Source organism: Taurulus bubalis, assembly GCF_910589615.1.
Source record: "Taurulus bubalis genome assembly, chromosome: 11".
NCBI lineage: Eukaryota > Metazoa > Chordata > Actinopteri > Perciformes > Cottidae > Taurulus > Taurulus bubalis.
The window spans coordinates 24,665,777-24,737,669 of NC_136599.1; the positions used below are offsets into that span (position 1 = coordinate 24,665,777).

The window sequence follows — 71,893 nt, forward strand, 5'->3', positions numbered from 1 at the left end:
TGTACACACCTGGTTCCAGTCATCCAATCAACCCACCTGTTCCAGATCTCCAATCAACCAGTCCCCCTGTTAATAGTCCTGCGTTTTGTCAAGTCTCTCTCGGCCCCCTGCAGTTGAGCTGAGCTGTGGCAGAGCTCGGTTTGAGTGCTGACTAGTGTTTGTGCTTGTTTGTTTCCTTGTTTATGTTTTTTCTTTAGTTACCCCACCTTTGTGTAAGCTATTTCTTGTTAGCAGCCTACTTTGGTTTTGTCGTTGTCTTTGTTACTTCCTCTTGTTGTGCGCACAGGGTCAATGAGGACAGGTAAGATACCCTGGGGTTCACATATTGCACACAGGTAGGTTTACTTGTTGTTAATACCCCAGGTTAGAGTGAGCACCACCCCCTGTACTTTTTGGGTGCAAAGCACCTGTCAATGGGGGGGACGGGGTTTTGTTAAGTTATTTTCTTTGGTGCCACTGACAGTCCTTGTCGTTCCCTGTGTTGCGGTTTTTGTAAACAAATGTGTGACTGTACCCGCTCTTGTCCTATCTGTTTTTATGTTGCGTCCCACTCCGAGCCACCACGGGGCGTAACAACTTGTATGTGTGGAAGATTTTATTTTGAGGGGGGAAAAAGTCTTCACACATGGCCAATAAATTAGTTGTGTTGGGTATTTACATAAATATAAACTGATAAATCATGATTATGCAATAGGGTGGTTGGTTGTGACAGGCAGCCTCAGTGTATCACTTTGAACAGCATTCAGGTTTAGTAAATACAATTTATAGTTCCTTTTTTTCCTAGCAATTGACCACCAGGGAGCAATGTCACACCACGAGAACTGAGTGTGTTACCCTGCAGGTCAGGACGAGCTCTCTCACAGGAACTCGGCAAACACTCCTGGGCTGTGTGAAGGAAACGTTCTTATCTCAAACAAAGTCTGCCTCATAATAGTTAGAACATTTGGGGGGGGGAAATAAGGATCTATTTTGCAATGTTTTTGTCGGAAAATGTATTTTGCATCTATTAAGCATGCTGCAAATACGGCTTTACATGCTTTCTATTACATTGCCACTAGAACTACCTCATTTTGACTGTTTTTCCATTTTGCAATGTAATAACTTTGTTTAAACTAAATCCATGTAACTATAGGATCCTGACTTTTCCTAAATGTGTCTATATTGTATTCTAACATGGGGATCACAGTGAGATCCAGCATTCTTCATCATGGAGCAACCTGAGCTGGCATCCATTTGACGCACCCGACACAACATGACACAATAGTTCTTTTCAGAAACTGTGTCACTCATTGAAAGACCCTTTTTTTTAAAAGCCCCTACAAGTCTGTTGACAGACATTTTGCATGAAATACCTCCAAGAAGTCAGCACTTCCAGATGTCTCTCCCTTTGGTAAAAATCGGATTCATGAAATTACTTTACGGGCGCACACGGGGCGAGGTATGAGAAGGGAGTGTCTTTGAACATGAACAGTAACTTGACATTTATACGAGCCCCAGAGGAAAGTGTTGTAAATGCAAATTCAAATAAAAGTCAAATAAATGCTGCTTTCTTTCCCCTCCTCAAGTCAACCAGAATACAAAGGCATTAGGTGACGCTAACATTCTGCAGGGGTGTGTGTGTGTTCCAGCTCTTTGACATGGGGGGCACATGTGACAGGATGGGGCTCTGATCCTCTTCCGTACGGTTGGGCGAGTTGGCTTCCTGGACAAAATAATACGTTTTAAGTCAGATCTCAGCAGAATCATCAGCCACCAGCAGTGTCTGGACCCCATAGGGAGTCCAACAATTGTCCTTGTTAAAGCATTGCAAAGAGAAGTTCAAAACTTGTGGTAAATGGTAATGTTTACCAGCGCCAGAGTCTCTTTTCGAAAACCCCTCGTTATCCTGCAGCAGGCTCTGACAGTCTGCTGTGCGCAGTCCTGGTTCTGGTTCTCCAGCAATGCTCCAGGCCCGGAGGAGGAAATGCATTTGCTTTTCTGGCGAACCCGCATGATTTCCCCACCGATGACAAGCGTGAAGAAGAATAATGACATAAAAATAGGCATTTTTCTCGCCGATGGTCTCGTTCATTCATGCAGGTCATATATGAAACACACACAACGGGTGGGTTAATAAGTTGCACAGTAAAACATCCCTTTTCATTCTTGACTTGTACTTCTTTTAAAGCCTCTCTTGCACTCTACTGTTTTTTAAAGGCACAAGCATTTACCACATATTTAAACAGTGGGAGATTAGCGTTTTCACTCACAGAAACTGGGATAGCAGCCAAGACATCGTAATGCTTGAGTACAGATGGAATACAAAGAAGCAAGTGTCATTCACTTCGCATTCTGTTATGACAAACAATGACAGGTCTTTTCTTTTATGGAGTCATCCGTCAAATACAGTTTGACAAGTGTTCAACTTTCACTCATCAGGGTTCGATGAGGATTTGGTTTGGCCTTTATTAACAGTGGTGGCAGAAGCACTCAGAGCCTTTACGCGAGTAAAGGTACTATTAGTATAGCATATAGTGTAGTCATGCATTTAAAATCCCACCAAAGTAAAGATGCAGCAATCAACAGATGTTTCACTTTTTGCATTGTATAATTGTATCATTACTACACATGCATAAACAAGAAGAGTAAGAGACGATCAATAGCAACTACGGCATCCTGCATCATAACTACCTGTTGCCCTGTCTGGGTTGACAGGTCTTACTACTGGTTGGTCTCTTGGTCTTACTCATCTAATGGAGGAGGGTGGAAACAAGGCCCCCGCATCGGTTATTTTAACCCATAATAGTCTATCATATTTTAAAGATATGTTTAGAACACAAAATCTAGATACATTTAACAACATACAATGTTGCCCTCTGAACTGGAATGGAGTAGAAGTATATTTAGTAAAATACAAGAATCTCAAAACTTAAAGCCATGACAGGAAACTTCATCTTTGTGTTGGGTTTGGCTCTCTTTTAGAAAAGCTCTCATTTGACTGCAGCAGGGTCCAACAGTCTGCCCCGCTCAGTCCTGGTTCAGGTTCTCCCGTGCCTCCCCAGTGGGCCCAGCATCACCGCCTGGGCCTCCAGCAGCACGGTGCCGGACGTCAAACTGCAGGTCGAAGGCTGTCAACAAAGCCGGATCTGGGTCTGTTGGTGGTGGCCTGGACGTCGCTGTTGGAGTTTCCGGTGAAACTGCATGATCATTTCAGCAGAATCAGACCCGACAAGCATAAAGAATAACTATATAGAAAAAGCCAATCTTCATGCTGATGGTCTTGTTTACTTATGAAGGTCATATAGAGGCCTCAGTTTTACATTAGACGGTGTCATAATCAGTTGAAAGTGCCTCACAGTAACCTTAAGCCCTTGACTCATTGACTTTCCACCTCTGGCCGACAGGTACTTGTGGTGTTGTGGTGCGCACCACACTTGTAAGATTAGCTCGACCCTTACATATACGCATATGTAAACTTTACTACGACTCCTCATCAGGAGCAGTGTGAGCAGCTGTAATTCTCCCCAAGGTGTTCTTACATAACAATCTCTCCCAGAATCACCCATAAATGTGTTGAAAAAACTAGACGGAAAATCGTCCGAGATGCTTTAAAAGAACCCAAGGGGCTTCTCGGGCGTGTGGGAGCACAGGACAGAAACCATCTCAGCACTTTCATTGTCATCTTAACAACTGACTCACCCAAGAGTTATTACAGCTTGCACATGTTTCTGATCACTGCCTGTAGGCAAGGCTTGTTTGTTGTGGTGGTTGTTATACCATTGCCAGCAGAAAGCATGTTCAAACAAGGCATCCGCATGTGCCAAGTATGAAACTAGTCAGATTTGACTCCAGTCCACACAAAAAAAGAAAGCAACTCTTTAATAAGGGTTCCAAGTGGATTACCTCTTGTCAGAGCCTGTCTTCATGCAAAGGCCCCTGCAGTGCACAGCATTCGCAGGGACTAGTAGAACGCATAAATCTATCTTTAACAGTCTTCTGCCGCTTTCTAATCAAAAGGGGGAACAGATCATGTAGAAAAGCCTGAGAGTATAGTGTGTGTGCATGTTTGCATGGGTGTGTGTGCTCATGGGTGGGAAAAGGGCGTGGAGGTATAAATAAAAAATAAGAGAGAGAGGCTGATTTCAAACCACTGGAACGTGTCATAAAGTACAGCAGCTCAAACAGGTTGTGTGGAGAGGAAAGCTACAACTGGGAGCTCAACGCCAACGGCAACTCCTCTTCTCCTGTGTTACATCAAATATCTACCAATGGACTTCCAACAGATCTGATTTTCCCTCTAATGGCCAAAGTGACTGTACGTCTGGTTTAGTTCAGCGCCATGGAAACCACCACAACAACGACGTGCACACACCTGAGGGAGGATCTATTTTCCGATTGGCCTCAAATGTAAAGATGTTAAATAGTGCAACTAAATATTTGCTGTTAATGTGCCGCTACGGCGGAAGTAGAGTCAGACATATTGCAGTACCAACCTTATTGTGCAACATCAATTACAACACTATGTGACCATGTACAAGCCAAGATACTTTTGAGTTATGTCTAAACATGGCATTGATCCAATGTGTTCATAATTGCAGAGGTGTGTGTTCATGCTGTGATGCTCTGCACCGTCGAGACAGGAGTTGAAGCTTCGTGTTTGTCCAGCAGATGTTATCTCGTGCAACTTGGCTCAGCTGTTTCAGGCCTATGAGACCACTGATGTGATTTAATAATGATTTAATAACACCCGCTGATCAATGGGATTGATGGGAGTCGAGTGCAGAATGAAATGACTGGATTTTGTTCAGACCCTTCAACTCACCACTCTGTTCAAAGAAAAGTAGGGCCTTGTGACTAACTCCAATACTGCTGCCAAACCAATGAGTGGCTGATGAGCTGTGTTTACTGTAAGCCATAAAAAGGGATTGGGAGGAGGAGACCTGCTCTGCATCCTTATAAGATCAACAACCAGTATCAGCCGCCCAACTGTAGTTCAATTCATCATCCCTTGCGGTTAAACGGTCTCAATGTGAGAAATATTCTCTTCCGCAGCACCAAAAGTTTCCAGTTTCATTCCTATCTGTATTCTGAAGGCCGTCTCTGAGAAGTTTGTTCATGTATCATTCATCTGATTTATATAACATTCTTATTAGTTATGCAACAGATATACACAAAGATATATCCAAAATCCAAAGTTACACAAAGAGTTACACAAAGATATATCCAAAATTCCTTTCTGTAGAAACCTTTGACTAATGAAACACACATTTTGAACCTGGCTTTATTCAATGTTTGCTGGAAATGGATGCAAATTGGCAGATATTTAGTGAGATAATGCCTCATTTGCATATTTACACATAACATTGCAGAAGCCTTGTAATACTAAAAACATTTATCTTAGTGTCAGTAATCATGGCGATATCTATTAGTTAAAACTTTTACCCTATTCATATGTAACGTCTCACCTTAAATTAAAGTTACCAAAGGCAAGAAATTAGGTGATCATTTCGATTGACTGACTGAATATGGATCTGGTAAGCGTATTACGTCATTTCCGGTTTCACCGTGTATGGATGTGTTAGCCGATAACGTACTTGTCTCAGCTTTAGCTAAACCGAGCTAATTGTGTGATATTCTCCAGTACAAGCGCCTGATCACCTGCTGTACATCTTTCACATCTAAACACTCGACTCTCTTCTTCTTTTAGCGACTCAACGCTTAAATCTAACTGTCCTATTTTTCACTTTGTTTGTTCTCACATGACATCTATTGCTTCTGTCCATCCGGGGAGAGGGATCCTCCTCTGTTGCTCTCCCTCAGGTTTCTTCCCATTTTTTTCCCTGTGAAAGGGTTTTTACTATCTTTTTGGGGGAGTTTTTCCTGATCCGATGTGAGGTCCCGGGACAGGGATGTCATGTGTACAGATTGTAAAGCCCTCTGAGGCAAACTTGTATTTGTGATGTTGGGCTATACAAAATAAACTGAATTGAATTGAATTGAATTGAATTTAATTGAAATTGAATTGAATAGTTCAATATAATCTGACTAAAAAGGACTGAAATGTCAACAGTTTTCTTTGATGAAAACCATACTAAAATGTATACATTTTAAATATGTATTTTATCCTAAAACTGATCATGTCCTTTGTGGCTTCATTATGATTGATGGCCAACAGGAAAGAGCTGCCACGTGAATGACTGCGATGGCATGCAGTTAATTGCTGGCTACGTATAGTTAAACCGTCTGGCCTTTTTGGAATGTGCAAAGAGGCGGAATGACTTAAACCAGCTATGATTGGAGAAGAAAAGAGAGTGAAAAAAGTGCCCTTTGCAGATAAACGCTGAGGTGTGGTTTTACCTCGAGGTGGTTGACATTTTGTTCTGACAGCGCTCTCCTAAATCAAGGCGTGCTGTGAGATACAGTAAAGGTCGAAGTAAAAGAGGATGGGCTGATATTACAACACGTACAAAAAAATGAAATGGTGTTATAGTTCTGAGTTGGCTTGTCTCTGCAGCACATATACTTACCCCTTGCACACATTTGGTCATACAATTTGATTGTGCATTGCAATAGTTACAATTTCAGTAATCAATACAGTCCTATTTGCTGAGAAACAAAAATATGTCCAGGATGCAGATGTAAAAGGGACAAGTTGTTTTCCCACGATAATTCCCACTGAGGTGATTAACCATAGGAAAAAAAGAAGAAATAATTAGTATAAAGTACCTTCGGTGCAGACTGCAGGGTGAGTTCACAGATGGAGGTGTTGGCCAGGGTGGGGCGTATTTGGAATGGTGTTTAGTGCCACCTTGGTTAAAAAATTAAGAAAGACAAGGAGTTAGAGCATTTACACTATTTTATCTCACTGAACTCAACTGTTTGCCAACATCAACAAACAGTAAGTTACATGATTTGATTAACAGCTGGCAAGATCACAGGGTAAATAAAGCCTTGTGTTGATTGTTTGTGTCGTTGTCTCTTATGCAACCAATCAAGAAACCGGTCACTTTATGTGCACAGCATGAAACTGATATTCCAAATACTATTTTTTTTAACTTGTCGCCAAGACACACAATGAGCAAGACATTTTCACATTGTAAAAATCAAACAAACACAGGACTTTCACCCAGCTGGCTGCTGTTCATGTCGCGTGTGAAACTAAAAGCCAACCTTAACTTGTTTTTCTTTACTTATCTAAGCTGGTCACTTGACTCGTTAGTCAACTGAGTCGTCAGTCAAGTTAACGTCGACCACAATCTTTTCCTACACCTAACTTTGTGGTTTTGTGGCCTAAATCTAACTTCCTGTGAAATCTGAAGTTTTATGTAATGAGTTGACACGGTATGTATAGTGTGATAGTAGCTCAGGTACTCTCAACCAGCATTATTATTTGTTATGGTGGGACTGCCATAACTGCCATATCTGTGCAAGCAGCTTTTTACAACCTATACTTCTGTTTAATGTTAGGCGCCGACCAGCAGTGTGTGCACTGATAGTTAGGTTAGCCGTTGACGTTTAGCCAAACACAGTCCAAAACAATAAAAGTGAGCTGTAGAGCAACTACTGAGAGGCACACACCAGTTATGTAAGCTGTGGGCCAAACACGAGCCAAACACCTCACTGTGGGCGCAGGGTAGCAGATGGGCGTCGACGATGCTCTCAGCTGTGTTCTCACTAGCGGACCCTATCGGCCGGGGGCTTGTGAAGAGTAGTGAGGGAGGAGCAGGCAGTCGATGGCAGTATTAAACAGGTAATGAAGTGTTTTGAGAAAGTGGGAGTCACTGCAACCTCGAGAAGTCCAGTTTGGGTGTCCAGTTTGAGCATTACAGAGGACACTGAAAATGACTACTTACTAGCCCTATATTTGGGGCACCCAAAATATAACGCAGCTTGCTGCAGCAGGATGAGAAATTTGCCGTGGTCAGACACAGAGGTGCACACTCACACACACGACCGATCACATGATTCTCCTGGAGATAATGATGTAAACAGATAAAACAAATGTATATGTCATTTGTGTTTTTGCACTTTGGCTTGCAGCCTTAATGTTGACTGTGCTGTAGCAGGGATGCCTCAATAAACTTCACTTAATGCAGTGGTTCTCAAACTGTGGGGTGCGACCCTCTAGTGGGGTGCGGAGGTACTACAGGTGGGGCGCGGGGATTCTAAAATGCAGATTCAGATTCTAAAAAATAAAATAAAAAAATCTTAATTTTGTATTTATTTTTATAATCCTATATTAATTCCACAGTGGGGAAATTATTCTCTACATTTTACCCATCCTTGGTAATTAAGGGGCAGTGTGCTGCTGTGGAGCACTGGGGCTTCAGAGTCTTGCTCAAGGACACTTCAACATGAAACTATGGGGAGACCAGGGATGGAACCGGCTACCTTGTGGATTCAGGACGACCACTCTCCCCATGAACATGATAACTTTACATAGTACAAAAGTACAAAGTACACAGACATCTTAAATCTTTTGCCAAATATTAATTCTTTTTTGAACAGATAGAACTTTATTTGCATTGTTCTAACAAAGTGATTGCACATGTTATTAGTTTTTGTCTGATAGAGCAATCTGGTTAACTTGAAAGGGATTTCAATTTTCTTCATTCTATTATTTGAAAAAGCACGGATGGAGGAGTCACAAAAAGGTGGACCATTTTGTTACAGTATTGTTGGGGCGGTGGGGCCCCAATGTTTTTCTTCCCCCAAAGTGGGGCGTGACAGGAAAGGTTTGAGAACCACTGACTTAATGTGTCACAATAAAGCCAGGGGTATCTTTGTATTTCAAGTTGCACACAACGCAATACTTTTACGATTGACAAACAATTTGTGTCCCCACATTTCAAGAAAGTGCGCTTCAAGGAAATGAACTAGTGTGCTTTACTGAAACAAATTTGTCGCCAGCCCCATCCAACCACATTTATCCAAACTGTACTATACATACTGTACCTTCTGAGAATGTCACATACATTGTTTTAGGCTTTTTCATTGAGTGACAGGGTGACAGCTTTGAATTAAAGCAATACACCGTTGTGACACACTGATAAAAGTCATCCAAGCTTTACAGAGAAAAGAAAATGGCTACTTACTGATGCTTAAACATTACTGAAATGACCTGTGCCAGGAATCGCAGTGAGGGGTGAGGCCCAGCCTGCCAGAGCCGTTTGATTGTGCGGGTGCCAATGATGAGAAAAGTTATTTATATAACAGCTGAACTGTGGCAAGTTGCCTCATGCTCTGAGAGCGAGCAGGTGCACAGAGAATGATCCCCCTCTTTAATGCATCCCTGGGGTACTTAAAATTGATGATGTATTGAAGCATCTGTATTTGTGTGTGCATTCATTTTAAATTCTATACAGTGTCAGGACATATCATTTATGATGTGGAACATACTTGTCAAAATGCCTGAGGTGGTTTGTAGTTATATAAGTTTGTAAGTCTTGGTGCTGACCTGTCGAGCAAGTTTGCAGCATTAGAGTGTTTGGGTCCACTATCCCACACCTAAAATCAGAGATGCATTAAATGAACAATATTAGACATTCTCTGACTTTAAATTTAGTTTTGATTGTGTTATTGGTTCTCATCGTTCCCATGCTGTGGTGTTGCTGCACTTCATTTCCAAGAGGTCCCATTCTGTCAATTATTCAGTGCGCCCAGTACTATAGTGTTATATGAACCAACCCATTCTCACTCTCTGTATTGTAAAAATCCAACGCACAAGGCACCTTTGGTGTTTTTACAAGATTCACCAGTCTTTCAACTAACTCCAATGTAATGTATTATTCGACGATCAGAGCAACTCATGAAGAATAAAGAGAGAAAAGGTCCACTGAGGGAAGAAGGTCAAGGTGTATGGGCAGGTCAAACAATACAGACTTTCACTCCGGAAACCATTGTTCATTTCCCATGTGAAACCAATTCCATGTATTGACTTATTTTAACATTGTTTTGTTATGTAAAAAGCATACTTAACTGACCACCACTTACGTAAGTGTATTTATTTAACGTAACAATCATATGTATTTTAACCAAGACCACGATCTTTCCTTAAATCTAACTAAGCACTTGTGTTGCCTTGTGTTAACCTAAAAACTAAGTGACACAAGTTGCATGTAATTAGTGCAAACTGTATGTTTTCTGTGATGATGGAAGTTTATTTTGAATAAACTACTATCACTGCATAGTACACTATGCATGTATTGAAAGCAAACTGTACGTTTTTTTGTAAACGTGGAAGTTTATTTTAAAAAGACACTGCATGTTATGAGATCAAAAGACACCATGCATGTAATAGTAGAAACTTTACATTAGCTGTGTTAATGGAAGTTTCTTTTGAAAATACACGATGCATGCATTGGGTGCAAACTGTACATTTCCTGTGAACATGGACATTTATTTTGAAAAGACACTTTGCATGTAATGACTGGAAAAAACACTATGCATGTAATGACTGCATAAGACACTATACATGTAATGACTGCATAAGACACTATGCATGTAATGACTGCATAAGACACTATACATGTAATGACTGCATAAGACACTATGCATGTAATGACTGCATAAGACACTATACATGTAATGACTGCATAAGACACTATGCATGTAATGACTGCATAAGACACTATACATGTAATGACTGCATAAGACACTATGCATGTAATGACTGCATAAAACACTATGCATGTAATGACTGCATAAGACACTATACATGTAATGACTGCATAAAACACTATGCATGTAATGACTGCATAAAACACTATGCATGTAATGACTGCATAAGACACTATGCATGTAATGACTGCATAAGACACTATGCATGTAATGACTGCATAAGACACTATGCATGTAATGACTGCATAAAACACTATGCATGTAATGACTGCATAAGACACTATGCATGTAATGACTGCATAAGACACTATGCATGTAATGACTGCATAAGACACTATGCATGTAATGACCGCATAAGACACTATGCATGTAATGACCGCATAAGACACTATGCATGTAATGACTGCATAAGACACTATGCATGTAATGACCGCATAAGACACTATGCATGTAATGACTGCATAAAACACTATGCATGTAATGACTGCATAAGACACTATGCATGTAATGACTGCATAAGACACTATGCATGTAATGACCGCATAAGACACTATGCATGTAATGACTGCATAAAACACTATGCATGTAATGACTGCATAAGACACTATGCATGTAATGACTGCATAAGACACTATGCATGTAATGACTGCATAAAACACTATGCATGTAATGACTGCATAAAACACTATGCATGTAATGACTGCATAAGACACTATACATGTAATGACTGCATAAAACACTATGCATGTAATGACTGCATAAGACACTATGCATGTAATGACTGCATAAGACACTATGCATGTAATGACCGCATAAAGCACTATACATGTAATGACTGCATAAGACACTATGCATGTAATGACTGCATAAGACACTATGCATGCAATGACTGCATACAGCACTATACATGTAATGACTGCATAAGACACTATGCATGTAATGACTGCATAAGACACTATGCATGTAATGACTGCATAAGACACTATGCATGTAATGAGAGCAAACTGTAAGTTTACTGAGAACACAAGTTTATTTTGAAAAGACACTATGAATGAAATTGGAGCCAACTGTTTGTTTCCTGTAGACAGGGTAGTTTATTTTGAAAATAAACTATGCATGTAACAAGGGTAAACTGTAAGTTTCCTGTGAACACTGAAGTTTATTTTGAAAAGACACGTTGCAAGCAATGAGAGCAAACTGTAAGTTTACTGAGAACACTAGTTTATTTTGAAAAGACAATATGCATGTAATGAGAGAAAACTGACAGCACAAATGCTAGACGGGTACCTAGAGCGCCATGGTTGGAAGCGTAGGGCCGCTGATCAAGTGGTGCCATTTGACGAGTTGGGCGTGAGAATCTGTTGCATGGATTCCTGCTTGTTGCAGGGCCTGAGAATTGGTCCGGGCCCTATTCTTTGTAGCTGGCTTACTGAGTTAGCGGGCTAATTTTCAGGATAAGATGATGTAGGTCAGGCTTTTCGGTTCCTCAAAGCAAGTTTAGAAAAATTACCATAGCAACACAGCCAAACATTTAAACCTGCTCAGGCTTACTGAAATTCACTGGATAAACTGGCCACTCCCACCGGACAAAAAAGGCAGCTCACTTCCTCATTGATGAAGGAGCGATATTAGCAGTGTTGGGGTAGTTACTCAGAAAAAGTAACTAGTTACAAGTTACTATTTACTTCTGAAAATTGTAACTAGATTACTTTACTAGTTACTGCATTTGAAAAGTAACTACACAACTAGTTACTTTATTTTTTTAAGCAAATGTCCAAATTAACCGTAAAGATACATGGACAAACATCATGGCCCTTTCATCACTTTATTTTCAATGTTCAATAAAGGGCATCTCTTAGCCTTTCCACATAGTGTATTGTAAACGTGTAAAACAAAATGGCATATAAAACTCAGCCATTAACTTGAACGAACATTAACCCTGTTCACACTGTCTGACCAAAGAAATATGCCTCACTTTAAAATCCACAAACAACAGGATACAAGAGGCTGTGTATGGTGGGGACATTCAGGTCAAACAGCATAACACATTGAAAACAGGCTTTGGGAAACATGAGACCCCACTAAACCAAATGGGGGCCGACTCCTAAGAACAAAACCAGCTTGTTATAGGAATCATTGTTGTCGAGTCAAACGTGTAGACTTTCTAGCAGAAATAAGATAAATAGAAAGTAAAACATAAAATAGGAACGGACAGGTGGGTCGTAAGCAAAGTAATTGAAAACGGAACCGGAAATAACCACGGGGCGCACTTAAGAGGGGAGGAGCAAACGCCGCAAGCAAAAAAAAAGAGAGAGTACAAAGCAGATGATCTGCGGCAATAACGGGGCATCGACAAGTCCGGAGAGGCAGCCGGTAAGAGGCAAATTCTGAACGCTGACTGACTGACTTTCACTTTCACCGCCAGTGTGGGAGCGTCAGCGACGTCATGGGGCTCCGCAGCGCGCTCACTCACTTGTGCAGGGGTGAATTGGTTGGGACAGATATCGTTGGGGTTAAATGGGGAGTTTGTCTTAGGTTGATTGTCTGGTGTCTCGTTATATTGTTTGCAATGTACATGTTGGTGGAAGCACAGCTGGGGATCTGTAGGTGGTGAAGGTAGGTTTTGTGCACGGGTGCAAATTGGAAAGATTTCTTTGCTGGCATATTTGAAATGGGGGTTTTCTGTTTTCCCTCCAAAGGTTTTTCACCTCTTTCGTTGCCGTATGGCGCGAATGAAAATGACTGCAGTGGCTTGATTCCAGAATAAAAGGAGAAAGAAAAAAGGAAGAAGTTTGTCGTCATTCTGAGTGAAACCCGTTTAAATCCGGGTAGATGCACCAATCCCTATCAAGTGGGGAGGCGGATAGGTCCAAAGCCATAACTTGACAGTGAAAAACCGCACCAAAAACAGGAAAGTCTGGAAAACCAGGAAAAGGAAATCTGGGAGCTTTGAGCTGGAACAGCAGAAGAAATAAACTGGAATCCTGGCAAAAGAAGACAATCAAGTGGAACGATAAAGCATTGAAGTAGTACTTACCTTCTCAACTGGAGTCAACGACGGAGCGGATTCAAGTATGATGGATCAAGCTATGGAGAAATCAGTTGAGCAACTCAAGGTCGAGCGAACTACAGCGAAAAGATTATTTACACGTCTGGTCAACAGCATTACCAGGACCTACAAAGACATGTCTGAAAAGGAGCTCAGAGACAGTTTCAATAATGTCATAAAAGAGGCTGAGAAAGTCATGGGCGCAAATGAAGATGTGGAGACTGCATCCATTGCGGAACTGGAGTCGGAGCTGGAGGCTGGTGAAGATGCTGTGTTAACTAAACAGCAGCAAGCCGACATAGCAAAGACTTGCAACGAGTGTGATGGGAAGCTAAAGGAGGTCAAAAGTCTGATTCAGGAGGCACTTTGGGATAACTTCGGGGATGTTGAATTGTCAACATCATTGCAGGCAGCAGAGGAAGTGGGTGACCGTGCTGCTGATGCGCGGCCCGATGGTAGCCAGGAGGCATACGACTTCATGCTCGACCACCTGCAACGACTGGTAAGGACTGCAAAGGAGGTGTACAGTCGGTGGAAACGATGGATCCCACCAAGTGTGCAAAAGGACTTTCAGAGCCGCGTGAAGAGGCTGGAGCTCCTCCTTCCCAAGCTGATTTCCAGGAAGGCTGACTACATACAGGATAGGAAAGAGGAGGAGGGGGAAAGACCACTTGGGCCCACGCCGGCCACCATCAGACTGAAACCTATAGCCCTGCCAAAGTTCACTGGGAATAAACGTGACTTCCACAGGTGGAAAAAGGACTGGGAAGCGCTCCAGAAGCAAGGTGAGCCGACCGGTTCAAGAGAAGTGAGAAAGTTTCAACTACTGGACAGTCTTGATGATAAAATCGCAAGAGACCTTCGCCTGACCAGCTATAACACGGCAGGTGACATTTTCCGTGTCCTAGAGAACCGCTATGGCAATAAAATTGCTATTGCTATTGACATAGTGGAGGAGTTGCAGAGAATGCCAGCTGCCAGAAGTCATCAGCCACGGAAAATTGTGGAATTAATCCAAGCTGTGGAGAAGGCACTTCAAGATTTGAGCGACCTTGGGGACACAGGTGCGATCAAAAATCCGCTGGTGACGAAATCAATAGAAAGTAAACTTCCAGAAATTCTGAAGAAGGAATGGCTTGTCTATGTCGCTGACAGGAGAAACGCAGTGGCAGCAGAGAATCGTTTTGACAGTCTCTTGGCATTCCTCAAAGGGCAAGAGAGCATATATGAGCAGCTCGAGCAGCTAAGAGAGGAGGAGCCAAGTAGGAAAGAGACCAGAACCGAGCCAAGATATGCCAGAACCAAGTCTACCAAATCAGAAGATGACCATTTTGGGTGTGTAGTCTGTGGTGACGGAAAGCACAAGAAAAAACTCTACTTTTGCAACCAGTTTCGTGCGCTAAAGCTAACGGAGAAGAAGGCTGCAGTGAGAAAGTTGGGAGCATGCAGGAGGTGCCTTGAAGTACATGAGGACGCTTCATGCTGCAAAACTGACTTTCTATGTAAAAATCAAGTCTGCAGAGAGGAGCAAGCTCCTGGGCATCATTTCTATCTGTGCCCAAATGCTGCAGCGAGAAAAAGCATCGGAGAGAACGAGCACAGATTCGGCCCGGAGAGGGAAAAAACCAGGAGGAAACATACAAAAGAGCAAGAGGAGTTCTTCAACAAGCTTTCCCCAGAATTGGCAAAGCAATGTCGGGATGTGTTCTCCAACACTGCGTCAAGAGCTTTCAGTACTAGGAAGGATACACCAAGCCTTCTTGTGGAAAGTGGACTGCAAGAGCTACCAGTGCTTATGATGCTCCTCGAGGTCACAGCAAATGCTGGACAAAAGATCGGGACATTAATTGATTTGGCTTCGGACACAAATTATATAACCCACAAGACAGCAAGCGAACTGAACCTCAGGAGTGAGGAAATTACACTTGTCGTCCATGGAGTTGGAGGGATGACAGTTCGTGTGGAGACGAAGCGTTACCTTCTAAGGATCCGAGTGAAGACTCCCAAGGGCACTCTCAAACCCCATCAATTGCTTTGTTATGGACTAGACAGCATAGCAAATGTCCACAAAAATGTGACACCAGAACAGCTGCACAAGTTTTTCCCAGGGATTCCACTGGATGAACTTGTGAGACCCAAAGAGGTACATTTGCTCATAAGCCACAGAGAAGGACAATTGGCTCCTCAAAGAGTCAAAGCTGTTGGAGACCTCGTACTGTGGGACGGACCTCTTGGAAAGACGGTTGGCGGAACGCATCCTGACCTCTTTGAGGGGCTCACTGTATCAGCCCACATGTCCAAGACTCATTTCGCGAGGTCAATGAGAGCAGCAGCTGTGAAGTATGAGGAACTCACTGGCAGGATCCCTGAGACCCCTCTACGAAACAAAGAGGCTAGCGCCAAGTTTCAGGAGTCAAGTACGTCAACCACCAAGAAAGATTTCCTTGAATGGTGGAAATGGGATAGTATTGGTGCAGCATGTGAGCCGAGATGCGGGGGTTGCCGCTGCGGGAAATGCCAGCCAGGCGGCAAAGAGATGACTCTTGCTGAGGAGAGGGAGGTCGAAATAATGAAGGAAGGCCTAACCTATGTCAAAGGCGATAGCCACAGCGAAGAACCACATTGGCACTCCAGGTATCCTTGGTTAGAGGATCCAGCCTCTCTGCCTGACAACAAAAGGACAGTCGAGGCTACATTTCTGAGAACAGAAAAGCAGCTAGCCAAGGAACCGGAATGGAAGGTTGCCTATACGGCTCAAGTTCATGACATGGTTGAGCGAGGGGCGGCAATCAAATTGTCTAAGGAGGCAATAAACAACTGGAAAGGACCAGTATGGTATGTGAGTCACCTTATTGCTCCTAACCCACACTCTGTCACGACCCCAGTGAGACTTGTGTGGAACAGCAGCCAGAAGTGCAGAGGTGTGAGCCTGAATGACCTACTGATGAAAGGTCCAGACGTCCTCAACCAGATTCGCGCTGTCCTGCTCAGATTCAGGTGTGGAGTACATGCTGCCCTGGGTGATATAAAAAAGATGTACAACTCTGTTTGGTTGGAGGATCGAGAAGTACACCTGCATAGATTCCTCTGGCGAGACTCAGAAGATGAAGAGCTGGCGGAATATGCAATCACAAGAGTAAACATTGGAGACAAGCCAGCGGGGTGCATCGCACAGCTGGCAATGCGTGAGACTGCAAACCTCGCACCTTTCATCCACCTCAACGTGGAGCGGCAGGTGCTCGAGGAGGACAGCTACGTCGATGACATTCTCACATCCCACAATGACCTTGACAAGCTTAAAACCATCACAGCAAATGTGAAGCATATCCTGCTAGCTGGAGGGTTCAAGCTCAAGCCTTGGGTCTTTTCTGGGCAAAGTGGGAGGACTGGTTGGAAGGATGAGCTGGAGAAGGCCAAGACGAAGACGTTGGTCCTGCCAAACCAAAGGAGTGATGATGACAATAAGGCGCTCGGCCTGGGCTACATGGTAGAAGAGGACAAGCTCCATGTCATGACCGCAATCAATTTCTCGAAGAGAAAGAAAAAGATGAGAAGCGGCCACGACCTTCACCAAGAACAGGTCAGAGATCAGATGCCAAATCCCCTTACGCGGAGAGAACTGCTCAGCCAAGTTTCAGGTCTGTATGACCCAGTCGGCCTGGTAACTCCTGCTAAGCAAAAAGGAGCTATACTTGTGCGAAGGGCGTTCCAAGAGGCGAAGAATGGAAAATGTCCAATCAAAGACACATGGGACATAGCACTCTCAGAGGACCTCAGGGAAGACGCGATTAGGCTCTTCGAAGAATACATTCAACTTGGCAAAGTCATGTTCACCAGAGCACTAACGCCTCCATGCTATGTTGATAAACCCTGGGCAATCACATTCTCAGATGGAAGCGAGCATACGTATGGAGCAGTGATGTATCTAAGATGGAACTCGAACCAAGGCCCAATGGTTACGCTGGTGGAGTCCAAAGCAAAATTAACTCCCTTGGACTGTAAAGGTGATGCTGTGAAAGCAGAGATTTGTGGAGCAGTGTTTGCCTCGCGGCTGAAGAAGTACTTTGAGCTGCACAGCCGAATCCAGATTGGAAAGTGGTACCATCTCCTCGATAGCCAAACAGTTCTTGGTGCAGTACAACGAGAAAGCTACGGCTATCAGACTTTCTTTGCGAATAGGATTGGGGAAATTCAGGACGGGACAGGGATTCAAGACTGGTGGTGGATCCCTGGGCATCAAAACATCGCTGACATAATAACCAGAGGGGCCAGCCCTCAAGACTTGGATGAGGACTCAGAGTGGCAAAATGGGCCAGAGTTTCTGAAGTTACCAGTCAGTGAGTGGCCAATCAAATCGGCCAAAGAACTAGCGAGCGCTGCCAGAGAAAGCGTCAACAAGTTGCAAAAGAAGGCATTTGCTGCTGTGACGAGAGCCAAGGCAAAGGAAGCTGAGTCAGACCAACACCAAGCAGTAACTGAACGAAGAAGACCACCTGCAGGATCAGCCATCCTAGGCCTTGTGGATGCCAAGCAGTTCAGTAGCTTGACTAAACTGGTCAAAACAATTGCATGGATCTGGAGAGCAGCAAAAAAGTTCATTGGACGAAATAAAGCCGCAAAGAGCTCAAAGTGGGAGGCAGTTTCTTCGAGAGGAGTTGTCTCGGTAAAGGAACGAGAAGATGCCCTGAGAGACATCTTTCTTGCGGCGCAAGAAGGCACAACCTTCCCAAGCACCACGACAGACAGACTAGTAGTCTATAAAGAGGAACACTCCGGGCTTTTAGTTTGCGGTGGCCGAGTGCAAATCTTCAAAGAAGATCAAGTAGGAGTCCCTATCTTACCCTATAACACATGGGTGTCCACACTGCTTGCTCGGGAGGCCCACCAAGAGAGTCATGATGGAGTGGCTGGAACCCTGCTCAAGATGAGAGGGAGGGCATGGGTCATACGAGGCCGAAGGATTGCCCAAAAGGTTGTTGATGGCTGCATAATCTGCAAAAAGGCAAAGGCAAGGAAATGTCAACAAGTAATGGGTGACTTGCCGCCGGAACGAACAGAACCTGCTGCGCCATTCAAGTTCACGACCATAGACCTCTTCGGACCGTACCAAGTCAAAGATGACGTGAAGAAGAGAGTGAGACTAAAGGTCTGGGGTGTGGTCTTCTGCTGCATGGCCAGTAGAGCTATCCACACAGAGTTGGTAAACACACTATCAACAGAAGGGTTCCTGATGGCCTACCAAAGGTTCACGGCGATCAGGGGGCATCCAAGGAAGATCTGGACAGATCCAGGCACCAATTTCATTGGAGCTAAACAAGTCTTGGAGGAGCTTTACAGATTTCTGGATGGCTTGAACAAACCAGCCTTGCAGGAGAACGCAGCAAAAAATGGGACTGAGTGGATGTGGAAAATCCACCCAGCCGATTCTCCACACAGAAATGGTGCTGCAGAAGCTGCTGTACGCATCGTAAAGAGAGCACTCCAGATTCTTGGAAAGGGGTCGGAGCTCACATACAGTGAGTTCCAGACAACTCTTCACATCGCAGCCAACCTGGCAAATGAGCGCCCAATTGACGCCAGAGTACAGAGCCGGGAAGACTGTATCCAGTACATCACACCCAACACGCTCCTTCTTGGGCGGGCATCTCAAACTGGGGATGTCCAAGCATTTGACTTTGCTAGCTACCCCTACAAGAGACTAAGAGCAATGCAGTCAGAGGTGACCAAGTTCTGGAAGCATTGGAGCCAACTTGCTGGTCCCAACTTATTCGTGCGGAGCAAGTGGCATACTACAGAAAGAAATGTTGCTGTTGGGGACGTTGTCTGGCTAAGTGACCAAAATGCGCTAAGAGGGCAGTTCAAGCTTGGAAGGGTCATCAGTACGAATCCAGACAGTAAAGGCATCGTGAGGGACGTCAATGTCAGAATCTTCCCAAGCTACAATGTTCCTGTGACGAGACCAACAAGGGAAGCAAGAGCAAGTCATCCGACCGTGAGCAAGCAGAACGGGAAGATCCAGGCTACCATCCTTCACAGAGACGTCAGGCGGTTGGTTGTCTTACTACCTGCTGAAGAACAGGACAACATCTCCGGAAGATGAGAGCTGAACTGGAGCAATAAAGTTTGCCTTTTTAAAGTTGGCGATCTTCACAGTGGTTCCATGGGAAGATCGAGTGGGAGGTGTCGAGTCAAACGTGTAGACTTTCTAGCAGAAATAAGATAAATAGAAAGTAAAACATAAAATAGGAACGGACAGGTGGGTCGTAAGCAAAGTAATTGAAAACGGAACCGGAAATAACCACGGGGCGCACTTAAGAGGGGAGGAGCAAACGCCGCAAGCAAAAAAAAAGAGAGAGTACAAAGCAGATGATCTGCGGCAATAACGGGGCATCGACAAGTCCGGAGAGGCAGCCGGTAAGAGGCAAATTCTGAACGCTGACTGACTGACTTTCACTTTCACCGCCAGTGTGGGAGCGTCAGCGACGTCATGGGGCTCCGCAGCGCGCTCACTCACTTGTGCAGGGGTGAATTGGTTGGGACAGATATCGTTGGGGTTAAATGGGGAGTTTGTCTTAGGTTGATTGTCTGGTGTCTCGTTATATTGTTTGCAATGTACATGTTGGTGGAAGCACAGCTGGGGATCTGTAGGTGGTGAAGGTAGGTTTTGTGCACGGGTGCAAATTGGAAAGATTTCTTTGCTGGCATATTTGAAATGGGGGTTTTCTGTTTTCCCTCCAAAGGTTTTTCACCTCTTTCGTTGCCGTATGGCGCGAATGAAAATGACTGCAGTGGCTTGATTCCAGAATAAAAGGAGAAAGAAAAAAGGAAGAAGTTTGTCGTCATTCTGAGTGAAACCCGTTTAAATCCGGGTAGATGCACCAATCCCTATCAAGTGGGGAGGCGGATAGGTCCAAAGCCATAACTTGACAATTGTAGTGGTTTAAGAAAGATAGAAAAATAAATGGTACTTTTGGTGATTAGACGCTGCGACTGATCGCTGGAGTTTCATACTAGAGTGAAGACGATCACAGATTAAACTCAAGTTATATATTTAATCTGTTAAATTGTTCACCATCTGGTTAAATATGTTCATTGTAGGTCTGAACCACAAAAGGACCACAAACTACTGTCTTCTAAGATTGTATCTGTTGTTTCCCTCAATAACTTGTATTATGTATGTCATTAAAATCAGAGAGCTGGAGAGAGGAAACACTTTTTACAACACGTAATGAAGAGAAACTATATTTATATTGTGGGTTATTTTATAATGATGTCACAGACTCATTCCGCCAGTAGAAATGGATCCTGCGCGTATAAGCAGGACACATCACAGTATATAAATACTCAATGCAGATTATTAAACGGTAACAGACGACAGAGAAAACATCTCCACTTTGACACTCATGATAACTGTGTCTTTATTAATGTAAGTAGTAGTTTAACACCATTAAATCAACTATTTTAAGTGCATTTTTATTGGAATGTTTGCTAAAAACTCTCCGGACAAAACTCCGTCAGCTGTTAAAGCGATCAGATAAGATGTGATCAGATGTGATCCGCTGTCAGTCGGTCGCAGTCATCAGAAACCTACGACGTCGCTTCACGTGACGCTTCAGAGGAAAGACCGTCTTATGTCTATTAAAACATATTTCCTCGCGTCTTCTCTCAGCGCTTGGTTGAGGGAAACGGGGATGCAATTTAGAGACTCGGGACGTACCCTGTGATGGACTGTTCATCAGGAAGTGTTGTGTGACTCGCGCGCCTCTAAAAGAAAACTTTTCGGACTGGTAAAAATGTTTTGAGTAATGTAGGAACGCGCGTTACTGAGGTCTAGTAAAGTAGTGTAGTTACCAATATTTTGAGTGTAATGCGCTACTTTACTTCATTACCTATAATAGTAATTACGTTACTGTAATCCGTTACTTTGTAACTCGTTACCCCCAACACTGGATGTTAGTTATAGTAGTTTTATAGGGAGAGAGTTCTTCGAGATCGCCAAGATCCGTTCTTACATCATCATGACTTCCTGTACGAGCGCTATCGATTCTGCTGACAAGGACTCATTTATTTACGAGAGCTTCTCGAGCCGCGGACATTGATCACCACAGGCGCAGCCGATCACCCGTCTCACAGACATAGACTATCACCCGCTGCATGCCGTACTGCTCGTACTGTTCATTTAGCGCTTAAGAAACTTATGGATGTGTTGAAAGCACTCATAATTATATGACAGTGTTATTAGTACACCATGCATATCACTATTATAGAACATGATTAAGTATTCTCATGATGAGAATACTGAGAATCACACACAATTTCTTTTCACTGCTTCAATTGATTGAATTTCTGATTATGAATCATACATATATACTGATCCGCCCATACACATAGTCAAACTCCTAGTTATATGGTAATATACATACGCGCATACATATATCCTCATTGGTCTATATCTATTCGTATACAACTGCCAGCAGGCACATTTAAATAAACATAATCTGATTTGATTTGGGTGATGAAGCGCTTAAAATTAGCCGATACATTTTCCCAACACTGACGCATTTAACTTGTCTGATATATTTGCGACGCTTGTGTCTCGCAGCGGAGGCGGAGTTAAGCTGCGTTCACATCAACAACGTTGCAAAAACATTGGAATATTCGCAATGCGTTTGCTGTGAATGATTAAGGTAATGAATTCCTCATATGCGTTCATGATCATCTCCTGCTTCTCAGCGGAGAGAAAAAAGGGTTCCTCTGAGTTAGAATATCATGGTGTCAGTGCTCGATTATTATCCCTTCCGAAGAGGAGCACCGATCTTCCGTGGAGAAACCGAGTTTGCCTGATGACAATCATCTTGCTAATTTAAGATGGATAATAGGACATTTGCTCAACTTTGTTGAGCCAGGTACGAGAAATAGGGCCCTGTTGTTCTGTTCAGCAATTTGTGGAGGTTAAATATACATGTTTCCCAAAGCATTGCTCCTGTTGATTTTGGTACGCCTCGAGTCTTGTAACAACAAGATAGCAGGCATCTTAGTCATTGGCACGATGTCAAAGCCTCATGGGAGCTGTAGTTGTTGAAGCATTTATTTTTCTTGGTTAAAATTGAGAGGTTTTCAACTCTTACTAATCAGTCAGAGTTTACTCCCATTATACTTTAACTCGTGGTAACCAGTCGTACACTATATCTATTCAGTGATGGCTAAAACAAGAGAGTCAAGGCAAAATAGGTTCCACTTTGCATCTCTTGGGACAATCAAAGTGTTTGATTTCAGCAACACTATTAAAGCATGTTATGTCATTCCATCGGCCGAATGTTTGAGTGTATGGAGTGAAAACATTTCAGACTGCTTACCTGACCTGCTCTAACCTTTCAGAAAGGACTGGGTTCTTGTTACACAGCCTTACTGATCCAGGAATGAGCTGTTGGCGACTTCAGAGTCAACAACTGCCACAGCACTCAGACATAGTCAGTATACAGACCTGTTAAATGGGAGTGACTGCAGCAGTGCTTGCAGATGTCATGTGGTTACATTATTTTGTCTACCTACCCGTTTACATTCAGGGTGCAGGTATTGTCACCAGGGTGTGGTTCTTCTTTCCCAGCTCTCAGAAACAGCCACTGCTTTGATGCGTGAGCACACGCACAGACCTACCCTGTTTTTGCTTGTCAATGAAGGCAGCAGAGAAATATGCAAGGCTCTTGTTCCGCGTTGCCATCTTCAAGTTGAAGCTTTGCCCTCGCTGTGCCAGTTTGCCCTCTGGCTACCGCAGTACTGGGTGTGGTTGCAAAAGATTACAGCTGCAGAAAGGTGTATCCCAATGACTAGCGCATTGTCAGAATGCTTCTTGTGCCCTATTCAGGGCCCGAAGAAGAAGAAGAGGAGGCAGCGAGGTCATGGGTTACAGATGCTGCTACTCTCATTTGATGGGTAGCTGCAGCTCTGCACTCTGCACGTTGCTTTTTGAAATAAAACGACTATGAAAAAAACATTTGTGTTGAGCCTAATTTTGAGGGTAGTTGCACCAACCTCAGATGTTCAGGAGCTTTTTTTATACCTAGTCCCCCCGTGTCCCAATGAAAATGCATTGGGACACATTTAGATAAAATAAGGAATAGATTGATAATTGGGTCACAAGTAGGTTCTGTGTAGTCAATGCTAGTCTTACAACCCATATGCTTCGGTAGATGCTTGGTCTCTGCCCTGGTAATGCTCTCTACCAGACCGATACTGTATGCATTTTCACTTTTTGCTTGTTTCTGGTATTTTTTCCTTCAGTTCGGAACTTCAGTGAGTGAAATGAATGTTCAGTTGGGATCAGATGAGTCGACAAACATGGACAATGTCCATTCAAAAACCTGGTCATTAAAATTGATTATAAAGTGTTGTGAGTCTTACACATGAGGCAACATTGCATTCATGGTAGTTAACCTTTCCGAATTCTTCTGCAGGTGTGGCAACCACCATAATCTTCCCTTTATACAGTACAGATCTCACCCTCTGGCTAAATGGACTTGGTCCACCAACACTCCCTCGTAGTAGCTTTTGTAGAGCAAGGTTATTTATTAGGCTGTGTGTGTGTGTGTGTGTGTGTGTGTGTGTGTGTGTGTGTGTGTGTGTGTGTGTGTGAAAAAGGGAGTAGTAGAACTGAGTAGCCAGAACAACGCCTAATCATAGAATGTAACTGTAGCACAGACTACCAAGATCTCAGCTTTAAAGCGTGGAGGAAGAATCACTTCACTTGACTCACACAGTCTGTACAGACCAAATTGGGTGCGGAGAGCTGAAGCACATTTATCTTTGGAATTTGCATTTGTGTTGCTAGACTTTGGTGGTTCGGAGAATGACCAAATATAAAGTTGTTGTAAAATTCACTTTCAAATAATACTTTCATATGCATTGCCGTTGACACTTTTAACGGACTAAAAGATCAGGATGCAGTCTTACAACTTGTCGTACACATAGGCAGCTGCTGTAAACCATGTTTATTGCATTGGCTAGAGGAGACTTATACAACCAATGATGATGAACCAATTGAACCAATGCTGAGTCCCCAACGCAGACTGGTCATTGCATAGCAGTGGCTAGCTTGGACCAGGGTGTCTCATGCAGTTGTTTCAGATGTTCTTCATTTTCAAGCTGGCCCTTTGGACTTTTGGTCTAGGGAACAATTGTGATCTGGTTACACAAAAATACGTTTTCATTTTGTCATTAACTGCATTTGTTGAAAAAATATGATTATTTTTGTAAAAACACGTTAAAAACAGAAGCTAAAGCCTCCAGATCACAGTGTAAAAGTGAACCTGGCGATTGATACAGAAGACAATTATGGAATAACACTTTTTATTCACTGTTACAATAATTAAAAAGCAGCAGGTGTATGCAGTATACCTTCAATTGCTAAGTGCTAACACTAGGTAATGATGTGCTAACGTATTTTTCTAATTTTAGCTCCACAGATTTCTTTTTACGTAGAAACGTAACATTTTAGAAACCTACATCTCCTTCCAACCTCTCTGGGTAAAGACTATCACTAATACACAATGTGTGGCCACGATTAGCTCTTACTCCTCTTAAAGCCATCATGAAAATGAAAAACTACTTAGCATTAAATTATATGCGTGGGAGATTAATTGGAGATTAAAATGAAATATATTTTAGCAAAGCTATTTCACCAGTCAGTTTATAGGTTCTGTTTATTCAGCCATTCACAGTCAGCTGATATGTCAGCTGTGAACTAAACCTGGTCACGTCCACATGATTACATCATCAATGCCAACAAAGCCTTAACCAGTATATAACAACTACAGTGGTACAAACTGCCAATTGCCAATATTATTTTTACAAAATATAAACTGCAAATAATTTGGGTTTAAAAAAACAAAACAGTCAACAGCATATCTACAAAATCAAATGCAACATCCTTGTCAATTCAGCAGGCCTCACTGCTTAGCAACAGATTATCCAGGTGCCCTGTCTCCTTAGGACTTTACCTTTTTTGTTTTATGTTTCTCCACACAGGTGGAGGTTCATTGTTGTTGGCCCTAATTAATGCACCTTCCATTCTTCTGTTTTGGCAGTAGGTAGTTGCTTGAAGATATTTAACTGAGTACTGTAGAATGAGCTTTGTCTTGTCTGAATCTAAATCAAACCAATACAACAATACTTTTCCAACGGATTATTGGTGTAAAACAAAGTCAGAAAAGATTAAATTAAAAGTAAATTGGGTCATTACTTGTGTTTAAGACATGGCATTGTGTTCTGGATGGCATGACTCGCCTAACCTGACCACAGAGGTGTGCCTGATACAGTGTCAGTATCAAATTACAACCCTCTATGATACAAGCACTGTCCCAAATGGTATGAAGAGCAAGTCTTCTCAGCAGTTCCCCTTGCCAAGTTTCAGTGGAGTTAACTCCCATCTCAAGGCTGGTTCTCACAGAGAAAATGAGCTTGTAAACATTCCACGACATGCGCTGACTAGAAAGCCTGACATTTCACCTGTCATATCATGTGAGATCAAATACAATCCTGTAGCAGATTTGTGGGCGCTGCTGCCTTTAAGGAAAGGTTAATAAGCTTAAATTACATAATCCGGTGTCCTTTCGATGGTATGCATTGGTGATGTTTATTGTGATGGCAGATGAGTTTTTCTGCAAAGGTTAAAAAAGGTTGTAGGTGAGGCCCGCATTTTAACACATCAATTATTGTTTTATATATCTTTAAATCATATTGTCTACAATTCTATATCAAATACTATGTGCTTCAAGTTGTAGAAAAGTTCATCTTTGGATTAAAGCTCTTTGTACACCAAGTCCATTTTTTACATTTGCTTTTTTTCTTTGTAATCCTTCATCTGAAAAAAATGCTTATGCACAGAAACAGAGTTTTATCATTTTTTTCATTGTGGAAATTCGCACTACGAAACCAAATGGAGTTCTGAAGCAGTGAGGATGGATCATCCTAAACTAAAATGGTGGGAGGCAATGGCCCCTTCCCCCCTTTGTTTGGCGATCAGTACCAATTATCTATCTGGCGTTGAAGTGAGTTGACTAATGCGAAAAATTCAAACCTGTTACGAGAACAGAAAAATCCAGACTTGGTGTGCAAAGGCCATTGTGTTGTTGTTTTTTCAGCCTATGTCCTTACTCTCTCGCAAAATGTTCTCTGAGTATCTAATAATGATGCGAAAGGATTTAAATTGCAGTTACTTCAATGGTCCTGTAGGTACGGATCAGATGCACAGGGGCGCGGCAAAGCGATGGCGTTGAGGACGGGCTGGGTGCCCAAAAACACCCCAAACTAAAAGTTGAACAACAGGATGGATTTAGAATGATCGATCACCATCATCTGTCAGTACCATGCATCTGTATCCATGTGTCTTTGGCCACCCCCATCACAGCTTTTCAAAGTCAACAAGAAAAATAATGCATGTCATGGATATACAATAGATGTCCGTGTCAGTTCACAGTTTGGATAGATTATTGTGTATGAAATAAACCGGGTTCACCAGGTTGGTCTCACTATTGTTATTGAGGCCAACCAGAACTCAAACGCCACAATCTTTCCCCCAACCACAATCAAGGGGATTTAGTTGCTCAGCATTAACAATACTTTAACTCTGCCTTAGATCAGTGATTCTCAACTGGTGTTTTCAGTGGGTCTCGAGCCTTTGCATGGGCAAAAACCAAATGTTAAGAAAAAACCAGGTGCTTTTATTTTGAAGGTGATTTGTTATGCAGTGGAGTGCCGTCTGTATACACTCCTTAATGCTGCGTTCACACCAAATTCACTGGACTATTTGTTTAATTCATTCGCCCTAGACGCGCCAGAGAGAGGGCGTGGCTTATCTCCATGGCTTATCTCCATGGAAAAAGTTAGCGTTTAGATAGATAGATAGATAGATAGATAGATAGATAGATAGATAGATAGATAGATAGATAGATAGATACTTTATTAATCCCCAAGGGAAAATTTCTTGTCATAGTAGCGCCGTACAACTTGAAGATACAAATAAACAGACAAGATAAAAAGAAAGCAACAGGGATGAAAGCTATATACAAATAAAATAAAAATAAAGTAAAATATAAACGTATATATATATACATATATATATATATATACATACATGTATATATATATATATATATATATATATATATATATATATATATATATATATATATATATATATATATATACACAAAAGAATAGAATACAACTAACTGGAATGAAATATATTTACAGCCGCAGAGTGTATTCATTAATTAAGCAAATTAAATGTAAAGAATATATTTCTGCCATCCACCACTATTTCTGCTTTGTACGTGTTGTGGAAGTCCCACAAACGTCGGACCATCAGACGCCCTTGTGTCTGGGTTCCTAATATTATCCGTAGCCGCACACAGCTCGGTGGATTTCACCTCCAGGAACTGCATCTGAATGACTGCCGTTTCCAGCGATACTTCAGGCGATATTTAAGTGGGAATCTATGGGTGCCGGCCTTCTCTCTCCTGTCTCTGCAGCTTCCAACCTGGCCATGCTGCACGTCAGATCTTTGGGTCGTGGGGTTATAAAGAGGGTCGGTAGTGGTAGGGGTGAGAAGCCCTTTATGTTCAACCATGTTTTCTCTTGTTTTCTCGTAGAGAGATAGATAAGACACCTTGTGTCCTTAATAAGATGCACTTTTGGATTTTGAAGCTAATTGAGTGTAAATAGGAACATTTCTAACTAGTTTTTTCGTGTTGGCATATTGTGATATTATGTAGGATCTCAGGTTCAAACTGCACTACATCATTAAATCAATTTGAGAAGTTGAAAATGTTCCTAGATTTTGGTCGCAGCTATCATTCAGGGGTGATGGTGGGTCCCGCAGCCAGACCAGTTGAGAACCACTGCCTTAGATTATGTAACTATATTCAATTCAATTTAACTCAATGCAGTTTATTTTGTATCGCCCAAAATTTTGCCTCGGAGGGGATTTACAATCTGTACACATACGACATCCCTGTCCCAGGACCTCACATCGGATCAGTGAAAAACCCTTTCATGGGGAAAAAAGGAAGAAACCTTCAGGAGAGCAACAGAGGAGGATCCCTCTCCCCAGATGTAGAGAAGCAATATATGTCATGTGTACAGAATGAACAACATAACAGAGTTACAGCACATTCAATGAATATGACAGAAATGATTCATATATATTATAAATAACTGCAGATGCACCAGCCAACAATTCAACAGATATGAACATATTTTCTGAAATGCCTTTTCCCTCAAAACGTGTTTAATGCAAAGATGGATGAAGATGCAGTTTGCTTCATGTGAATGCATTTCTTACACAACAGAATATTGGAATGGAGTGTGAAGTACTGGCATTATACTTTTGGGGTGTGACTCACTTGTGCCCTCCAGCTCATTTATATGCTGCTGCAGTACAGTACAGAGGCCGGTAAACCAACACCTACATCAGAGTTGTTGAGATGGGTTTCAACAGGTAGCAACCATTCCAATTCTGTCAGAGCGATTAATCTCGTCTACTTTTAACTCCTGAGGTTCGGTCGGCTGCAAGCTGGCAGTAATGCAACCAAGATCCAAGTTGAAGAATGACATTTAGTTGAAATGTTTAAAAAAAGGCACAATTAATGTTCATAATGTGTGACTAAGAAAAAAGAAGAAAAAAAAGTAGTGACGCAAACTAAACTTTGCTGACATGACGAACTGTTCAGCAATATGCCATGAGTAAGGAAAGCAGAGTGTATGGCACTGTTTACGGCACTCTGCTTTCCATACTCATGGCTCAAGCAACTACAAACTTCAAGCATGTACACCTTCACCTTCACCATCACCTATTCATCCTAAAATCTCTATTCTTCACCTCCACTTCTGTTTGAAGACATTTCCACTCCACTGTATGAGCTCTGCTCGATGTGCATCTATTGAGGTCCCTGCAGGGAACCTCCTGCAAGACCAGTTTCCTCTTGAGGGTTATTAAGGCGTTCACTTTCTTCATGTTACTACTAAATCTAAAACTATTTTAATGTTTCTTGATGTATTTATTTGAGAGAATATGATGCAATGCAACTAATTTGGCGTATTGAACAATGTGTTGGAATATATGGACGAATGCAGAGATATATTGTATTTACATGCATTCATTCAAACATATCTTTTGACAACAGCTGGTCACGTGTTCCGCAAATCCAGTGAGATTTTACCAATTGTAACTTCATGGATCTTGCAAGATGGTGGAGAAAGCAAAACTGGTGGATCAGTGAGTCTACAGGTCCCCAACCCAACCGCTCATCCCTCTGACCACCCAAACCTTGCAGGACACCCCAAGCAAAACTAGTACAACAAATATCTTCCTCCCCAATCTCACCCCTAGCTCTGCTGCCATTCCTTCCTCTGTGAGCACCTGGGTGTGTCGAGCCCCGATCACTTTACAGGGGTGGGGCTGTTACCTGTCTGACAGGCTGAGCTGCTCCAATCCACCTGACTGTGAGTGCCGCTTCCAGGACAGGTAATTGGAAGAGGGTTGAGGGGCGGGTGCAGAGGAGGTGGAGCTCACCGGGACCTCCTCCACTGTTCTGTTGAAGGCAGATATAAATCCCTCACGGACGGGGAGAAGATACTTAGAGGAACTTGACTCTCCTCTTCGTGTGCTCCACCGCTCTGCCGAACCTCTTTTTCTGCTCCCCTTTTTCTCTGTGAATCCTTACCTTTCAGAGGAAATAAAATCAGCCATGTCAAGGCAATCATACCGAACCGTCGTTAGTGGAGGCTCCAGGTCGGGCGGCGGCACCAGCAGCTATGGTGGTGGCGGCGGCAGCGGTGGTACTGTTAGACGATCATTTTCTTCTCAATCGTTCAGCTCAGGAATGGGCAGGAACCCTAGGCAAAGCATGAGTGGTGGTGGTTTCAGTGGTAGTAGTGGTGGTGGTTACGGTGCTGGTTACGGTGCTGGTATTGTTTTCAGTGGTGGTATGGGTTTCGGTGGTAGTGGTAGTGGTTTCGGTGGTGGTGGTGGTGGTTTCGGTGGTGGTGGCGGCTACGGTGGTGGAGGTGTAGGAGCCCCCATCACAGCCGTCCAGGTCAACCAGTCCCTGCTGACCCCCATGAACATTGCAATCGACCCCAGCATCCAGACCGTCCGGACCCAAGAGAAAGAGCAGATCAAGACTCTGAACAACCGCTTCGCCAGCTTCATTGACAAGGTGAGCAGCCTTTTGTACAACGCCATTCCAAAAGATGTGACATGTCATTTATTGGTTTGAAAAATGAATGTTGATCATCTGATGCACTGAACAGGGCCCACAGTAGAGTTAATGCATTTTTAATGGGTAATACGATTTTTCTGCAGTGTGTTCATGCCACACCTCATCGGTATTCCCACGGGGGACCTGGTCCCACCCCACTCATTCAAAGTAGAATTCAGATCTATTTCATGCTTCAAAATGAATCTTAGTGTAATCAAACATTCAACCGAGCTGTAGTCGCAGGAAAGGTGTGAAGCGTTCGTGGAATGTTTATATTTTCTATGATGTGGAGTCCTCACACAAATGGTGCATGTGAAGTTGATGCAACGGTTAATGGCTTCAGGCATGTTGCATTAATTACTGAGGGCAGAGGCAGGCAAGTTCAGTCAGTGAAAGTATGCATCCTGGAGGCGAGGGAGCGGTGCATGTGAGGGCCTTTAAGGGGCGTGGCTAGACTCAGGTGTGGCACGGTGCACCTCACCTGGCCTTTGGAAGAAAAGAGAAAAAAGTTTCCAGGCACATGTACGCACCCAAAGTGGAGGGATGGGCTCTACCTTCTTCAGGGTTTTTAAAACTGATGGCAGAGTCTCCTGTGAAACATGTTTTCTCAGGAGTCAGATGTTCCCAAATAATGATCTCATCAGAACAAGTGCAAGTCCAACTAGAGCAACTGCACAGCAGATGACGTCTGCAGCATCCCTGCACAGAGGGGCGTTTTAATGTGGCAGCCGCCAGCACTGGTGCATACAAGAGCCGTTTGTGTGTGGAAGTCACACACAGGTGTGGCTCGATGGATCACCTGAGGAAAGTAAAACAAAGACGACAAACACCTTTTATCGCCTCATCATGAAGAAAAGCGACTTCCTTGCTTTTTATATTTGCAGTTTGCTGAACATGATGAAACAACAACAGGCATTGCCAAGCACATGCTTGTCAAGACCAGAACCATGTATTCTGATTCTTGTGCTCTTGCCGTCAAAGCCCTACTTCAAGCGAAAGTGGATCTGACCATGAAACGATTTCCCCCATTTTAGGTTCGCTTCCTGGAGCAGCAGAACAAGATGCTGGAGACCAAGTGGAGCCTGCTGCAGGATCAGACCACCACTCGCTCCAACATCGACGCCATGTTCGAGGCCTACATCGCCAACCTGCGCAGGCAGCTGGATGGGCTCGGCAACGAGAAGGTCAAGCTGGAGGGAGAGCTGAGGAACATGCAGAACCTGGTGGAGGACTTCAAGAACAAGTGAGTCAGCACCTGCACAGCATCTTCGTCCTGCAGCGGTTCATGCCATGCATGTCTTTTTCCCCAGCAGCTAACTTTTCCCACTGTTTTTTGTGTCAGATACGAAGATGAAATCAACAAGCGTGCCAACGTGGAGAATGAGTTTGTTCTCCTTAAGAAGGTGAGAATGGAGCTCCGCCATGTCATTTAATGCAGTGGAATGAGTTATTGGCTCTTCCTCACCTCTGCCAACCGCTTCCTTTGTCCTCTGCTTGCAGGATGTAGATGGCGCCTACATGAACAAGGTTGAGCTGGAGGCCAAGGTTGACTCCCTTCAGGATGAGATTAACTTCCTCAGAGCCGTCTATGAGGCGGTAAGACAAATGAACCACACCGCAGTCCTATAATGTCTGTTTCTTTGCTCTCATTTTAGAGAAACCCATCTTAATGAACTTTTAGGGGTCATTTAATTGGCTCAGATACAGAAGAGAAATTTATACATTTCTGCCTTTACCCAATACCTTCTAATTTCCTTTTTTTAAATGACATATATCTTTTGTGCAGGAGCTTCGTGAGCTCCAGGGACAGATCAAGGACACCTCAGTCATTGTGGAGATGGACAACAGCCGCCAACTGGACATGGACTCCATTGTGGCTGAAGTCAAGGCCCAGTATGAGGCCATCGCTAACGCCAACCGTACTGAGACTGAACAGTGGTATCAGCAGAGGGTAGGTAGAGACAGAAAGTAATCTCAACAACAACTCCAGTGTGAAACTCATCCTGCCGGACAAGTCTGTGGAGTCTTTAATAACAACATATGTTTGTGGGGGTTTTTTTTCAGTACCAAGAAATGCAGTCGAGCGCAGGACAGTCCGGAGATGAGCTCCGCAACTCCAAGAGTGAGATCGCTGAACTCAACCGCATGATTAGTCGCCTCCAGAATGAGATTGAGGCCGTCAAGGGACAGGTGAGCTCACAGTTAAAAAAAAAAAAAAACTGATGGCGAACATGTGGAAGGCTTTTTGGATGACAAATATCACTTCTGAAGCTCTTTTTAACTTTTAAACCTTGCAGCGCGCCAACCTGGAGGCCCAGATTGCTGAGGCCGAGGAGCGCGGTGAGCTGGCCGTGAAGGACGCCAAGGCCCGCATCAAGGACCTGGAACAAGCCCTGCAGAGAGCCAAGCAGGACATGACCCGCCAGGTCCGCGAGTACCAGGACCTGATGAACATCAAGCTGGCTCTGGACATTGAGATCGCCACCTACAGGAAACTACTGGAAGGAGAGGAGGACAGGTAAAAGCTCATCTGCTTTGGACTCACAAGACGCCTGGTCTTCTGAATCACTAAGAGACTACATTGCATCGCGTCGGGCCGGCAGCAACATCGGCAGCTAAACTTGATCCTTTGTCTATCTCTTTGCAGAATCACCCATGGCAGTGGAACCTCAACCGTCCACATACAACAGTCAAGCTCCGGTATGTCTGAACAGATATCTTTACAATTCACTTCCTTTCTAAGCCAGTGCATTCAAATGTAAACAAGGAAATGAGAAAGCCATCGGTTTGGTTGATTATGTTCTTAATGGAAACTCAAATTCCTGCCATCTCATCTGAAAATGTTTTATTCTCATCACCAGGTGGTGGTGGAGGAGGCGGAGGAGGCGGAGGAGGCGGATATGGTGGCAACTTTGGCGGAAGCTACGGAAGCAACTACAGTATGAGCAGCGGCGGCGGCATGAGCGGCGGCGGCATGAGCATGAGCGGCGGCGGCATGAGCATGAGCGGCGGCGGCGGCATGAGCGGCGGCGGCGGCGGCATTATCTCAAAAAGAACCACCTCCACCACCAGCTCTTTCCGCCGTTAATAAAAACATCAGCTGTCTTTCTCTCCATTCTTCGTCTTCTACCCTCATTTTGTTCTCCTCCTCATGTTACCCTCCCCCTCTCCCTGACAACCACTCATAAAAGCCTCAAAATATCCCCATCACCTCACTCCCTGGAGACGCGGCAGCCTCAGACACATCCACACTTGACCGGTAACAGCGGGCAGATCCATGTAATGCAAAGTTTGTTTTTTCACTGGTTGCTACTCCCTCTGGCACCACAAACCTGCGGAGAGTCAAGTCGAGGCAGAGTAGTTAGTGGACCAGAAGCAAAGAGCAACAGAAATGTGAGTCAGAGTCAGCCCTCTCTTCCTTAGATCAGCAGCCTGGCTGTCTTTTGGTTGCTGGGTTTGCTGTCATGCAGTCCACCTGTCCACCATGACGGAGGATCCTCACAACCCAACAATACTTGCACACAAAATGCCAACAGCAGTTCTTAGAGTTGCCCCGAAGGAGGTCTGGATGTTGATGTTCATTTATGAAGCACACATGGCATAACTCCTCTTTTCTGCAAAGTCTCTTCTGTTGTCTCACATCTGGGTCATTTTGTTGTGCATTGTGACATCACACAAGCAGCCACCTACTACAATCTCATATTTGTTTGTTTGGGATCCTCTTTTCCTCCTTTTCCTGTTCTCTGAGGAAATACTTTCACTTCCACTCTTAATGAAAAAGAAACTTGGATTCGGTTGACTGGGAAAACCAGGTTTATTGAAAATTGTGCAACACCAAAACGTTTGAAATAAATCTGATTTCATATTCATTTTGGCAGTTTGGTTTCCTCTTTTTTATTTTTGGTGCACTTAATACAAATGATTTGGGTTCATGACAACGGCTGGCTAAGACCTGCCATCAGATTCCGCTTTATTACCCAATGTGTACAATTACAAGGCATTTGACAGTGTGTTACTCTCAATGTACATCCACAGAAATATAAATACTGCAAAAAACAAGGATACCACCTTCAATCCAATTCAATTCAGTTTATTTTTTATAGCCCAACATCACAAATACAAGTTTGCCTCGGAGGGCTTTACAATCTGTACACATAACATCCTGTCTCGGGACCTCACATCGGATCAGAAAAAACTCCCCCAATAAAGATAGTAAAACCCTTTCACAGGGAAAAAAGGGGAAGAAACCTGAGGGAGAGCAACAGAGGAGGATCCCTCTCCCCGGATGGACAGAAGCATCTGAGCAAGAGTTAACATAAACACTTAGCCAGGGAAGAAACATAATCTATAGATACAGTATATAAACGTCTCTCTCTCTCTCTCTATATATATATATATATATATATATATATATATATATATATATATATATATGTATGTCTATATATTGAACAACAACAAACAATGTCTCTAAGTTTTTTTTGTAAATTTCAAACAATACTGTATTGTAATGCTGTGTAAAAGGTTGCTTTCTATATAGTCTTTGGAAACCCCTAAAGTCCCCAATGAGGCAATTTGTGGTTTTACATAAATGTTGTGTAGACACCAGTACAACAATAACAAACAACAACAACAAAGGCCTATGATTATGACCTATCAATAAATAATAGATTGTGAAATAGATTAACATTTTGCATCGTCCTTAGTTTGCATTTTCTGTGATTCTTTTGTTTCTATTTCCCGCTTTTAGGATTGTAAACGTTCCTGTCGAGAACACGTCAACACGTCCTCCACACAGAATCTCTGTGGGGACATAATGCTGCCCTCTAGTGATGACTCCATGACACGCTGGTCATGTTGTTAACCTCCGCCCGTCAACTATTCATTCGTAATATCATAATTAACAGCAACAGGTTCTTTTCTACCACGTTTGATGTTTTAAACAATTCCAGCAAGATCATGATCGAAAAACAAAAGCCTGCATGTAATTGCACTCCATACCTTTTTCAAATCATATGTTACACAAAAACAAAAAGGAAGATATAATGTAATGAAGGATGTTTGTATTATAAGCCAGGGTGGCCTTTCTAAACACACACACACACACACACACACACACACACACACACACACACACACACACACACACACACACACACACACACACACACCTCAGCCCACACTTGTGCCAACTGATACTTTCATACATTTGTTTAACCATCTACTTTGCAGAAGTCAATCAAATATCTTGTAGAAAGAGAAAGCGCATCCTGTCAGACGGAGGATCTTATTCAGCTGGTCAATACCTGAACAGGCTGGTTCAGGAAGCCTCACACTGCACAACATACACCACCTAGATCCAGGGTCACTGGATGCAGAAAACATCATGTTTTTGGTGGACGGTAAGGATGGAAAGGGCCATAATTAATACAATAATAACCATATCTAGTTAATAAAATATGTAATTGAAGGGATACTCCGGCCATCTAGTACTACATTTCAACAAAGGTGGAGAACATTTTAAAAACTAACATTAACTAACCAGTCATGTTACAATTTTACTAAATCATTTCTATTTTACCTTTTGGGGGTGAAGGGGGATTGACTTGCTTTTGGAGCCGGCCTCAAGTGGCCATTTGAGAAACTGCATATTTTGGCACTTCAGCATTGGCGTTTCTTTCTCAGCACTTGAGGCTGCCGCTTGGTAGACACAGACACACATTTCTAGTGGATCATAAGTGTATATAACTCATTGTGTCTTTAACTCTTGGCAAGAAAGCAAATAGATATAATGTTTAATGTCAAACTATTCCTTTAAGCATAGAGTGCAATAAAACAAAACAGATATTAATTATGAGTGGTAGTGTTTAAAAAAATGTAAATGTGACCAACCCGATGAACAATCCCCGCAGAGTGAATATACTGTGAAGAAGAAAACATAGATGTAATCACACGGTATGAAACAGCACACATGGACATACTGCACACACACAGCACAGCGGACCACCGGATAAATGGCCCGGTGTGGACCCACGCGTCACAGAGTGGCTCGTGAGGACTGTGTTTTGAGTATTTTTCCGCCCTCAGAGCAAATCCAGACTGCTGTCACAGAGCAGAGTAGAGCTCAAAGCACGCACACACACAGATGAGAAGGGGGAAACATCTTGTGATCAAATAAGTTTGAAGCTTAACTCAAAGACAAAAAGGGGCTTTTTACAAGAAGTTAGCCTTGCTTTCCAGTTTTAAACGTGCTTTATCTTTCTCATTCGTAGTTACACATTGACTAGCACTGAGTGGAAGGGCATAAATAAGGGTAAAGCAGTCAGTCAGTAAACTGAAAAATGTTTTCCCTCCGACCACCCAAACCTTGCAGGACACCCCAAGCAAAACTAGTACAACAAATATCTTCCTCCCCAATCTCACCCCTAGCTCTGCTGCCATTCCTTCCTCTGTGAGCACCTGGGTGTGTCGAGCCCCGGTCGCTTTACAGGGGTGGGGCTGTTACCTGTCTGACAGGCTGAGCTGCTCCAATCCACCTGCCTGCCAGTGCCCCTTCTAGGAGACAGGTAATTGGAGGAGGGTTGAGGGGCGGGTGCAGAGGAGGTGGAGCTCACCGGGACCTCCTCCACTGTTGAAGGCAGATATAAATCCCTCACGGACGGGGAGAAGATACTTAGAGGGACTTGACTCTCCTCTTTGTGTGCTCCACCGCTCTGCCGAACCTCTTTTTCTGCTCCCGTTTTTCTCTGTGAATCCTTACCTTTCAGAGGGAATAAAACCAGCCATGAATCTAAGGCAAATGTCCACGACAAGGGTCAGCAGTGGAAGCTCCAGGATGAGCATCGGCGGTGGTGGTGGTGGTGGTGGTGGTGGTGGCGGCCGGGCATATTCCTCAAGATCGATGGTGCTCAGCTCAAACCCGTCCAGGATGTCCAACAGCATGTCATTTGGTAGGCAAAGCATGGCTGGTGGTGGAGGTGGCAGTAGCTTCAGTTATCGTAGTGGAGGTGGAGGTGGAGGTGGTGGTGGTGGTGGTGGTGGCGGTTTCGGCGGTTTCGGTGGTGGTGGTGGTGGTGGTGGTGGAGCATACGGCATGAGTTTTGGTGGCGGCTACGGTGGTGGTGGTGGTGGAGGCATGGGAGGATGCGCCATCACAGCTGTCGAGGTTAACCAGTCCCTGCTGACCCCCATGAACATTTCAATCGACCCCAGCATCCAGACCGTCCGGACCCAAGAGAAAGAGCAGATCAAGACTCTGAACAACCGCTTCGCCAGCTTCATTGACAAGGTGAGCAGCCTTTTGTACAACGCCATTCCAAAAGATGTGACATGTCATTTATTGGTGAAAAATTAATGTTGATCATCTGATGCACTGAACAGGGCCCACAGTAGAGTTAATGGGTTTGTCTTATAGCTGCAGCAGACCGTCTCCAAGGAGGCACCTAGGCTCATTAAATATTTAATATTACACAGCAACTGATCCAACCTGAATAATGCGCACATCATTTCATAAAAAACGAATGTGCAGCCACCTCTCATCTTCCCAAAACAATACTTTGCATCAGCTAGCCTCTGCACTGACGCTGGAAGAAGACCGTTGCTCCCTTTTTAACTTCTTTTTGAGCTTAGTCGGGCCCTTGCCAGCTGTCTCTGTGTAGTGTATGTGGACAGAAGCACCAGAGTGGTCATATCCAGTGACGGGTGGCTCTCAGCATAAGGGAGAGAAGGGATCAGGTTGTCGCCTGTTCCCATGGCAGCGATGACTCGAATGTTTCAACAGTGCTGCAGGAAATGGGCCCCATTTTTCCAATGATTTGCACAATATAAGAGTCTCTGCATTAACTTGTGTCATTATTTCAAATGGTGCAGAAAGGACATACAAGTTAACCACACCCTGTGGAAGAGAACGTGCCCAGTTAGATTTTTCTGCAGTGTGTTTGTGCCACACCTCATCGGTGTTCTCACGGGGGACCTGGTCCCACCCCACTCATTCAAAGTAGAATTCAGATCTATTTCATGCTTCAAAATGAATCTTAGTGTAATCAAACATTCAACCGAGCTGTAGTCGCAGGAAAGGTGTGAAGCGTTCGTGGAATGTTTACATTTTCTATGATGTGGAGTCCTCACACAAATGGTGCGTGTGAAGTTGATGCAACGGTTAATGGCTTCAGGCATGTTGCATTAATTACTGAGGGCAGAGGCAGGCAAGTTCAGTCAGTGAAAGTATGCATCCTGGAGGCGAGGGAGCGGTGCATGTGAGGGCCTTTAAGGGGCGTGGGTAGACTCAGGTGTGGCACGGTACACCTCACCTGGCCTTTGGAAGAAAAGAGAAAAAAGTTTCCAGGCACATGTACACACCCAAAGTGGAGGGATGGGCTCTACCTTTTTCAGGGTTTTTAAAACTGATGCCAGAGTCTCCTGTGAAACATGTTTTCTCAGGAGTCAGATGTTCCCAAATAATGATCTCATCAGAACAAGTGCAAGTCCAACTAGAGCAACTGCACAGCAGATGACGTCTGCAGCATCCCTGCACAGAGGGGCGTTTTAATGTGGCAGCCGCCAGCACTGGTGCATACAAGAGCCGTTTGTGTGTGGAAGTCACTCACAGGTGTGGCTCGATGGATCACCTGAGGAAAGTAAAACAAAGACGACAAACACCTTTTATCGCCTCATCATGAAGAAAAGCGACTTCCTTGCTTTTTATATTTGCAGTTTGCTGAACATGATGAAACAACAACAGGCATTGCCAAGCACATGCTTGTCAAGACCAGAACCATGTATTCTGATTCTTGTGCTCTTGCCGTCAAAGCCCTACTTCAAGCGAAAGTGGATCTGACCATGAAACGATTTCCCCCATTTTAGGTTCGCTTCCTGGAGCAGCAGAACAAGATGCTGGAGACCAAGTGGAGCCTGCTGCAGGATCAGACCACCACTCGCTCCAACATCGACGCCATGTTCGAGGCCTACATCGCCAACCTGCGCAGGCAGCTGGATGGGCTCGGCAACGAGAAGGTCAAGCTGGAGGGAGAGCTGAGGAACATGCAGAACCTGGTGGAGGACTTCAAGAACAAGTGAGTCAGCACCTGCACAGCATCTTCGTCCTGCAGCGGTTCATGCCATGCATGTCTTTTTCCCCAGCAGCTAACTTTTCCCACTGTTTTTTGTGTCAGATACGAAGATGAAATCAACAAGCGTGCCAACGTGGAGAATGAGTTTGTTCTCCTTAAGAAGGTGAGAATGGAGCTCCGCCATGTCATTTAATGCAGTGGAATGAGTTATTGGCTCTTCCTCACCTCTGCCAACCGCTTCCTTTGTCCTCTGCTTGCAGGATGTAGATGGCGCCTACATGAACAAGGTTGAGCTGGAGGCCAAGGTTGACTCCCTTCAGGATGAGATTAACTTCCTCAGAGCCGTCTATGAGGCGGTAAGACAAATGAACCACACCGCAGTCCTATAATGTCTGTTTCTTTGCTCTCATTTTAGAGAAACCCATCTTAATGAACTTTTAGGGGTCATTTAATTGGCTCAGATACAGAAGAGAAATTTATACATTTCTGCCTTTACCCAATACCTTCTAATTTCCTTTTTTTAAATGACATATATCTTTTGTGTAGGAGCTTCGTGAGCTCCAGGGACAGATCAAGGACACCTCAGTCATTGTGGAGATGGACAACACCCGCCAACTGGACATGGACTCCATTGTGGCTGAAGTCAAGGCCCAGTATGAGGCCATCGCTAACGCCAACCGTACTGAGACTGAACAGTGGTATCAGCAGAGGGTAGGTAGAGACAGAAAGTAATCTCAACAACAACTCCAGTGTGAAACTCATCCTGCCGGACAAGTCTGTGGAGTCTTTAATAACAACATATGTTTGTGGGGTTTTTTTTTCAGTACCAAGAGATGCAGTCGAGTGCAGGACAGTCCGGAGATGAGCTCCGCAACTCCAAGAGTGAGATCGCTGAACTCAACCGCATGATTAGTCGCCTCCAGAATGAGATTGAGGCCGTCAAGGGACAGGTGAGCTCACAGTTAAAAAAAAAATAAAAAATGATAGCGAACATGTAGAAGGCTTTTTGGATGACAAATATCACTTCTGAAGCTCTTTTTAACTTTTAAACCTTGCAGCGCGCCAACCTGGAGGCCCAGATTGCTGAGGCCGAGGAGCGCGGTGAGCTGGCCGTGAAGGACGCCAAGGCCCGCATCAAGGACCTGGAACAAGCCCTGCAGAGAGCCAAGCAGGACATGACCCGCCAGGTCCGCGAGTACCAGGACCTGATGAACATCAAGCTGGCTCTGGACATTGAGATCGCCACCTACAGGAAACTACTGGAAGGAGAGGAGGACAGGTAAAAGCTCATCTGCTTTGGACTCACAAGACGCCTGGTCTTCTGAATCACTAAGAGACTTCATTGCATCGCGTCGGGCCGGCAGCAACATCGGCAGCTAAACTTGATCCTTTGTCTATCTCTTTGCAGAATCACCCATGGCGGTGGAACCTCAACCATCCACATACAACAGTCAAGCTCCGGTATGTCTGAACAGATATCTTTACAATTCACTTCCTTTCTAAGCCAGTGCATTCAAATGTAAACAAGGAAATGAGAAAGCCATCGGTTTGGTTGATTATGTTCTTAATGGAAACTCAAATTCCTGCCATCTCATCTGAAAATGTTTTATTCTCATCACCAGGTGGTGGTGGAGGAGGCGGAGGAGGCGGAGGAGGCGGATATGGTGGCAACTTTGGCGGAAGCTACGGAAACAACTACAGTATGAGCAGCGGCGGCGGCGCCATGATCATGAACGGCAACGCCATGAGCATGAGCGGCGGCGGCGGCGGCATGAGCATGAGCGGCGGCGGCGGCATGAGCATGAGCGGCGGCGGCGGCATGAGCGGCGGCGGCATTATCTCAAAAAGAACCACCTCCACCACCAGCTCTTTCCGCCGTTAATAAAAACATCAGCTGTCTTTCTCTCCATTCTTCGTCTTCTACCCTCATTTTGTTCTCCTCCTCATGTTACCCTCCCCCTCTCCCTGACAACCACTCATAAAAGCCTCAAAATATCCCCATCACCTCACTCCCTGGAGACGCGGCAGCCTCAGACACATCCACACTTGACCGGTAACAGCAGGCAGATCCATGTAATGCAAAGTTTGTTTTTTCACTGGTTGCTACTCCCTCTGGCACCACAAACCTGCGGAGAGTCAAGTCGAGGCAGAGTAATTAGTGCACCAGAAGCAAAGAGCAACAGAAATGTGAGTCAGAGTCAGCCCTCTCTTCCTTAGATCAGCAGCCTGGCTGTCTTTTGGTTGCTGGGTTTGCTGTCATGCAGTCCACCTGTCCACCATGACGGAGGATCCTCACAACCCAACAATACTTGCACACAAAATGCCAACAGCAGTTCTTAGAGTTGCCCCGAAGGAGGTCTGGATGTTGATGTTCATTTATGAAGCACACATGGCATAACTCCTCTTTTCTGCAAAGTCTCTTCTGTTGTCTCACATCTGGGTCATTTTGTTGTGCATTGTGACATCACACAAGCAGCCACCTACTACAATCTCATATTTGTTTGTTTGGGATCCTCTTTTCCTCCTTTTCCTGTTCTCTGAGGAAATACTTTCACTTCCACTCTTAATGAAAAAGAAACTTGGATTCGGTTGACTGGGAAAACCAGGTTTATTGAAAATTGTGCAACACCAAAACGTTTGAAATAAATCTGATTTCATATTCATTTTGGCAGTTTGGTTTCCTCTTTTTTATTTTTGGTGCACTTAATACAAATGATTTGGGTTCATGACAACGGCTGGCTAAGACCTGCCATCAGATTCCGCTTTATTACCCAATGTGTACAATTACAAGGCATTTGACAGTGTGTTACTCTCAATGTACATCCACAGAAATATAAATACTGCAAAAAAAAAAAGGATATCACCTGAGCAAGAGTTAACATAAACACTGAGCCAGAGAATAAACATAATCTATACATACAGTATATAAACCTCTCTCTCGCTCTCTCACTCTATATATATATATGTATATATATATATGTATATGTATATATATATATGTATATGTATATATATATATATATATATATATATATATATATATATATATATATATATATAGAGAGAGAGAGAGAGAGAGAGAGAGAAAGTTATATATATATATATATATATATATATATATATATATTTATATATATATATATATATATATATATATATATATAGAGAGAGAGAGAGAGAGAGAGAGAGAGATAACAATGTATCTTGTTTCAAACATTACTGTATTGTAATGCAATGCAAAAGGTTGCTTTTTATATAGACTTTGGAATGAGGCAATTTATGGTTTTACATAAATGTAGTGTAGACACCAGTAGAACACACAATAATACCAACAACAACAATGAGGCCCATGATCATGATCATTGATTTATTAAAAGTTTGATTCATTAAGAGTGAATGCCCATAATTGCAGATTTAGCAGAAGATGGAGTACAGAGAGAGAGAGAGAGAGAGAGAGAGAGAGAGAGAAAGAGAGAGAGAGAGAGAGAGACAGAATTGTGAGTGAAACATTTCAGAAACCACAAATGTGAACCTCACCACCTCTTCAAATACTGATTGACATGCTATTGTTTTTGCAGTTCATATTCATGATTAAACTGGACAATATGTGGTACAATAATTCCATTAGTGCTGCATTTATACTGTATATTTTTAAGAAATAGTCTTATTTTATTCTTATTATTCTATTCCTGCATTTATATTCAACACATATTTGATCCCACTTTTCAGGATTTTCTGTTCACTTGTTTACACTGTGGTTGTGCCTGATGCACATATTCCCTACATTTCTTCTTCCTTTTATTTTATTCACTGATATTCTCCACGTAAATTGATTTATGTATCGTATAATTATGATGTATTATGATTTACATTTTGCATCGTACTTCGTTTGCATTATATCTTGTTTATTTGTTTCTATTTTCCTCATATTTATTTTCAGCTTTTTTTGCTTTTTTAAGATCAATGAAGTATTTTAGATGTTCCGGTCGAGAACATATCAACACGTCCTCCGTCCTCCACACAGAATCTCTGCGGTGATATAATGCTGCCCTCTGGTGATGACTCCATGACATGCTGGTCATCAAGTCTGTCATGGTTAAACACATCCGTCAATCAACTATTCATTCGTGTTAGTCACTGGTGTCAAAGTCAAGGCCCGCGGGCCGAATCCTTATCCTTATTTTGAAGGAGATTTTTTATGCAGCGGAGTGCTATCTATTCACACTCCGCAATGCTGCGTTCACAACACACTTTACTTGCGTGAGTTTACACGTTGGACTATTTGTGACAGTTAAGCTTCATTACCGACTTTTTTATTCCTTGTGTGTGCATGAAAACACTGAGTCTGTTAAAAAAGGCTGAAGTTATAAAAATAGTATGTGTGTTGTACAGCGGAAGATTGGCTATAGGGAGTACCGGGAGTTTTCAGTAATGGGCCAGCAGTGGCTTTTTTTTTTTTTGTATGTAAAGACGCATAAGAGGCCCAGTGGCCCTATGATAGGCCCAGTAGTCCTGCCCACGCATTTTCCAGATCCCCCTCGTCCAATCACCTTTAATGATGAGCTAATGACACATCATTAGCAATCTGTGAGAGAGAAGAGAAAGCAAACATGGAGAAAAAACGAAAAGGCGGTGCAGAAAAACTGAGGGAAAGAAAAAAAAAGCTCTCGCAACTGATGCTGCTAAGAGCAGAAATATAATAAACATGTCTGCTGCTGCGGGGCCGGCGGCGGTGGCGTAGCCTCCGGCTCCGGGGCTTTGGCTGCGCCGGGCGCGGCGGGTCCCTCTCAGGTGTCGTCGGACAGTGAAAGTGAGGCTCCTGCTGCCATGGCGGTACAGGAGAGGGAGGAGGAGACTGGTGGTGGTGATAGCAGGTGAGTGTGCTAGCTAACATGTTGATGTTGTGGATAAACACTCATTCACTAAATGTTCAGAAACGTTGTCTATGAACTTTACTTGACATAATAGATAGCGTGTGGTGTAAATCTAGTTCTAAAATGTTGGAAAATGATATACTATTATTATGGTGCTGTGGTTTGAGCATGCATATCTGCTTTTTCACAATTTTTATAATTACAAATCAGGTCACCAGAGTTTAAGCGTTTTAGGTATCAATATACTTTCTTCAAGCCCACTGTCCAATTTGTTCAAATATGTTTTACCTATTTTTTTCTGTCAGTGTTTATGGTTTATTGTCCATGCTTTTCTTTTTTTGAAGACATATTTATGGACATTTTCAGATTAAATTACATCAAAAAAGATACAAGGAGACAATGACCCATTCCAGTATAGTAGTGTTATTGAGGGCTTGTGTGATTATATGTACAGTACATCAACGGACCGAGTTGGCACAGGATCTGCGCGCGGATTGTGGTGGGTCAGTCTGGACCAAAATGTCCAGGGCCGAATTTTTGTCCAAGTCCAGGCCTGGTGTTGTAATACCTCATGTCCTTAAGATGCACTTTTTGGTTTTTAATTGAGTGTAAAAGGGAATATTTCAAACAATTTGTTTTGTGTTGGCATACTGTGATATTGTGTACTTTCTCAGGTTCAAACTGCACCATATCAGTTGAAAATGTTCCTCACATTAGTTCTCAGCTTGTCATTAAGGGGTCAAGGTGGGTCCTGCAGCCAGACCAGTTCAGAACCACTGCCCCAGACCAGTTGAACCACCGCCCCAGACCAGTTGAACCACTGCCCCAGACCAGTTGAACCACTGCCCCAGACCAGTTCAGAACCACTGCCCCAGACCAGTAGAACCACTGCCCCAGACCAGTTCAGAACCAATGCCCCAGACCAGTTGAACCACTGCCCCAGACCACATGCATGTCTTTATTTGCTCAGAATTTTTTGTTGGACCAGTTATGTCCTTCTCAACTGTGACAAAAAAGCTTTGAAGAAAGTTAATATAATAACAACGTGCGTTTGATCTTTGTCTTTGTTATTTTCTTCTATTTTAAGTTTGATCTTAAAGAGTCCTGGCTTCCCAGAGGACACAGCCTACGTAGCCCCCTTCTCGCTCTCCGGAGTCCCCGTCTCGGTCCGTCTGTCCGTCTGGTTCATGCTACAGCAAGAGCTTCATGCTACAGCAAGAGCTTCATGCTACAGCAAGAGCTTCAAGCTACAGCAAGAGTTTCATGCTACAGCAAGAGCGTCATGCTACAGCAAGAGCTTCATGCTACTGTAAGAGAATCACAGAGCTACCAACTCTCACGGTTTCGCCGTGTGACACACGCTTTTGCATGTTTTCACACGCACTCACGCCACACAACCAATTTCTCACGGCCAAAAAAATTCTGATTTTGGGCCGAGGCGCGTTCGTTCCTTTTCTAACTCCCCGACGATAGATGGCGCTAAGGAGCGCATCTGTAAACCTATTCGCTGCATAGACATCCTATTTGCCCCAAGGTGGGGGCGGACTGGCCATAGGGGACACCGGGGAAATCCCCGGTAGGCTGACGGCGTTGGACCGGCCCACCTCCGTCATCAAGCGGCCTCTGAGATATACTCTATGGCTCAGAGAAAATGTTAAATTTACTCTAAAACATGACGCTGATGATCACTGACTGACATTTATAGTAGTCCTCGCGGATTCACATTCATGGTTTGGATGTTGCTTACAGGTTTTCAGGATATTCTGCCATTAATTTCATCCAGAACACCGGCACTCCAGCAGAGTTGAAACGTACATTTCAGTTTCATTTTGGGGTAACGTTATCACGTAGCCTCTTGACATGTGTCAAGACTAAGAGGCTCAGACGCACAGACGGATGTATCGGTCATTCTTCAAAATAAAACATCTTTTTCGATTATTATTTTGTTTTCCATTCTTTCTGTGCGGCCCGGTACTAAGGGGATCTTGCGTCACTCGCTCTCAGACGAAGACACTTTTGAGTGTGATTCCACAGCATGGCACCAACACGTAAACCTTTAAAGGAGTTTACTGATATTGTTTTTATTACCATGTGACTATAATGCACCTGGGCTGGCAGTTAGTTTAGGTTCTGTTACTTTACTTATTGTTTATGCACCTTCAACATCCCTACACCCCTAGACACGCCTACACACACACACACACACACACACACACACACACACACACACACACACACACACACACACACACACACACACACACACAGCATGCAACACTACTGATACCACTGATGTTCACACCCCATCATATATTCTGTTCTACAATACAGTTCATACTAATTCTAGCCTCTGATTCCAGTTTCTTTATTGTGTGGTCTTGCTCTGCTGACGTTTATTCCTTAAGGCTCTGTAGTTATACGTATCATCTGATTCTAGCCCAGAGCTAAGCATATTCATCTAGCAAACTATACCTACCTTGGAGTGTTACAATAGCCAGTATAATTTTATTTCATGTGTCCATCCAGGCAAATTGGTGGAGCTAAATGCACCAACATGTGTGGCTGCATGCACGGCAAAATTTTGGCCACCCCCGACAAAATCTCACTCCAAGGTTTTTTAATAAAATTGGCAGCTCTGGAATCATGCTACAGTAAGAGCTTTGTGGTACAGCAAGAGCTTCATGCTACTGTAAGATTCTCATGCGGCAGTAATAGCTTCACCTTCACCTACGACAACTCTCTGCCTTTGGAAGGAAGACGGCACGCCACAGAACAGTGAGTCAGCAGCTAGCGTAATGCGGAGGCCGTAAAGAAAACTGCGTTCAAAATGGAGGACATAAAGAAACAGATACTTAAAACTTTTGAGCCCCGAGTCCCCTTGGTTGCGATGGAGTTTCAGTCAAAAAACTGTGTTAAAAAATGTAAAAACATGCCTAAACATGATTGGATTGGTGCATGCTGGGTATCTATTTTTGCATAAATCTCCGCTTAAGACGTGTGACGCGTTCTAAGAAATCTCCCACGGCCACGGAAGCCGGCAGAGTCGAAAATGTCAAAAGAAGGAAGAAAATAAAGGAAGTCCGGCCGCATTTGGATTTTTCAGGTACTAATATACTACACACAAGGATCTATCATGCTTTATTAAACTCCTACAAGCTCGTAGGGTTACGAAAAAGTGTGTTTTATTGAAATCCGACGTTGTAAAGTGTACTTATTAACAATCTAGTCAAAAGTTACCGCCACCGCCCGGAAATGACGGCGAGGTAAGTAAGTTATTGTCCGATAATGGGTGCCGCGGGGCTTTAAGCTACAAACTGAAATACAAGAAAGTAGAGGCTTGGTACATCTGGAGGATTATGAAGGCATGTTGAAGCAGGAATTAAAGGACAAAGTTGAATGTAAGGAAAAACAACTAGCTGAGCTTCAACTTGAAATAGATGATCGGTTAACACTACCACGTCGATCAGAACGTCATAGTGTGCACACTGAGAAAATGCTTGCCTCTAACAGGAGGAACTCAGTAAAAAGGAAAAAAGACTCATTAGCCTGTATCATCAATGGAAAATTTAAATCAGAACATCCAAAGAATTTTAAAGGAAGATGTCAACATGTCCCCCGTCCTGCTGTGGTATAATGCTGCCCTCTGGTGATGACTCCATGACACGCTGGTCATGTTGTTAACCTCGGGCCATCAGCTAGTCATTCCTAACATCATAATAAAAAAATTTAAAAAATAGTTCTTTTCTACCACATTTAATTTTGGAAACCATTCCAGCAGTAAAGATCGTGATTGCATTCCATACCTTTTTCATAACATGAATATGTTACACAAAAACAAACAAAGTGAGACACGCACAATAACTGCCCTTGTAAAGCAAGATCAAATGTAACGAAGGATATTTTTATTACACACACACACACACACACACACACACACACACACACACACACACACACACACACACACACACACACACACACACACACACACACACACACATACCACACTGATACCTTTACACTTTGCAGAAGAAGAAATGCATTTTAATCGCGGGGTATATCAGATGTGCCAAAACATTTTTGGGTTAATTGTTTTGTGTTCATTTGTCTGAGTCTGGCAGTGTTGCTTTAGAGTTGGTATTATAACCATTCATTGGAGGTGCCGGCACATCACGGCGTCCTACATGGCTGTCTTACTGGGGTTGTCAGGGTCGAAGGTCATGATCTCCATGTGGATAAGACCTGATTGGATAAAGAAAACAAAATGAGCAAGTGGTTTGCATTTCCCAGAAAAGCGGCAAAGCGTGGATTTATTTCAAGAGTCTCCTGAGCTTTCACTTTTAAAATACAGGGCATTGCAAAAACATACTTTTCCACTCCCCGACGGCGAGCTCCAGGCTCTCGAAGGAGTCGTCGTAAGGCTCCGAGTCCGGCTCGCTCTCCGGGTCATGATATTCAGCCAGGAACGGGTGGGACAGTGCCTGCTTCACCGTCAGCCTCGTCTCTGGGTCCAGCAGCAACATCCCCTCCATAATGCCTACAGCTGGAAGCATCGAGATAGAAAACAATATTATACACAAATGTATTTGTTTTTATAACCCGTTACTTGGCCAATAATCTGACGATTCCAGCTTTTTGACTCAAAAGTTATTTTCCAGTTAAATCTTCTCACTCACTAGAATCATTAAAACCTTTTAAAAACCCACCTATTTGTAGGCCCTTTCCTTGAAGATTGCATACCCAAACAAAAAAAGGTGTACCTCTGCAACCAATAGGGCTATTTGAATAATTTGGGTTATAATAAAAGGCTACACATGTGAGATTTAATATTTGGACATTCTCTCTGCAAAGGTTGACTTTAAAAAAAGTGAAGCAGAACAAAGTTAGAGAGGGTTTAGTACAGAGAACATTCAGACGAGGACTCCAGAATTTAAATTTTTTTATGTACCAAACCATATATTTCACTTGTATATTACTTATGGTGTTCAATACATCTAAATACAGCAGCTTAGCGCAGCAGTTTTTTTCTTCATAAAACAAGCTATGATTTACAGTTTTATATAACAATCGCTCAGTCCCCCCCCCCCAGGGGCGATTGGATTTTAGAAGGTCCACTGATAAAGGATTGAGTGTCATCTAGTGGCGAGGATGCAAATTGCAACCGAATGAATATCCCTTCCCTCCCCCCGGATAAGTGCTGGCCGTGTCCTTTCGGGGTCCCTGTGTAGATATGAAGGACTCATTCTAAGGTGATGAGAACACAAGGATTCTCAGTTTCAGGTGATTATACACATCATTATAACATAGTTATGAATATTAAATTCCATTTCTGGTAATAGATCCTGCTAAATCCTACACAACGGACCTTTAAATGTCCTTTTCGTAATAAATCTAGAATAATGTGAAGTAGAATTTTAACTACAATAAAGTTGCAGTTTGCATCCACGTCGGTTCAACGTGTCATCATGACATTTTATCTCCTTAGACATTTTTATATTGCAATAACTAACATGAACTCATGAGTTATGGTAAAAGAAAAAGGCACTCAAGTTCATGAGATATCGTGGGAAAGACGTGAGGTCACACTGACCTTTGCCCTTCCAAATCGAATCAGTCCGAGTTTACATTTGTGCCACATTTGTGACATATTTCAATGAAAAATACAAAACGCAATGAATTTCAGTTTAAAGTCGACAAGCGAAAGCAGTTCAGCGCACCGTTTTCATCCATGGACGCAAAAACGTCCTTGAAGTTTTTCTTCTTCTGTGGACGAAGACCCAGTACGTACGACTGCGCCTGGAAAACATTGAAGGCCGGCGACATTTTAATCCGATGCCCGAGCTTCAGATAACAGAACACGATGACACAAATGGTAAAGTAAAACGGCAGCGACGAGGCCTGGAGACTAAACTTACGTCCTTACTCTGCATCTTCTGGACCAGGGAGGAGTCTGGAGTTCCTGTCAGACGGAGGATCTTATTCAGCTGGTCAATACCTGAACAGGCTGGTTCAGGAAGCCTCACACTGCACAACATACACCACCTAGATCCAGGGTCACTGGATGCAGAAAACATCATGTTTTTGGTGGACGGTAAGGATGGAAAGGGCCATAATTAATACAATAATAACCAAATATCTAGTTAATAAAATATGTAATTGAAGGGATACTCCGGCCATCTAGTACTGCACTTGGTGGGGAACATTTTAAAAACTAACATGACCGCCTCCAACCAGTCAACATTGGGGACGACTGTAGCTCAGGGGGATGAGTGGTCGTCCCGAAACCGCAAGGTACCCGGCTTGATCCCCAGTCCCCCCACAGCTCACATGTCGAAGTGTCCCTGAGCAAGACACCCAACCCCCAGCTGCCCCCCGGGCGCCCCAAAGGGCCGCCCACTGCCCCCCAACCAGGGATGGGTCAAATGCAGAGAAGAATTTAATAAAGTGCATGTTTCTTTTCTTTAAATGTCATCGCTTCCTCATATCATTTATAATTAGCATATTCATTCATGAGTTATGACTGTGTGAGCTCCATAGACAGTATAGGAAGTGGACGTAGACATCGTGACGTCACCTGGTGGTTTGTGTACTATCGTTTTGAAGCCTCAAGTTTGGCGATTTTAGCATATTTGGAATGTGGAGGAGTGACGTAGAAACACCGCATACGGCTCTGGTCGAGGCAGTGACCTGTCAATCAATCACAGTGAGCCCACCCTAAAGCATACCCTGCATTATGGTCTGTTTGACTCTAAATGGACCATCATTTACTAAATGATCATGATGTATTGAAGAAAACTTGGAATTAGAGATTGAGACCATAAACTCATGTTTACAATGTTTACTGAGGGAATAAATCAAGAGAGAAGTAGAGTCCTTTTCTCATAGACTTCTATACAACCAGAGGAGTCGCCCCCTGATGGACAGTAGAGAGAATGCAAGTTTTAAGACACTTCAGCCTCGACTTCCCTTGGCAGAACCGGAGGTTGCCGCCTGGTCACAGTGACCGTTGACCACCAAATTCAAATAAATTCATCCTTGAGTCCAGGTGGACGTTTCTGCAAACTTTTACTAAATCCCCCCAAGGCGTTCCTGAGATATCACGAGACTGGACAGGACAGATCACTGCATCCAGGGGCGGTTTTGGGCACGGGTGAACTGAGCAGCCGCCCGGGGCGGCACTTTTTCATGTCACGTGGGGGGCGGCACGACCACTTAAAAAAAATACAAAATCATCTGGGCCACGAAGCGGTTTTCCATTATCTATCATATCACTGTGTGGGGAATTGGCAAATTGGCGCCCCATGCAGCTGCAGGCGACCCTGCTTGCTAAGAAATTGCCGTGTACAGATCTTGTGTGAGGGGAAGGGGAGGGGAGGGAGCGCATTTTCGCGGACCGGCCTTCACGGTGTGGGCGAAAAATATGACGTTATAAATATGACGTTATAAATATGACGTTATAAATATGACGTAATACGACCGGCATAAAGACAATTATAAAGTGCATAAAGATACATCTCACCATGACGCTGCATTAGTGGAGCCCTGAGCTTGTTTCTTTGCTACGAGCCGGTCCGTCTCGGGGTGACGGGAGAAAAAGACCGAGCCCCAACGTCTGTTGTTTATGTCCAGTCTACTGACTCTACTCCGTACCTTAAACCTTTATGTCACTCTGTCACTTCATTAAAACCCGCTTCACAAAGACAGGATGTTGAAATGGAGGCAGGGTTTCAGAGCTTTTTTGGCAATCTCAGTAACTCTGCCTTGATTTTAATCCAGAACACAGAGATGTAACGGACTTTTAAGTTTAATTTGTGGGGTAACGCATCACGTAAGGTTACGTTTGAGGCTACGCACAGACGGATGTATCCGGTCTTTTTTCAAAATAAAACATTTTTCCGACTTTTTTTTTTTTTTTTCTCTTTATAAATTCTTTCTCTGCGGCCCGGTACCAAGGGACCCACGGACCGGTACCGGCCCGCAGCCCGGGGGTTGGGGACCGCTGCTCTAATGCAATTAGTGGGCTTAAGTCAGTAGATTTCATATGATGAGGCTGTCTTGCCCGGGGCGTAATTACATGTAGAACCGCCACTGACTGCAGCTAATGAAAAAAGAGGGCCAGGATATCCTGCCTCTTTTACTCCACAGTATCGGCCAAGCGCCAACATTTTGCATAGATCGACCAATAGCATCATTACATTTGACCCAAAACATTTAACCCAAATCTTTCCTGGAAAGGTTTGGAGCGTACAAACACGGCGACAGCGTAGTTTAGTGACGCTGTAGTGCTACACATGTCTGTAAACCACCAGTAAACAGAGTAGTAAAAGATGAAGTAGAGGTCGTGAACTTGGCTTTCGTTTCAATCGAGCAAGTTTGAACTGTTCTTTCATGTCGGCTTAGCATCGCCCATGTTTCCAGCTTTTCTAATGTGCTACTTCAAAATGCGAATCAAAATATGCGAATCAAAACACGGCTCAAGTAGTATTTCGCATGACCTTTATGTGTAAAATCCTAACAATGCTGCAACTGTTTTCAAAATTGTGCTATATTTCTATTTATCATTGAGCATACACAGCTTTATTACAATGCGTGAGGATACTGTCGTTTCCTGGGAAAAGCACCTGGCCAGTAATCATCTCAGCCAGGATGCAGGCAGCTGACCAGACGTCCACTGTGAGGGGAGAGCATTTTAATCATGGAACATGTAATACTCTGTCTATCATGCTGCAATATTCCACTTCAACAAACTGAAAAGGGCTACTTGGATTAAAGTGAGGTTACATTATTACCTGTTTGACTGTAGTGCATCCAGTTGAATATGACCTCTGGTGCTCTGTACCAGCGCGTCACAACATAACCGGTCATCTCACTCTCTGTCTGTCTTGCCAGGCCAAAATCCAGGATCTGGGAATAGTTACGGTTTAGGATTTGGATTACATTTCTGTTGCATTTCATGTATCTCTGTTTAACTGTTTTGCAAGTCATAGATAGAAGATTCAAATGGCTAAATGTTTTCACATTCATAGTGTGAAATTTGATTTATTTTACCTTAAACACGTTTGCCTTAAACTTACCTTTAATTCACAGTTCTCATCCACGGCAATGTTACCAGGCTTCAGATCCTAAAATCCAACCACAAGAGGTTTCTTAATAGCACAAAGCTTAAATACACACCCACTTCTATTTTTTTAAGTTAAAGCAATAGTTTGACATTTTTGCAAATATGCTTATTGGCTTTTCTGGCTGAGAGTTAGATGAAAAGCCTGAAAACACTCTTTATAATGTGTTCAGCAGCCGGTTAGCTTAGTTTAGCATAAAAAGGGGAAAACAAGGGGAAACAGATAGGCAACAAAATCTTTCAGCCTCGCTAACACTCACTCCAGAAGTCCTGTCCAGCCACACGCCATGCAGATATATGCAGTACTGGGACTAGCACCTGCGAAGTCATGGCATTGTTTCAAGATGTAATCCCTCAGTTTATTCTTGGGAAATAAATACAAAATCAAAAAGGTGTAAAAGCAAAGCTGTGTTTTTTGTGGATAGGGTAGAGGGGTAGAGTGATCCAGGAAGTTGCTAACTGTGTGCTAAGCTAAACCAACTTTAGCTTGAAGGCACATGATTCGTCGGTTGCAGTTTGTAAACACAACATTCAAAGTTGGCCCCTCCCCTCGGCTCGACAAGGAAGCCAGCAGCTCTCACTGGAACGCCCTGCTGCAGAGACCAAAGATGCAATTTTGTACCAAGCACTAAACTTGTTTATTTCTACTGTAAAGTTTGGCATTTTACCTTTTGAGGTCTAAGGGGCATTGACTCGCTTTTGGAGCCAGCCTCAAGTGGCCATTTGAGATTTGAGGAACTACGGTTGTTGGCACTTTCTTTCTCAGCACTTGAGGCTGCCGCTTGGTAGATACAGACACACACTTCTAGTGGATCATAAGTGATGATTGAGAGGGAGTTCTATAATAATAAATTGTGTTTTTGTATGAAAATCCTACTCATTGTGTCTTTAACTCTTGGCAAGAAAGCAAATAGATATCATGTTTAATGTCAAACTATTCCTTTCAGCGTACAGTGTAAAACACAAACAGACATTAATTATGAGTTGTAGTCTTTAAAAAAGAAAAAAATGTAAATGTGACCAACCCGATGAACAATCCCCGCAGAGTGAATATACTGTGAAGAAGAAAACATAGATGTAATCACACGGTATGAAACAGCACACATGGACATACTGCACACACACAGCACAGCGGACCACCGGATAAATGGCCCGGTGTGGACCCACGCGTCACAGAGTGGCTCGTGAGGACTGTGTTTTGAGTATTTTTCCGCCCTCAGAGCAAATCCAGACTGCTGTCACAGAGCAGAATAGAGCTCAAAGCACGCACACACACAGATGAGAAGGGGGAAACATCTTGTGATCAAATAAGTTTGAAGCTTAACTCAAAGACAAAAAGGGGCTTTTTACAAGAAGTTAGCCTTGCTTTCCAGTTTTAAACGTGCTTTATCTTTCTCATTCGTAGTTACACATTGACTAGCACTGAGTGGAAGGGCATAAATAAGGGTAAAGCAGTCAGTCAGTAAACTGAAAAATGTTTTACTTGCCTGTAAGACAGCTGACCTTGTGTATTTCAATGAATTCCTTCTGAAGTTGACAGGCTGTGACCTGCAGCGCACACTGGGGTGGTTTGCAGCAACATGTGAGATCTGGGGCCCTGGCCTGGCTGAAATATATATATATATATATATATTTTTTTTTTTTTACATTGTTCTTGCTGGGGCGTTAACTGCCATGTGGATGTTGTACGAGGCTACCCTGGTGCAGAGGGAGCTCCAGGTCATTGGATTGTACTTTAGATCAGTGATTCTCAACTGGTGTTTGCTTTTTTTTTTCATCCTGTGGTTTTATTTTCAAGGGATTTTTTTATGAAGCATAGTGTCATCTCTCATGTCTATTTGTCATTGTTTTGAGTCTGTTTAAAAATGACTGAAGATTCTGAATAGTTATGTATGTTATAATACTTCGTGTCCTGAAGATGCACTTCAACTGTTACCAAAATGAAATGTTCAAAAAAGGAGCATGTCATTGAAGTAGATAAGATACATTTAGTTTTTGCTAATTCTGTATGCTATTAGTTATATAAGACAGAATAATGGAATGGAATTTTGTATTGACGCCTTTAATTCTCATGCAACTTGCATTGGAACTGCTGTCACTGCTTACACACTGAACAGCACACACACACACGTTAACTGATATTGGCTAGCTAGCTAAGGTTGATTGGTAACGTTAGCGTGTGATAGTGGAGGCTAAAGATCAGCAGACCTTCTGTAAACATGGCGGAGCTGTTGTTTTTCTTAACCTGTTCGCCAGATAAAAGTTGTTAGTGTTGTTTGTTTTGGAGCCCAAAAAAAACATGACTTACAATATATTTCACATCACCCTCGAATCACATTTGCAGAAATGCACAATGTCCCGCAAGTGTGAAACTATGGATTAGGTTTAGCAGACTTTCTCACAGGACCAGCGGTCTCCTGGGTGAAAGTCCTGAGTTTGTTTGACACATACGCCTCCACTCCCTCTCCCACAATTAAAAGTAATATTTCAAAATGTACTTTAGTATTTACAGGAAGTGTATGCTTAGCAATCAAGTAAATGCATAGATATACACTTACCTTGAGTCCTCTCAGCAGCTGGTAGAACAGGTATGTGATGATGCGATTAGTTAATCTCCGCTTCTTCATAATGTGGCTCAGATCCTGAGCGACTAATGGCATTACCATGTAGCTGGAGAGAGCGAAGAAGAGGAGAGAGAGGGAAGGAGAGCATTGAAAGACAACATTAACAAATAGGGAAGGGGACATGAAGTGGGCCTAAATACTGTGGATGACAACCGTTCACCAGTCAGTCAGGAAATGCACAAAACAACCAAAGCAAACGTGAACAAGCTTGCTCTCACACATCCTTGCGGGAACTTTTCAAACGTGCGCACACATGCACACGGGGGTTCTCGACAAGCTGCGGCAGCGAGCAGAAGAATGTGCGTTCCCAATCCCAACTCACAAGGTTTGGAATTTCTCCAGCGTATGGTCCGGTGTGAAGACGTCAAGGAGGCAGATAACCTTGAAGGAAAAACCCAGTGATACCAAATGTTAGGACACAAATCTATTTGTCAAAAGGGTCCCATGCAGTGCAGAGTTAGTACCATTGCGCAATCCCGGAGTAACTAAGGTGTCACAGTCATTGTTATGTGTCTGTGATGTATTTCCCAGAGATCGCTTCGAAATAATTCATGCATTCAGTACTGATGTCTTTTTGTTTTGGGAATTTCTGTTTGAGAAAGTTGGGCTCATCGCAGAAGTTTTTTTGCATTTTTTTTCTAATTTCTAGTTGTATAGAAAGAAGTCTATGAGAAAATGACTCTACTTCTCTCTTGATTGATTCCCTCAGTAAACATTGTAAACATGTCTTCTTCAATACAAGTCTTCTTCAATTCTGCATGATATTCATTTCGTAAATTATGGTCATTTAGAGTCAAATAGACCATAAAAAGGAGTATGCTTTAGGGCGGGCTAACTGTGATTGACAGGTCACTAACTTTAACTCTTCCACTGTGTGTTTTTGGATCACCTGCAAATCAAGAAGGCAACGGACAAAAACCAAGATGGCGACGGACAAAATGCCGAAATGTGTTATCTACAACCTATGGACGACTGCTAAAAAGTTAGCTTCTCTATCTATTCTAAATACAAAAAAAATAAAATAATTGAGTGGATAAGAATTCTCCATTTGACAACCAAAACACTACATTGACAAAGTGTTCTTGTTGAATTTGGTGCCTTCTAAAGAATATCCCAGTAAAAGGAGGTTATGTAAGAGTGCGTAAACTTCCTCAAAGGTTTTCAGCGAAAACACTGAATATGAGGGTTCCGACAATACACAACACTCCCAAGTTGTCAGGGGGCATTGATGAGATTAAGGGCTCTTGTTGAACAGTCAACAAAGTTTGCTTATCCTCATCTCACTGTTGAGAGTGACCTCCCTTGTTGAGTAAGGACTGAACAAATACACTAAAATCCTTGTCTCAACACAAAGAGAACCTTTGGGCAACTATTGTACTGGATTGTATCACATACATCCAATGATCATGTTGTTGGGTCCAATATCTAATGAATAAATAAAAAACTCAAAGTTCCTACATTTTCATGCTGTATGTGGCGGAGCAGCCTGAGCTCCCTGTAGGCCCGCTTGGCGTGGATGAGGGACTGGAACGGACGATACAGCTTCTTGATGGCCACCTTCTCCTTGGTCTTCTGGTCCAAGGCAGCACTACGAGTCAGACACAGTGTCAAGGGGCGTGGCAGGAGTGATACATTACCCAGGGCATGAAGTCATTTTTCTGATCATTGATGAATCATTTCGTCTATAAAATGTCGGAGAGATTGTGCAAAATGCCCATCATAAAATGTAATCTTGGATTGTACTCCTTATAACTGTATTACATTGTAATACTTCATAGTAGACTTCATCTGAAATGAAACTTTCAAAGAACTCAGATCTGTGAGCCCGGGGGAAAGAGCCTCCTTAAGGTCTACCTTACTGGCCCAACATGATACTATCAGGGATAAGATCTTCCCTGTCAGTGCCTTATCATTAGAACTGTGTGTGAGGCATCCTGGATTCCTGGCTGGGAGTCTCCGCGTCGGTGGAGGAGATTCCTGTCGTATCGGAGGACCTGCATCGACTTGCTGACTCGCCTCGGGCGGACAATAGTGCTTCTGTTAGCAGAGTAATCCGGGACGCTAGGACCGTCTGGGAGCGGAATGCAGACTTGAGGCTTAAATAGCCCGACATGTGGAGAACCACTTGTGATGCCGAGTATTGAAACGCTGATAGTGGATACTGCTGGAATCATTGTGTGCGTTAGGTGGGTCACTGTAACTTTACGTGCCTTGTGTGTTTTATTATGTAAAGAGAAACATTTTCTTATGTTCATAGCTGTGGTAAATGTTTGTATTATGTCCAGTATGTTATGACTTCAGTCATGGATGTTTAGTAGAATAAAAGATTCAAGTGCACATGTCTGTCAACAACACCCCCCCCCCCCTCCCCCCTCTGGGTAAGCTCACCATACTGTCCCGTAGGCTCCGGAGCCGATGGGCCGCAGCGTCGCGTACCTCTCCGGGACGTCCCACGTCGTTTTCTGGACCTCCAGTCGGTGGAAGCCCGGTCTCACGGGGGAATGCTTCACGGGGGACTCCATGGCTCGCTTCTGTTCTCAGGGTGTCAGGGTTTCAAGTCATTGGACCGCGGCTTGCAACAGCGCTGAGAGTTTCAACCTGGCAGGTGAGAAGGTACAAAAAAGAAAAAAGAAAGATAGGTAAGAAGGTGAAGCACGGAAACGCCCCCTGTTCCTGCGCAGGCCGGCCCACTCGGGCCGTCACAGGGGCGAGCTGTCGTTCCCACGCGGGGGACAGCTGACTGTGTGCAGTCCCGCGCGCCGACACGTGTGCTGAGGTAAATACACTCGAAGCCATTCAAATACATGACGTAGCGTGGCGCAAACAATGCGCGCGGGAATTACAGCACTTCTGAATATTGCAAGAGTGAGAATAAGAAAACTGGATCATGGAAGAATAACGCGGTTCAAAAGTAGATATTTTATTTATATTTGTGAAAGGACTTCAAAAGGAACCAGTGTTTAAAATATGTATCTGGTAACCCCCCCCCCCCCCCCCCCCCCAAAAAAAAAAAATGCTTATTTACTGGGCTGTACGTACCTTATATCCTGAGGTGTTTCTAATAATGTGTCCGCCGTATTTGCAAACATGATGGGACTATAATATTATAAACACCTCTAAATATAACGGAATATCACTTTCCTTCAGTGCTAAAACATATCATTGAATCAACGCCTCTATGATGGCGTCAAAAAACAACAACAACTGAACATCATAAAAGTAGACTTCATGGGCCATTAGATTAATAAAATGCTTTATTAGGATTAATTTTGGGTGAACAAGACCGGGCACAGACCAGCAGAGGGCAGACACGCGACAAGGAGGGAGTCCCGACTCTCAAGTCATTGTTCTTTTTCATCTCGGAGGATTTCAAAACCACCCAATGGATATACATATATCATATATTTCAGCTGTTTGCCAGGACTGAACAAAATGGCTTTCAGTGTAAACAAAGAGTTGTTGTCAGAGCATACAGTGTGCTGCATATAATTACATCTGCACTGGGTAAGGAATCAGAAACGCTCTTAACCTGTCTGCGTGCGCATCTACATTACATGTGTTGTGTTGGTGGAACAGCCCTTTACTGTGTGAACAGGATCACAGAACCAACACGTCATATTTGAATGAATACAATGTTTTAATTACGCTCACGTCTCAACAATGAATCCAGAGTGCCACCGGCAAACTGGGGCTTTCTGTCTGAACTGGTCTCGTCGCTCAAAGCCACAGTGTCAAGCCTGCAGGAGGCAGAGCAACACTCGTGAAAAGCATTTTCAAAATAAAACTCTCACGGTAGTATCCGGTACAGTGAGGAGAGCAAATGACGAAGACACAGACCGAGAGGACATACTTTAAAGCTGAAGTATTGCAGAACTCAAACTTTTTTTGCAGGCTACTTTGCATGTGTTTAAGCTGTTGTTATCAGAGTATGAACTTCCAAAGCAGATATGTTACTTCACTAAAAGTAGCAATACCACAAATGTAATTATAAAAGCCTTAACTGAGCCAACATAGAGTGATACGAGGTATTCTTCTTGTTTCTGGAAATATCGGAACACGTGTCTGTATGTTTTTAACCACGAGTGACTTTTTAACTGCAATGATTATACCTGTGCCCTTGTATTGTATTGTATTGTATTTTATATAGTGTTGTTGTATTTGTGTTTGTTGCTATATGGACCCGTGAGTCTGAAATAAAAATAAATAAATATATATATATATTTATTTTGAAGGCGACCCAGTGACATTTCCTGTCCCACCCCTTCTGACTCCATGTGCCTTGTCTCCTGTCCGCCGGCGCCGCCTCTCAGATGCGGAGACCTGCTCGTCCTGAGCTGCGGCCGAACAGCAGAGACCGCCTCCGGTTCTGACACACACAGACACACACTTTGTGGACTCGGGAGTTTGTTTCTTCTTCTTTCTTTTTTTTTTTACAGCGGTTACTTTCCCGTAACTGCGCCGCATTTTTGAGGAGAGGGGGGGGAAAAAAACAAACAAACAACCCCAAAGCAGTGCCGCGAAGTAACACGCTGGACTTCATCAGGTACTTCGTGCTCGCGAGGCTCCGTCCCGCTGAACGCCATGGCCGGTTGATTCACGCGCGTCTCCGCTGACCCAACAGGTACGTGCAATGCCATCATGTGTTCAAATGGGGAGAAAAATGAGGATTTTGGGGGGGTAGGCCAAAGAAATAGCAACCCTTAAACGCATCACTTCTACTTGTTGGAGACCGTAACGTTGGCTGGCTCAGCGGGATGCACGGTGTTATCATCATGACGCGTTTAATTACTGTCACAATGGAGGGCGACTTCTGCAATTATGTGGGTGCAGAAAGTCGACAAATAGTTTTTTTTTTTTTTACCACCAAACACCACACAAGCGCGCACGCAGACACACACGCACACACTTACGGACGCACAGACACCCTCGACTAGACAAGTCAATGGGTGTCAATACAATGGGTGTGCACATAGCTTTGGACTATGATGCCCCCCCCCCCCCCCCCCCCCCCACACACACACACACACACACACACCCACACACACACACCCACCATGCACACACACTATGCACACACTCTTTTGTCAGCTGATGTAGGAATGTGTGTTATCCAAATGCCAAATGCCATGTTCACCTGCTAGCATTCTGCTGGACACACACACACACACACACACACACACACACACACACACACACACACACACACACGATGGTGAAGGGGCAATGGTGGAGTTGGGGCTCTTCGGTTGTTCAGCCAAAGCCTTGAAAACCTCAATCCCCTCTTTTCTCTACCGGGGTCCCGCCATCCAGAGGTCTTTGAATGACCGGCCATCTGCTCACTAGGGGTCTGTTCCAGAAGCACGGTATCACGTTACCCACACTTGACTGTGTGTGTGTGTGTGTGTGTGTGTGTGTGTGTGTGTGTGTGTGTGTGTGTGTGGGGGGGATTAATGTGTTATGGCGTCATCAGAGACGACGGTGTGTGGGGAAGTTTGATTGTTTGCAGACGACTGAGGGCATGAATACATAATATTGTTAGTGAACTAAGTCAAGCGGGTCGTGCATTTTAACCGACCGGCCGGCCAGACGCAGCTCACTCTCCTGATCGGACCTGGGCGGCCGCGTAACGCCAGTCCTCCTCACACTGATGCTGCTGTCCCTAAAGTAGTTCATTGAACATGCTGCCGTGACAACTAACGCTCTTTAGATATATAACGTGTTTTAGATTTTCAAGGTTTTTGATAATGATAATAATACCGTAAAGCGTTTTAGCTGAAAAGCCACAAAGTTCGCTGGATGACGCGGCCTTCCATCCTCACGGAATTATCTTCATCTCCAAGTGTTTCGTCTTCATCGACGGTCACCATAGGGCGCTGCGTGGATGACGGATTCTTCCAGAAGTTAGCATCAGCGTTAGCTGATCGTTACAAGTAAAAGCTTGCACAGGAAACGTTCAAATAAGTCCCTTCCCTCCTCCTGCGCTCTGAGGAAATTCGGGTTGGCCTGAATTGTGTTGCCCTTGTGTGTGTGATTACGTTTTTCTCTCTCCTTTTTCATAATGTCAAGGAAACTAAACAAAAGTTCCTCGAAATAAGGTTCGCTACACGGATATCAGGCCGATACGAGTACTGATCTGATACCTGCACCAATACCCCATCCAGCTGTTTGAGTCTTGTTGGATCGATGCTACACTCGCATGCAGTACACACACACACACACACACACACACACACACACACACACACACACACACACACACACACACACACACAGGCACTGGCATACCCATCTCATCATAAGCTTTCAGAAAATGTAATGCTGTGTTGAAGCCAAAGAAAATATATTTAAAGATAATGCATTCGATCTAGATTCATTTCAAAATCAATCCAATTTTGATTTGCTTTTCCAATTGATTGGAGGTTAAATGAAAGTAAATGACTTCATTCTGACGGTATTATCTGATGTTTTTTGACAAAAAAAAACGCAGGAGCCTTGCCATTTCTGCATGTGGCGCTTTTGAAATCAAACTGTGGGGACGATTATTCTCATCAGGGTGGCCCGCAGGAAGTGGTTAGGCTTACCATCCGGACCTCAAACCTCTCAGACACACGCGCACACACACACACACACACACTCAGAGGGTGAATGGGTCACGGAGCCACTTCAGCTGCAGCTGGTCATTGAAAAGCGGCTCCTCTGCAGCTGAAAATGTCTATTCTCTGGCCCTGTTCATGAAATCCTATAAAAAGCGCCGCCGCTGCCTACGTGTGCAGCAAGGACGGACTGTCAGGGTTTGTCGGCGTCAAATGTCGGGAACTCCACCACGAGTGAAGTGTTTTTTTTAAATTTTTCAACGAATGCTTCTGCGCCAGATTCTGATGATGGAAGTATTTTGGCCGTTCCTCCATATTGGTCACTGCGACAGCTGGTGGTCCCTCATGGTACATTCGTGTGTGTGTGTGTGTGTGTGTGTGTGTGTGTGTGTGTGTGTGTGTGTGTGTGTGTGAGAGAGACTGACTGGGGTGTGGAAGTAGAGATTCCGCAGAGAACACTTGTGAGGCAGCACATGCATCCCTGAGAAAGAAAAGAACGCCATTGTGCGGATTCCAAACCCATCATTGTGACTTGAAGCCACGTCTTTTATCTTTAAAAAAAAAAGTATTTTCCACAAACATAGCGGCAACGCTCCACTCTAATGGTCGCCCCTGGTTCAGGTTTGCCCCCTGTTGGCTGGGTAGACGGGATCCCGGGCCTAAAAAAGCCCTGGATGGAGTTTGACCGATGGGCAGACTGGCAGCTTACTGTAAACTTCTTTTCATTAGCAGTGAGCGTCTATCCACTGTACGTAAATGTAAGTCCCCCTCCATCTTCTCATCCTATTAACCACACACCTTAGTGAGGTTGTACAGTCCTGCAGGTTTGCATAAAAATGGCCGACGCTCTGCTCGTACCGCTACGTTGATTTTAACGTGAATCTCCCTTCTACTCCTATTTTATATCGTGACCCATTGTGGGCATAATGAGACCAAATGCAAATATTTAGATCCACCATGGCTACAAACTATTGGCACATTTTTAGGTTGAGGGATCCCTGAGTGACTTGTTCTCGTTGGTCCGTCTGTCTGCACTGTTCTTTTCTCTTTGGTCTACATCCCCCCAGGCCTAAAGTTGGAGTTAATTTATCTGTAGCAGCACCAAGGACTGCAGGGAATATGTCTATTATACATAGTGGGGAAATATTGCTCTCTTTGTTTAATTTAAAAGCACAAATGTCACTGGCAGTGTGTAGTTGTTTAAGACAAGCCTCCCCTCGTTCAGGCAGACTTTTTTGCAGGTGTATTGTGTATTGGGATGCTGATGATCTATGATCTCCTGCAAAGCTTCTGAAATATGATGTATCTGGTGTTTTATCTTGTATATATTCAGTCATAAAATGTCAAGTTGAAGGTCTGTCATTGGCTTTTGTGGTTTACATGGCGTACCTTCAGGGACACGCCACATAATTTGATTCCGGTACTTTCGCTCGCCGAGTTTCCATCAACGTAATATTTGGAATGCCATTGTTGTGAGTGACGCACCGAACTATTCGTCAGGGTGGATGTCCGCTCTCGTCAGCAAAAAATAATGGAAATCCGCTTATTCGTGCGTTCTTTGGTTCCAAACCAAAAGAAAAAGGAAAGCCAGAGAAAGAAGAGATCTGTAAGCGGTGTGATGAACAAGTCAGAACTAAAGATAGGAATGCCACAAAGCCCCATCTGAAATCTCCCTATCCAGCAGAATAAGACAAAACAACAAAATATAAACGTGACAGCCAACGGTGGCGAGACTTTACCAGGGAAGTAACGACGAGTTGATTCATCGGATTTATTCATCCCAGCATGCCCTTGTGTAAATAGTGCTCTTTGAGCAATATCATCAGCAGGGGACTTACTAAGGAATATTGCCCGACCCGAGTTGCATAATAGAAGTGTTCCAAACATGAAGATTGTGATTTAGAAATTAGCTACTTTCTAAATGACCAAGAAGCCATTAACTGTAATTGCATCAGCATCCCTGTCTGTATGTCAAAAGAAAAGCATCTAATACCACAGTATGGTCAAGATCAACCCTCCCCAATGTAATCCTTTTTGAAAATGTAATCTGTCAGGCCATATTAAACCCATAGGCTGTGGCTTTTTCTGTTATGGTTCCGAGCCCCGGGACAGTTGTGTTTGTGCCATGCCACCAGCCTCTGTCCCCCAACCCAGATCCCTGGAGAGCCTGCAGCCCAGACTGCTGTCCGGCCTCGAGACAGAACCCGACACCCCCAGCTGCCCTCTTCAGGCCCCCGTCCACTATACAATCAGAACGTATACTGTAGATGTTCCTTCTGTGTAATCGAGGCGAGTCATTGCCACGCCTCAGACAAATGGATGGAAATCTCCATCTCGGTCATGTGGGAAAGCTGCAATGTTTCATTTGTGTTGTTTAACAACGACAGACAAGTTGAGGGTCCATGCAGATTTGACAGGGATACTCTAGCTGAAACGCTTGTGTGCTATACTACTGGTTATTCAGGTGTTTTTTTTTTATTGGCTGGCACTGATTGATTGGTGAATAGATCTGCTGATCAGATGACTATTGGCTGCAACTAACGACTGTTTTGATAGTCAATGAATCTTTCGATCATTACTTTAGTTCATTGTTTTTTTAATCGGATGAAATACGATCCTCGTGTTCTTGTACAATGCTCTTCTATGACACATTTTGAATGCAGCCATACACTGAGAATACAAGCTAACAAGCCCTGAGAGTCACCCGTGGTCAAAGAACGATCGATATCATTTGCAAACTTGTCAAGATAACGTTCTGGGATGGATTGATCAAACGAATCCGGCTCGACTGCTTTTACTGAGCTGTCAATGGAGCTAATGGATTTGGGATTTATTCGCTTGTGCACACAGAAAGCTGGTCCAGAGGCGATCGCACCGTCAGCTTTTCTTTTCTCATTGTCTGCAGGGGCGCACATCCTCAGGTTTATTAACAGTGGAGGGGGATTCTCAGAATGTCAGTTTACATCCCGACTGAAGTGGAAGGGTTAAATCCCCTAAGGCTACTCAAGAAAGATTGTATTCCTGCAGGCCCACATCTGTATGTATGGATGATTTTTATTTGAGATTTTGCTCAAGTTTCAGTTGTGAAGAAAGAAAAAGCTACACCTAAGATCTTACTGAAGGTATGACATTTCTCTCCGAGCTAATTTAAACTAGCCTATGAGAGTTATGACGGACATTCATTTCAAAACAAACTTACCGTAATTTCCGGACTATAGGCCGCACCCATATATAGGCCGCACCTGCTCATTTTTAAAAGAAAAAAAGAAATTGTACATAAATAAGCCGCACTTGTCTATAAGCCGCAGGTGTCCCCGTTGAAACATGAGATATTAACACAGCAAGATGTTACAGGAACGATTTTTTAAAACTTTTAATTAAATAAATGCTGGCAACATCCACAACTAGTACATACATACGGCAAATGCTTTTTTTCAGAACAGTACTAAAGTTGTCTTCTTCAGTATCGGAATTGAACAGCCTGAAGGTTTGTAATTACTTCGTCACACATTTTCTCGGCGAAAATATAGGAACCTACCAGAAAAAGTAATTGATCACTATCGCCATCGTCCTCCTGTGCACTAAAGCCATTGAAGTCCTCTTCTTCAGTGAAGTCCTCTTCTTCAGTGAAGTCCTCTTCTTCAGTGTCGGAATGAAACAGCCTCAGAATTGCTTCGTTGCACTCAGTCTCTCTTTCGTTTGCGTCAATGTCACTTTCCTCCCGAGGATAATCCGCTTGCTGTCCTCCTCATCACGCAGCAGTCCAGCCTTTCGGACCCCGTTGGTGATGGTGGATTCTTTGACACTGCTCCACGCTGTTAGGATCCACTGGGTTGGTGATGGTGGATTCTTTGACACTGCTCCACGCTGTTAGGATCCACTGGGTTGGTGATGGTGGGTTCTTTGACACTGCTTCACGCTGTTAGGATCCACTGGGTTGGTGATGGTGGGTTCTTTGACACTGCTCCACGCTGTTAGGATCCACTGGGTTGGTGATGGTGGATTCTTTGACACTGCTCCACGCTGTTAGGATCCACTGGGTTGGTGATGGTGGATTCTTTGACACTGCTCCACGCTGTTAGGATCCACTGGGTTGGTGATGGTGGATTCTTTGACACTGCTCCACGCTGTTAGGATCCACTGGGTTGGTGATGGTGGATTCTTTGACACTGCTCCACGCTGTTAGGATCCACTGGGTTGGTGATGGTGGATTCTTTGACACTGCTCCACGCTGTTAGGATCCACTGGCAGACTTGAGGACAAGTTGCTCTTCGCATGCGGCCAGTTTTTGTAAAGGATTTCTCGCCGCTCGTCGGAGGAAGTGACGTCGTGTTGTTGATGTTATGCTAGAGTGGGGCTGCTAGTTGAGCTTGTTAGCTGTTACGCCGGAGCTACTGTTAGCGAAGAGCTTGTTGCCAACTCTGAACGCTCCTGCAATAAACCTGCAAGTTAACGCAACCAACGTCTGTCTGCGAGTCGTTCCTGCAGACGTTGCACTACGCCGTAGTCTTCAACAAATCAGATCTTTAGTTTCATAAACTGGGCGGATTCTTTGACGTGAGGGCCTGCGAGGTGGCGGAGATGTATGATTGGTCAGTGGGCCAGCGTGACCATTAACGTGCGCTGTGATTGGTCAAAGGGGCACCAAGCGACTAGAAACTTCTAGCTGCTACCTAGAAGCTACCTTGCTGGTGGATTTACTGATGACTTGCTGGTGGATTTTACTAATGACGCCTTTCGCACAGAGGATTACGGGCATGTGGTGAGTTAAATGCTTGCTGTGTTACTTAAAAAAAAAAAATCTGCAGTCGTATTTAATCATACACAGCGCTTTTGTTGCTGCTGGTCAGACAGCTGGAGATGTCTGTGTATGTATGCGTGTGTGCAGCACTGCACTGTTTTAATGTTGTTGGCTTGTTTCGTTATTACTAAATGTGACTGGCTGTTTGGTGGTTATTTGTCATGGTGAGGCGAGCGCTGCGTCATGGAACAGTGGCCGCACCTTTCCTTCTTGTCAAAGGGATTAACAGAGCCCAATGATTCCAGCCACGGGTGGTGCTGGCTGGAGGTTCTGTTGGAGGTTCTTGGAGGTTCTGCTGGAGATGCAGATGGGGGTGCTGCATCTGAGAACGCAGATGGCGCTGGAGAGGCGGAGGGTGCGCTGTTCACGGGGGCGCGCGCGGCTCGTTTTGTGACTTTACAGTTGCTAATATGGGGAAATACAAAATGGTAATCCATATGTGTCTTGGTGCTTATAAGGTTAAAACAGCTCTGCAGGTCGGTCCACAGCGTGTGACCTCCATGCTGTAATAGTGCAAAGAAATGTGAGCGTCTGCTGTCCACACATGGCGGTCTGTATGAACATGCCATGTAGTGGGCAGCGGCGTGTTCAATACATGCACGGGTGAGACAGGAACTCCCGGGACACTTTTTTTTTCTTCCCCAGTCTGCATCTGATGTGGACACACGTCATTGAAGGCCTTGTTCTAAAACCTAAAACACTAAAACACTGCACTATGGTAGTTGGTTGCATCGTTGTAAAAGCCGCAGTCTCAAAGCATGTGAAAAAAAGTAGCGGCTTATATGCCGGAAATTACGGTAACAGACAGAAAAACCTTCCCTTTGTGATGGATCAGTTGTAGCAGGGCGTTAGCTTTATCAAGCATTTGCTTTAAAATAGCGTAACCGGGGACCCGGGTCCTGACTGCCGGCTACGTCAATCCACCACAAAACGGACGTTCCCATTTGGCCTGTTCCACTTCTGTCTGCTTCCGAGCGCTTGCTGCCTAGACTGTTGGCAGAAACAGAAACAACAGTTGCCAGAAACAGAAACCCTCTTCCCCCCAAGCTGTTGCCCCCTGGCACCCAGCCACAGGCCCCTGGACAGTTGCCTTCTGACCCAGTGGAGCTCTGATAGCGATCCCACTTACTCACAGGTGGGACTTTTTTTGGGATGGGAGTATGCAGCTCTGTTGGGACAAACAGCTGTCACCAATGCCCTGAAATGTAATCCTGAAGTGACACCCACCCCCAACTGACATTTGGTTTGTCTCATTGTTAGTTTTCAAGACCGGTCCTGAATTAATTACCTCCGCTAACAAGCCCTGAGAATCACCTGTGGTCAAAGAACGATCGATATCATTTGCAAACTTGTCAAGATAACGTTCTGGGAATGGATTGATCAAACGGATCCGGCTCGACTGCTTTTACTGAGCTGTCAACGGAGCTAATGGATTTGGGATTTATTCGTTTGTACGCACAGAAAGCTGGTCCAGAGGCGATCGCGCAGTCAGCTTTTCTTTTCTCATTGTCTGCAGGGGCGCACATCCTCAGGTTTATTAACAGTGGAGGGGGATTCTCAGAATGTCAGATTACATCCCGACTGAAGTGGAAGGGTTAAATCCCCCAAGGCTACTCAAGAAAGATCGTATTCCTGCAGGCCCACATCTGTTTGGATACTCTTGATTAGGCCATTGATTATCGACAAACCATGCTGGCTGTATTTACTTTGTCTGTGCTAAACAGTCACAGATATTAATGGGGTTTTGTGACCCATGGATATTTGGATTTCATAGTCAAATGTAGTTCTTCTGCTGTATATTTTGCTGATTATGCAACCTCAAAGATATTAGTCGTAGCGCCATTATTTCCAGCGTCCGACTTTATTGAATTGATTCAATTCATTTTATATAGCCCAACATCACAAATGCAAGTTTGCCTCGGAGGGCTTTACAATCTGTACACATGACATCCTGTCCCGGAACCTCACATCGGATCAGGAAAAACTCCCCCAATAAAGATAGTAAAAACCCTTTCACAGGGAAAAAAGGGGAAGAAACCTTCAGGAGAGCAACAGAGGAGGATCCCTCTCCCCGGATGGACAAAAGCAATAGATGTCATGTGGCCAGAATGAATAACGTAACAGAGTTACAGCACATTACATGAATGTGACAGAAATTATTCATATAATGAGTAGTATGATCTACTCTGCTTCGTTCTACCTCCTTTCAAGTTTCTTGTATTTTAAGAGGATTCTAGCAGTATTTACACTGGGAAATCGGCTCACTCTGTGCTTCAGATATTTATGTTCTGATGTTGGTGGAAGTCAAATCCTCTTAAGTCTCCCACTGATTAATGAAAAGCTGAAAGGAAAGAAATAAGGTTGGAGGTTAAACCATAATACCTCCAGTGCCACCCAATATAAAGTCCACTCCAGGGCAGAAAAAGCCGAGCACTGGTCCTTTTTGAAAGCATCACAAGCAAACTCATTTGTAGGACGTTATTGTTGGTCAAAATCTATTAATTGGGATACTGATCTACATTTGTACACTGTCAAAGTGTAGGATGACAAAGAACCAACATTAAACGGTTACCAAATATCAAACATGTAAGGTAACCATCAACAGAGTACTAGTGTTGCACGTTATACCGATCGCAATGCCACGTTGTTTATTAATGCAGTCAAAAATTAACTGCGGGAGCCAGGATTTTGCTTGCTCCTCAGTCATCAGCAGAACTCAATGTAAATAACAAAGCGGCTCTACTAACGGTCAGGCATAATGATAAGATTAGATTCGGCATCTTTGCTGAATCTGTGCAAGCATTTCCTGTAATTCCGAAACACATAATCCACCAAAGAGCGCGTGATGAATTATTATTTTACCGTGCTTTTCAGTAACATGAAATGAAGAGACATTCAGACTCAGGTATTCAGACAGGGTACCATTTTAAAGTTTCAAGATTGGTAGCATGACGACACAACAGATTGTGCTCCGATGCACTGATATCTCTTTAAAGTGCTTGGCTATGGCTCTCAGCATAGAGTCATTGTGGAGTCTCCGGCTCTCTGGTTCCCTCAAAGGTTGTGAGAACTGATCTGTGAATTTTGGTTGAACAATAGCAAACAAAGTTGACCATGAACTTGATGCAAACCATTTGTGCCGAATGGCACGTCTCAAATGCTAAAATGTGACCGGGCCTTTGACATAGTTTGAGATAGGATTGGTGGTTTTGCTTGAATATGTAAGTTCTGTCTCTACATGATTGGCTGGCAGATCTTGACCTCAGATTATTGAACTCTTGTCTATTTACTGTCATATCCCATTTACATGCACCATTTGGGTTTCAATTCTCTAACGATCGCTGCACAAACCCTGCAGTGTCAGACTTAAAGCTCGAAGGCATACTTGTTATTCCATCAGAGCCCTCCTTTCCTCAATAGAGTCTATTGGAAGTAATTGGCCCTATTTCTGCATGTTCATATGAATAGAAACATCTGTACCATACATAGGGTTGCCAATGCTTTTTTTTAATAGACACATCTAGAGGTTTGTTAATTTCATTATCAGAAAAGATCTTGAATTGAGTGCTGTAGCATCTATCCCCTTTCTTAACCATTTAAAACGATGTGAATGGAATAGTCCACTCTTGCTGATTGTTTGTTGCGCGATACTTGTTGGCTTTCCACTTTCTGTTAACCAGCCGCCCAACAGGAAACGTCAATCTCATTCTATGCGCCATTTATCCCTAAAAGGGTCTATCGAACCTGAAAAGTGCTTTTTACATTACCCTGCTCTCCGGCTCACGGAACACTGATGGATAGATGCTTTTTTTTCTTTCCTTCAAACAATTCCAAAGCCTTTTGTGAGTGGCTGCTCACTCACTTGTTTTACAAGATGAGGAGAGGGATGCTGTTTGGCGCTCAACGGCG

At 43.7% G+C, this 71,893-nt stretch overlaps 4 protein-coding genes across 5 annotated transcripts in view; 3 read left to right on the plus strand and 1 right to left on the minus strand.

The window, feature by feature from the left end:
* Positions 1-30,295: 30,295 nt before the first annotated feature.
* LOC306743181 (keratin, type II cytoskeletal cochleal-like) lies at positions 30,296-34,775 on the plus strand. Its single transcript, XM_079225672.1, has 9 exons — positions 30,296-30,864; positions 31,941-32,149; positions 32,249-32,309; positions 32,407-32,502; positions 32,693-32,857; positions 32,971-33,096; positions 33,204-33,424; positions 33,554-33,606; positions 33,768-34,775. The coding sequence occupies exons 1-9, from the start codon at positions 30,394-30,396 to the stop codon at positions 33,992-33,994; spliced, it is 1,629 nt and encodes a 542-aa protein (XP_079081798.1). The 5' UTR covers positions 30,296-30,393; the 3' UTR covers positions 33,995-34,775.
* Positions 34,776-37,665: 2,890 nt separating this feature from the next.
* On the plus strand, positions 37,666-42,637 carry LOC306743179 (keratin, type II cytoskeletal 8-like). Its single transcript, XM_079225670.1, has 9 exons — positions 37,666-38,194; positions 39,769-39,977; positions 40,077-40,137; positions 40,235-40,330; positions 40,521-40,685; positions 40,799-40,924; positions 41,033-41,253; positions 41,383-41,435; positions 41,597-42,637. The coding sequence occupies exons 1-9, from the start codon at positions 37,691-37,693 to the stop codon at positions 41,854-41,856; spliced, it is 1,695 nt and encodes a 564-aa protein (XP_079081796.1). The 5' UTR covers positions 37,666-37,690; the 3' UTR covers positions 41,857-42,637.
* A 5,762-nt stretch (positions 42,638-48,399) lies between these two features.
* LOC306743609 (mitogen-activated protein kinase 14A) lies at positions 48,400-59,276 on the minus strand. 2 transcript variants are annotated; one of them, XM_079226141.1, is made up of 12 exons: positions 59,027-59,276; positions 58,049-58,178; positions 56,913-56,971; positions 56,525-56,636; positions 54,992-55,021; positions 53,923-53,970; positions 53,638-53,752; positions 53,448-53,519; positions 50,764-50,843; positions 50,566-50,644; positions 49,218-49,391; positions 48,400-49,090 (listed from the first exon to the last, which is right to left on the minus strand). In XM_079226141.1, the coding sequence occupies exons 1-12, from the start codon at positions 59,110-59,112 to the stop codon at positions 49,029-49,031; spliced, it is 1,047 nt and encodes a 348-aa protein (XP_079082267.1). In that variant the 5' UTR covers positions 59,113-59,276; the 3' UTR covers positions 48,400-49,028. The 2 variants fall into 2 exon arrangements, with proteins under 2 accessions (XP_079082267.1, XP_079082266.1); XM_079226140.1 differs by having other exon boundaries at positions 58,979-59,275.
* A 1,801-nt stretch (positions 59,277-61,077) lies between these two features.
* The window catches only part of plxnb1a (plexin b1a), a 67,592-nt gene continuing 56,776 nt past the window's right edge, over positions 61,078-71,893 (plus strand). The window contains exon 1 of the mRNA XM_079226553.1: positions 61,078-61,211. The gene's annotated coding sequence lies outside the window, so the exon portion shown is untranslated. The remainder of the gene's footprint in view (positions 61,212-71,893) is intronic.

Excerpts from the sequence above, each read along its gene's own strand:
- LOC306743179 (XM_079225670.1), top strand. The coding sequence starts at position 37,691 with ATGAATCTAAGGCAAATGTCCACGACAAGGGTCAGCAGTGGAAGCTCC. Across the intron at positions 40,686-40,798 it reads AACAGTGGTATCAGCAGAGG|TACCAAGAGATGCAGTCGAG; the intron begins GTAGGTAGAGAC and ends TTTTTTTTTCAG. Across the intron at positions 41,436-41,596 it reads CATACAACAGTCAAGCTCCG|GTGGTGGTGGAGGAGGCGGA; the intron begins GTATGTCTGAAC and ends TCTCATCACCAG.
- LOC306743609 (XM_079226140.1), bottom strand. The coding sequence starts at position 59,112 with ATGGAGTCCCCCGTGAAGCATTCCCCCGTGAGACCGGGCTTCCACCGA. Across the intron at positions 56,637-56,912 it reads CTGGAGAAATTCCAAACCTT|CTACATGGTAATGCCATTAG; the intron begins GTGAGTTGGGAT and ends CGCTCTCTCCAG. Across the intron at positions 50,645-50,763 it reads AGAAGATGCAGAGTAAGGAC|GCGCAGTCGTACGTACTGGG; the intron begins GTAAGTTTAGTC and ends AATGTTTTCCAG.
- LOC306743181 (XM_079225672.1), top strand. The coding sequence starts at position 30,394 with ATGTCAAGGCAATCATACCGAACCGTCGTTAGTGGAGGCTCCAGGTCG. Across the intron at positions 32,858-32,970 it reads AACAGTGGTATCAGCAGAGG|TACCAAGAAATGCAGTCGAG; the intron begins GTAGGTAGAGAC and ends GTTTTTTTTCAG. Across the intron at positions 33,097-33,203 it reads TTGAGGCCGTCAAGGGACAG|CGCGCCAACCTGGAGGCCCA; the intron begins GTGAGCTCACAG and ends TAAACCTTGCAG.